The 60948-nt window shown below is 46.0% G+C and overlaps 2 protein-coding genes across 3 annotated transcripts; one reads left to right on the top strand and one right to left on the bottom strand.

Annotated features, from left to right (window-relative positions):
- Positions 1 to 607: 607 nt before the first annotated feature.
- On the bottom strand, positions 608 to 30066 carry CDS1 (CDP-diacylglycerol synthase 1). Of its 2 annotated transcripts, XR_013181991.1 has the most exons (14): positions 29665 to 30066; positions 21523 to 21650; positions 18431 to 18527; positions 15151 to 15248; positions 14708 to 14847; positions 13125 to 13183; positions 10751 to 10833; positions 9221 to 9308; positions 8173 to 8241; positions 7066 to 7218; positions 6407 to 6526; positions 5745 to 5851; positions 4517 to 4620; positions 3361 to 3376 (listed from the first exon to the last, which is right to left on the bottom strand). XR_013181991.1 is itself a non-coding variant. In XM_054633475.2 (13 exons), the coding sequence occupies exons 1-13, from the start codon at positions 29749 to 29751 to the stop codon at positions 3247 to 3249; spliced, it is 1356 nt and encodes a 451-aa protein (XP_054489450.1). In that variant the 5' UTR covers positions 29752 to 30066; the 3' UTR covers positions 608 to 3246. The 2 variants fall into 2 exon arrangements, 1 of the variants encoding a protein (XP_054489450.1); XM_054633475.2 differs by lacking the exon at positions 5745 to 5851 and having other exon boundaries at positions 608 to 3376.
- A 15210-nt stretch (positions 30067 to 45276) lies between these two features.
- On the top strand, positions 45277 to 48870 carry NKX6-1 (NK6 homeobox 1). The gene is made up of 3 exons (XM_054633637.2): positions 45277 to 46349; positions 46984 to 47156; positions 48069 to 48870. The coding sequence occupies exons 1-3, from the start codon at positions 45740 to 45742 to the stop codon at positions 48318 to 48320; spliced, it is 1035 nt and encodes a 344-aa protein (XP_054489612.1). The 5' UTR covers positions 45277 to 45739; the 3' UTR covers positions 48321 to 48870.
- Positions 48871 to 60948: the final 12078 nt, after the last annotated feature.

The raw sequence follows: 60948 nt of genomic DNA, 5'->3' as shown, positions 1-60948 counted from the left end.
AGCTGGACAAAAGGACTTTGTGTGAGTCCCAAATGTTATCTGTCTAGCAGGAGAAAACTCGCTGCTAATTTTCCCCTTCCTTCCCTCAGAAAACCATTAGGAAGCAGACAAGGACCACAGGAAAGCTCTGTGCTTCTCCACAAGTTTCCTAAAACCCAAGGAAATGCACAGCCCACACCCAATTGGCTGAGGGTCAGTGTTTAACAGATATTACACTGTGTGTAATTTAGAAATAAGATGCATTTTTTACCTGGCTTGTTTGAGGCTGCAGGAGGTGAAGGGCCTCAAATCCAAGACTTAAAAGGGAAGTAACAGGAAAGCAGGGAGAGGTAGCTGCCAGCTGCCACCCCTTCAGCACCACAAATGGTGAATAGTGATAGGTCTATATCAGTATTGTTGGAGTGAGCACCTTTAGGAAAACATGACAAGCTTGCATATCTCTGGACATGAGGCACATTGTACAATTTTCAGCAACAGACATGGATAGTCTGAAGCCTGGAGGGGCAAAAGGTTGGAAATTAATAGCAGACTTTCTATTAAGAACACAAATGTAAGGAATCAAAGGATTATAAATTCTTGTTTAAAAAACTCCACCCACTAGACATGCTAGAGGAAATAGGAGGACTTCTGTCCCAATTTTATTTTTTTTTTTACACACCTGCTTCAATGAAAGATTGAAACAGTCAAACTAAAACAGACATTAAATGCTTCATTTACCATTTACAATATTTACAGAATATACATTTTTCTTTTTTGCTCAGCAGGTAATTATAGCCACTTGGGACAAAAGTGCAAGTGAAAGGAATCACTGATGTAAAAAGTTAAGTTCCCTGTTGATCATGTTGCAATGCTTGAACTAACAGAAGTAGCCATTGTAGTAAATTCTCTTTATAGTAACCAAGCATGGATGTCACTTCAGAGACAGATCCTGCTCAGTCACACCATGCCTAAACCAGAAGGAAGCTATTACTCTACCTAGAAAATTGATGAGTGAGTTCACAGGTGATCCCATCTTCATTTTAACATTGAAAAGCAGAATTGCACTGTTGAATTTTCTATTGTGCACATTGACAGCAATTAATTTCATATGCTCTGTTGTATTAAATACTAAAATATATTTTAACTTCCTTATTGTACATGCTATAAAATTACACTAAAAATTTCAAGTTTCTGAAGTAACAATTACCCTTTTACATATATGTTCTCTATATATTTTTAAAATATTTAGATTTTTTTAAATACCCAGGATAAAGATATACTAGTTCCTGTATGGCTGCATTTTATCATAACATATACCAGAGTCCCATACATAACCAAAGCCTCATCTAAAAGCTATTTTTGAAGATATTCTACTTGATTTCCTTCACATTTTTTATTCCCTTTTTTTAAAATCATCTTTCCAAAGGTAGATGTGCTACCTTTTAACTTCAGGTTATGCTCTATCTGGAGTGAGGGCTGAACTTCAGTCCCCTCCAACTAATAAGCTAAGTCACAGAGCCACTGATGGACAAGCAGCAGGTGATGTTTTTCATCTCCTGGAGTGTTCCTTCAATACAGTACTGCAATCTCCAAGTCAGACATAATTTAAGTCTGTCAATACTTGACATCAACAGGAATTACTTCAGACCTGGATTTTGTTGAATCTACAAGGGGCTGCCTTTCTATACACAAGCTGTACAAGCTCAAGTGCAAAACAGAGTGCATGGTGGTCTCAGCTACATGGTGTTCAATAAAAAGCAGTTTGAGTTTCACTGATACATCTTATCACCCACCTAAGTGATTTTCTCCACAATCATATCCTCAAGTAGCACCAACCATTTAAATTTTAATCTTTAGTATATATACATACATCTTTTAATAATTTATATACACACACATAGATATGGCATCAGTATGTGGAGAAACTTATTTACAGTTACTTGGAAAAATGAAATTGTATCAATTTACAGTATATGAAGACAAAATTGGCATTTGTGCTTTCTGTTTGTACAGCAGAAATTTTTGTCATTTCAAAAAAGTTCATACTTTTATTTGCATCAAGACATGTTACATGATGAAAAAAGTTGTAAAACAACTAGGATTTAGAATAATGGAGCATTAATTCTCCTCATATATCCCACTAAGTCTACAGAATAGTTGCTTTCTATAAAAGTTCTCCATTCAAACCCCTCTGTGGTTACCCAAGCTTGCTTGAGGATCTTCTTAATAAATAATGATACACAGCAGAAGAACCACACATCCTGTCTTGCACTGTGCACATTCATGAGATAGAAGTTTCTGCCTTCACTGAGTAACACACTGATGCACACCACTTAAACTTAACTTTTTAGTCAGGACCTCAAAGTGCTTTTAAAAAGAAGGAAATACCCCGGTTCTACAAAGCAGTTAGGAGGCACAAGGAATAAGGCTTGAATTACTGTCTTCAGACACTGACCTGGCCGTGGAAACTAGGGACTTCACCTTCAGATTCTCCCTGATCCGTTTATTGGGCTGGAGAATTCTGTTTTCTCAGGTAATCTCTACTCCTGGAGGTACACACTTGTTCATGATGTGTAATGTTAACAACAACAACAAAAAAAAGCAGCTCCACAGCCCAAACTACCCAACTGTATTTCAATGCCCAGCTGTATTTCCATAAATGTACTTTTCTCTTGAAAGCATGAAATGGTTTCACAAGAAAGCTGTTAAATTAAAAACAGAGCTAAGTTTAATCTTCATAACAACTAAGTAAATACAGGTAGTCTGATACAGCAGGCTCAAACTACTTCTTTGACCAGGCTAACAAGTGTTTTCTGGCCAATAGTAATTTCAGCATCAGCCTACACAGAAGTTACTGCCTCCCTGATGTGTTTACACTTCATTAACCATTGGAGACCAAAAAGGTATTACTAAGATATACAGCTTTAAATAATTCATTAAAAACTTACAGTGAATTTCATATTTTTTTTTCTTAAATACAAAGACTGGTAGGCTGGGTGCTGAAGAATGACTGCTGCCATCCATCTCAGGAACTAAAATGCACAGCATGTGTACCATCACTTTGTAAGCATTTGAATTATTTTAGGAGGAAGAAATCTTTAGTGTCCTAATAGGAAGTCATAGCATTCACATTCATTTCAGGAAACATTCACTTTTTCCAGACTACAAACTACTCTTCCTTTAGCCATTATTTATGTGCACTTTTGCGATGTTTTTCCACAGGCTTCTGGTAGATGGAGTTTTCTTCTAGTCCTCTGTTTTGACAAACTACCCTCTTAGAGATGGCTGCAAGATCCCTTTTTCAACAAGGTGAGATTTCAGGGTTTTATACACACTTAATTGTTGTTCAGGCTGAAGTATCAACAGCTGTTTCAGTAATTTGCTGGGATTTGGACCCCTGTCAATGAAAAAAAAAATTTGTGACCACAGCTCTAATGAGCCTTTTAGATTTCTTCTTGCTGCCCAACCAATGCCTTCCCTTTCTTGAGGGCACCAAGTTACAGATTTCTCCCAGTCTGTCTCCTCAGGATGCATGGGCCAGCATGACAGGCAAAGCATACTCTTAAGCTAAATATAAACAGAAACTAAAAAGCATTTCTCTTTGCTGTCAAATAGGGATATTAAGAAGGCTTATGACAAATAAGATTCCTTGATTTGTCTTTTATCACTGTAATAATTTTTTTTATTAGCAGATCTTTATTTAGTATCTGTTGTCTGCCAGATAAGCTATGTACTACTGAACTAAATGGGAAATTGGCCAAGTCAGTAAAGAAAACTGCAAATTAAACTAACTTTTCTAAATATCAGCCTCATTTTTAGCTAGCCACTTACAATCTACTTCTAAGATGAACCAAATATAAGGCAAAGAATCTGTTGCTGATAGGTATCTAGTAATTATTTAGCCATATCCATTTACAAAACTAAGGGCATGTCTTGATTTGGCCCCTTGAACCACCTCTGCCTCAGAAACTAAAATGTCTGTTATAAGAGAATTGTGATTCCCATGATTTCATCTTGAAAGCTGGTGTGGTTCAGAAAAGATGAGCAATATTTTAGGAAGATGTCTCCTTTCTTCAACTATAGCATTTTCATCTTAAACAGAAAATCCAAAGCCAAGCAACTGAGAAGTACTGAAACTCATGGGAAGAACTGCAGTCTCTCAACCTACAAGCTCTTTAGGAACCACACAGGGCAAGCAGATGCTGAACAACCCTCCTGCCTGAAACCCCATCCTACACCTTTCTGTAAGCAGTAAATTCTAGTAAAACTTCTGATAGGCTGCTACACAAAACTTTCTTTTTATTTCAGGTATACATTACCTTCAATAGAAGTCACAGAAACATTCAGGCATAGTTTGAACCCGACACAATGTCCCTAGGCAGGAACATTGTTTTCTTAATAGTCCTGTATTTGAAGTGACTGGATAAATCCTATTTAGCAACCTGCAATCTCTGCTGTGCTAACATAACTCCTATGCATTCATTATGGCACAGCTCCTGTGCGTGTTTCAGTAATTAATATTGTAAAAAGTCCATACCTTATGAAACTGGTGATATAGACATGAACAAAAGTGGCCATCAAGTACTGACAATCAAAGCGATCCATTATCCCACCGTGCCCAGGGATTGTATCTGCAAAATCCTTTTGGGTGTGAAGGACAAGAAGGGGAAAGAAGAAGAAGGAAAAAAAAAAGATGGTCAGTGGTTCCTGTGAAACACACAAATGATGTTATCTCTTGGCAGCAGCACGCTAGGGCTGCAAGTAAGCCAAGGTTTCACTGCCCGGAGCCAAAAGTTAGCAAGAGGCTCCTTTGCTAAAGGAGTTTTTAACTGCAAAGGCAAGCCAAGGGGTGAGAAGAAAAAGAAGAGAAGCAGCAATTTCTCCACAGTTTTGCACAACAGGACAGTAGTAGGTCAGGTGCAGGTATGCCAGTACTGAGAACACTTGTGTGCCTATATACACTTCATTTTGTAGCAAACCTCTTAAGCTGCTGGCTGTTGTTTCTTCCCTCTGCAGAATCTAATTCTCCTCTTTAAGACCTTTTTTGCTTTATCATCTACCATAGTTAAAAACCATAATATGTGCAAACAATATAAATTTATCTAACAGAATCAAAAAACACACTGTGAAAAAATTATCACTACTTAAAAAAAATGTATTTCTGATGCAAACAAAGCTTGATACACTACCTTTGTGTTACCTAGCTCATCTATAGAACAGGTTTATCAATCAAAATACCTTCAGACATGCTTTCTGTCAGCCACACTCACTCATGTCCTCTCCGAGTGAAAACCCTGACCTTAGTCACATGGGATGACCTCCAGCAAGTTAAACTAGTTCTACCCAATGCAAGGCAGGCATGGAGGGCACTGCCTTCAGCAGCAATTCCACAACATCCCTGACTTCTGTCAGTCCTTAAGTCATCACTTTGGGGCCCAGAAGTTTTAAAAGGAATCTACTTTTTTACCTATCTACTTTAAGAATAAGTGCTGCTTTTCAGCAGCATTTTTTTCATCCCAAATTCCTTCTTCACACAGTCTTTTGCTATGTGGCTGTACAGGTATGAGAGTGCTGTGGCCAGCAAAGTGCTGGGCAAGCTGCTGGGACCAGCATGAGAGAGAGGGGTAAGTATAAGCATATGTACAGGAGTTCAGCACAAACAGAGAGGTTTACACAATTCTGTGCAAAGCACATGCCAGCTTGGTGGACATACAGAACAACAACATGAACAACAAGCAACAGGGTAAGAATTACAGCAGTCCTACCAAGACATAAAGAAGGTCGGGAGAAATTTGGGGCTGCCCTCTTGCCATACTCCTGCTGCCATTTAATACCAGCCAAGGACAGCATTGCCACAAGCGACAGCGCACACCTTGCAATAAACAGAGGGTAGCAGGTCACATAATTTGCCAGTACACGCTCCTGTTACAAGGCAGATGTTTGGCAAAGGCAGCCAAACATCTCATGCTTTGGTGAGCCTGACACACCAGCATCTGCCTGTGACACCAATGCCACCTGTAAAAACCAGCCAGCCAAAATCTGAAGGGTAAACCACTGTCAGCACTTTTGAGGTGTCTACAGATTGCCCTTCATGTCAAGTACACTATCTCACATCTTGCTTGTCTAAACCACTTCTACAGCACGATTTGGAAGAAAAATTATTGTCCAAATTATGTAACCAAATTATTCTTAGATTTCTAGCATGAAGTCACATGCTGACTATGCAAAGTTTGAAGAATATCACACACACACACATCTGATAAAACTAAGTCCTGCTCCTGATACTAAAAACCAGCCAAAACATTGTTGCAACTCAGTAGAAATACAATTGCAATGAAGGATTTAAAAAATCCCTAACCCACCAATTTATCTAATCCAAAGAGAAAAACAAAAGACAATTTAGAGGCTTACAGGATTCATTACATACCTTGATTTTGAAAGCTCTTTTAAATCCACTGGCAAAGAATCCTCCAAATGGCCCAATTAATGATGCAAATGTTGACAGTGCAAAGCTGTGCAACTGAAATGGGTACATATTCACTGTTTCCTACAAGAAAAAGAATTAACACTGTGTTTCAATACGTTTGATTGTAGGCATCTTTACCTTGCATATTTAAAGGGTTAGAGAGTACATTACATATAACTACTGCTGGTAGTACTTTTTCACAGAGCACGGAAGTAATGGCACAAACATGCAGGATTCTGTGTGAAGAAGAGAGTAAAACTCCAATCCTAACAGCAGCTACACCCTACAGGCTTACTTCAGCTTGCCACTAATTCCAGCCATGACAAGCCTTTGTCCACTTCCCACAAAAAATTCAAAGGTTGCTCTTTAAAACTAAGTTTGCAAAAAGCCTAAGCGGCATCCACATGCAGCACGAAGAGAACACAGGCCTCAAGAACACAGGCAGGTTCCCTCGGGTGACCACATCCCCTGTGTGAGCAATGGAGGGGCTCACGGTATCGACCCAGTTCTTAAGGTTAAGCTTTACCAGCATTCAGATACCCTTCTAAAATTATTTGGAAACCCATTTAAGCTGGGAAGCACGATTTCAATTTTAACCAAAGCCTGTTCTTTTCCCTTACCCATCCCAACACAGCCTGAAGCAATGGTGGCACAGAGTACTTCTTCATATGGAAGAGCTCTGAAGGTTCACACTCTGTCACAAATCTGTTGGTTTCACTGTTGTATTCCACAGGGCAGACAAAATACTGATGTTGAGCCAAAAAATAGGAAAACTGAAAAGAAAAACAAGAAGTCCTGAATTAGGCATTTGTTATTACACTCAAAACCCCCACAGTAAATGGCTTTATCACCACAAGCTCAGGGTAATAAAAATCTTTCTAATAAGAGACAGAGAATGGAGAAAAATCAGCCTGCCTTAGCTAGAGAGTGCCTCAACAAGGCAGACGTTCCATGAGCTTAGTGATGACTTCCCAAATTAGTTTCCTTTTTCTATCTCAGATTTCTATCTATCTGTATTATAAAATACCTTCTGTATTATAAAATCCAAAAATGTCATCCACTCATAATTTTTTGCAGTTCACTTGTCCATTAAAACTTGAATATCTCCTCCACTAAGTTTGGCTATTATGAGTTCTGCTGACCTTGGTGAAAAATTACTTATCACAACAGTTATTTATGATGGTATTATCATCTGTGCATATCATTAGAGTAAATTGCTTTCCAGGGGAAATATCATTATAAAGCATGTAACACAGAAGGTCTACTTCACAAAGCATAAATAATGCTACTGATAAACTTCAATTTCTAAATAGGGATGCAGCTAATAGACACAATTATTCCAGATACTGTAACAGAAATGGCAGAAAATGGTCAATATGATCTCTTCAGTAGAGGTTAAAACCTTGCCTACCCTTTCCAGCTAGTTATGAATTGCAGAATTCTCTAGGCAAAAAAACACCCTAACCCTGAGGCTTTCAGGAGTTTGAGATAAAATTAGTTATAAATTTGGATATTTCAAGTAAAAATATGAAGACTGATTCTATATAAAGAAATTCCCATGTGCCTGGAAATGTTCAAGACCAGGTTAGATGGGCTCTGAGCAATCTAGGGCAGTGGAAGTCTTCCTGTCCACGGCAGGGGGATTGTAAAGAGATGATCTTAAAGGTCCCTTCCAAACAGGAAACACCACCATTCTTTGGTTCTGTGAGTGTCATGCGCTTACTTACAATAAATCCAAATACAACAGTGGAAAAGAAGCCTCCAATGAACCCCTCCCAGGTCTTCTTGGGAGACAGCTAGGCACAAAAGATATAGTGTTAGTCCATCAGTTAAATCATTGCACCCCTTTTTACTGTATTTATTGATCTTGTTTGTGAAAATTAAAAATTACTTATATTATACTCCTACTTTGTTTTTCAAAGGTTTGTGTGAAATACTGAATGCCAGCAGCTGCAGCCACTGAATCTGATAAACAGAAGAGTATGGCCCTCACCCATTCCAGGCAAAGTGTGGAAAAGCCAACCAACCAAATTTGTCTGGTGCCAGTGGCCAATTTGAGGGAAGGGAGAGCTCCCATCCCATCTGTGGCTGCTGTCTGAAGGCTGCTGCTGACCCAGGTTAAGCAGCTGAACTCCCTTCATGCAGAAGACTGGGAGACCTGCACAAGCACACCTCAGCTGTGTTGGAGACCCACTGCAGGGGATGCTCCTCAGGAGACACCAGCTCTCTGCACACAGACTGGATAACCAATACAGCAAATAACTAGAGAGACCAGTGTGTGACAAGCTGTTACCAAATTCTATCACATTTTCAATTTAAGAGCATTTTAGTATAAGAACCAACTAAATTCCCAAAAGTTAACATGGCAACCTCATGGAAATAATTAATGGCTTTCTGTAGGGTCTTGCATATTCTACCAGATTAGGAAGATTAATGCTTGAGCCCTTCTCAGTCAACAAGAGGAGCAGGTATATATGACCTAGTGCCTTATTTCAAAAAAGTTACTGTGCAGTAAGTATGCAGCCAAACATGCATCTGAAATCCAAAAATAATGCAATAGGCTCAACTGCATTATCCTGTAATGCCAATATCACATTCACATTAATCATATTCAAAATTTCAGGAACAGGATAGTCAGTTTGGGCTTTTTTAGCAAAGCTGTGAATCATGTAGTACAGTGTAAAGTATTTTTTTCCATTAACATGTTTTTGAACAAGTAACAAAATTGCTATAAATTGTAAAAGCTCGTTAGCAAGGAAATGCCTAAGCACCTACCTTAATTAATGGAGTTCTGCCAAAGAAGAACCCAAAAATATAAGCGGTAATGTCATTGCAGATAACACTTGAAATTGGAACCAGAAACCTAGAGAAAGACATTAAAAGTTTCACAGAGAAAAACTGCCTGAACCTAAACACTGGACAAAAACTGAAAGAGCCAAATTTCTTTCTGGGAAATTTTTCTGCAGTATTTAGAAGGAATTATGTTTCATAATGTGTTTGCCTTTTTCCCCATGAGCACCACACTTAGCTATACTGGTTTTAGTCTTCAGCCAAACTACATCATAACAGATTCATGTTAGTTCAAGTTAAAGTGTTATTTTGATGCATGAGCTTAAAACATGAACAGGCTGGGTTTTTCCTATGAGGCTTAAAGACTGGTACCACAGGTAAGAAGCAATCAACATGTTAATGTTTTTGTAACATCAAAACAAGCCAATTGTACAAAAAGTTTAAATGACAGCTAAATTAAGAAAATATCTAGTTTTCCTTTATTTTTTCCCTTCTTATCAGTTTGGAGCAGCTTTTAAAATGTTCTTTGCATGCAGACTGCATCTGAAGTTGTTATTCAAGCCTATTAAGCTCTCTTTTCTTTCCCCCTCCTTTTCAAAGCAGGGATGTATTAATAAGCTAAAAGTCAGATTTTTTGATCTCCTGCTGAATTGTCTAGCAAGAGTGGCAATAAGAAATAGTAGGCTAGCAAAGCAACTAGGTTCAGCTTTTGACATGTGAACATAATCACTATGAAAAGTATTTGTAAATAGAAACTTTGTCAAAGGCTTTGAGCTTTCTTTCTAACTGTAAGTATGGCTTGTCTGCAATAATCTCCCCAGATGTACATATATCAGGAAGAGAACATACAGCATTATGTCCTTGGAAGAACACAAACCATCTTCCACATGCTTCTTCTTTCTTTCTCAACTTGAAATTTACCCTGTCCCTGAAGAAGAGAGGAGGAGGAAAACACACCCGCTCTCTGAGGAGTGGCTTTACATAATCAAGTTTAACTGCATTGCCAAAATTTAATGTATTACTGAAAATGAGGCACAAATGTTGCCCAATCATAACCAAGATTAAAACTCTTAAAGTATTTTAAGTACTCTGAATTTATTTGAACAGGACAGGCTGCAAGGAACATAGCCAGATTGGGGATTTCAAATTAAATGGTCCAACTTCAATAGCTCTGAGCAACTCGAAGCTCCAAAGTAATTGCAAAAGAATTGCTGGATATTCATTTGTTCAGCAAAATGCTGTGGAAACGATCTGACCTAGCATGCAATCAATCCTATTCCCTGCAAGTAAATGAAGTGATTGTTCAAAACTATCAGATTTGTGTCAGTCAATCTAGATAAAGAGGTTTCTGCTTCCTCTCCTGTATGCTTTACCCCCACTCCCAATTAGACATTAATGCTCCTATCATTCGTCCAGCTTAACTGTTCCCACAATTATTCCCTAACCAGATCTATGCAAAAGAACCAACCTTCCGATGCAATAGAGGTACAAATCAGTTTGTTACTGTCCCCTTACCAGATCATGCCTTCAAAGAGATTTTGGATGACAAGATGAGATTGAGTTACAGTGATCAGCAAAGTGACATGAGTCCATGCGAACTGTTAACAATGCAACAACACAACAGTTAGTGAAAACACCGACCCATAGGCCTCCATAAATCCTGGCACATCAGCTACAGGAGCTACTGAGGAGCTCCTCAGGAAGACCAGTTCTAGTGATAATGCAAGAGATGAGTGCATACAGTATATCACAAGTGAGCTGGCTTTCTTAAGCAAGTTCTAAAACTTCAGCAGGCCTCTTCATCACTTACCTCCACCCAGAATTTTTTAACATGCAGTTTTAACACCTGATTTAATAAGACATACACCTCCAGCATGAAAGCAGCAGAGAAGTTTAAGCAATGTGATATTCTGTATATACATATAACAGACATGTTAGAACTGTAACAATAAAATGGCAATGAACTACTCATGAAAGAGTACTGTTACACAGATGTGGATGTCTCTCATAACTTATGAAACATGAAAATTCTCAGGATTAGCAAAAATGAAGTGTTTGTTTTTAAGGGCATGGTCATTTAAACAATCATTCAGTTCAGTACTACTGTATGCACTTGGTGTTTAATCTGTAGAGCCAGTGTACAATAAAGTGGTTTCCAAACAGATCCTGCAATGGATTTTATTTTCCAAACGCTTTTAAATCAAGAACTGGTAGTTTTCTCATGATACACCAAACTTAGGCACTCTAAATGTCTGGGCCGTTTACACTCAAAATGTCCTACTTCTTTAATTCTCTTATCACGTGTTTACCTATGGCAGCCAGACTCTACTTCCAGATAAGACAACTCAAGAAGCCTTAAACGGTGGAGTGGGGAGGCTAGAAGAAATGACAAAAGGTTTCTGAAAGGATTACCTGCTGGTTAATTAACACAGCTCTGCAGCAGAGTTTTTAGCATTTGTACGGTGACATTGGAACACCACCTAAACCCAAATGCCTACTAGAATCATGGAGCAGTTTGGTTGGAAAGGTCCTTAAAGATCACATAGCTCCAATTCCCTCACTACAGGCAGGGACACCTTCCACTAGACCAGGTTGCTCAAGGCCCCATCCAACCTGGCTTTGGACACTTCCAGGGATGGGATAGACTCTCCTTTTCTTCCTAAACACAGTGTTGCCACACAGTAGATATATGGCTTCACTTTGTTTTGTTGCAGTTCCTGGGTAGTCACATTTTAATGTTTTCTGGGCAGACACCAAGTCACGTGACTGACACTACACATTTTCACCTTCTTTCCAGAAGACGAAAAAGGAAAAACTAATGGCCAGTGAATATATTTAGGTTGTGCCAATCTAAAGATGAGGAGGTTTGGGGTTTTTTTGCAGATTAGAAGAGAAAAACTAGAAAAGCTGCATCTCACTGTCAGGTAAACTCTCTTACAAACAGGGTATATTATTTTGAGTAAAAGATCTTTTTACATGTTATTATAAGACTCAGTTAAGCCCTGGTCTAGAATTGGAAATCCTCAGTGGTAAAGTGCTACCTAAAGCAGTGCAGAAACAGAAGGGTTAACTGCATTGCCAGAGCTTTAGGAAATATTTAAATTGTGCAATGCCCTGATTGCTCAAGTTCTTTCAAGACAGGAGCTGTACTGCACTGTTGTTTCACTGTGATTTCTAATCATTCCTACAGAGAAGTGGGAGGTAGGGTGTTGTCAGTGGGGTGTTTTGGGTGTTTGCTTTGGTTTTAACCTGTAATGTTACAGAATTAGTTTTCAACATATAAGATACACATAAGAAAAAGGTTCATGCTGTTGCTTAGCTACTATGCTGATTATTAGGTGGACAAATATGAGAGATGAGAATGCTGGTTTCTTTTAATTCATCAATGATCTATTGAGACACTGCAGAGCAAAAGACCAGAACAGCTGTGAAATGTCATGGAATAAATACTTCACACGGGCATTGAGATCAAGACCCTTCATGGTACTTTAGAGGGGCCTCTAGAAAGCAACACTTGAATCACAATAATCACTTTCCACACAATGCTGAACTGTTTGGCTTCAGACCTGGCAGGGAGATGCATCCCCCTTCTCCAGGAAGCTCTTTCATATCAGCCTATCACTAAGGGAAACATATTGTGTTGGACTTGCACAAGGCCTCACCAAGGACAGCTTGTACAGACTGAGAGGCCACATCCTGGGATATAATAATAATCATCACCATTTGGAAGGTGAACAGATACAGTCCAGCATGGCTTGATTCCATGTAACTCTCAATTTAAGCACATTTTCCACGCCACTCTTCCGAACTATTTTATGAGCATACGGACATGACTGTTTCTACTGGCATTTGGAATGTGAATGAGCACAGCAAAGTGCGTAATACACACCATGTAAAACTGCAGACGATAATGTTTCTTCACTAAACTCAAAACAAACATGCAGAATCCTGTAAAACAAAGCAAGTGCAGTTTATACCATCTTACATTTAATGACATTGAACTGTGATATACCAGTAATTCTCTTCCTTTGAAGTAGTTTTTAATCCCTCTGCTGCTAGAAGTGTTGGCTTATATTCAGTTAAAATTACATATAGAGTTATTCTCATACAAGACTGTGATTTAGTTGACATAGATTTAGCTAACATCAGTAAAGAACATCCATAGTAAACCATCAGTAAAGAACAACCCTCTAGGCACACACAAGGTCCTATGGTGGACATCAATTTTTAGCAAAGGAGATCATCACTTTTAAAAACCACTCGAACGCCAGGTCAACAAACTAGTTTTGAATACTCAACGGAAGTAAATGAAAGGAAAAGACCAGCTTGCCCCTTTCCCCCAAACAGGCACATGACTGCAGGCTATGCAAGTGTGAAGCACAGGTGTTGGAGAATTCAGCTGACCAAAAAGAATTTTCTGGGTGGCTAATTGAGCGCTTCTTCTCTCCTATGGTAACTTCCTGCACCAACAGGGGCCCAGAGGCGCTCAAAAGACCCTGAACCCCGGGGATTGCCCCTAAGTGACCTCACAATCCCAACACCAGGGGGCTCTGCTATGTGCTGCCTCCTCCTTTTGCTCACGCTTGGCTTGTCTCATGTCTCCCCTCACCAGCTCACAAGGCTTTATTTAAGTTAGTTTCCCCAAGCCAAAGCCAGCTGAAAAAGGTCAAGTCCTGCAAAGCCGGTTTCAAGTTTGTGATCTAAGCACTGAGCAGAATTTTTATTTGGTTTAAGGAAAAAAATCCAACAATAGAAAAACTGACAGACCATCACAAAGATCAGATTTCTCAGTACACTTTAGAAATATTTGTAGCATAGCAGGCCCTTGTCCCTTAAACCAATCTGAGTCTTCAGATGATTTAATTTTATGCTAAACTGCATTGCTGAAAAAATGTATTTACGTGTTCACAAAGCAATACCCCAAAAAAGTACCAACTTATGTCTCTTCTTCCTAGAAAAAAGGCTTTTTAAAAGTTTTTATTTGGACAGAGAGGAAATTTTTCCATGAGGAAAGTATCTGAATATGTTGCAGGCAAAATTAAGACTCAGGCATTTTGACTCATCAGTTTAAAAATATATTAGTAAATCCTATTACTGAAGACCTAGGAGAACACTTGCACAGTAAAGAATCAACCCAGCACAGCAATTAGACATACAAGTCATCTCTAAAGCCTGCCAAAATAGCATCAGGTCTTCTGCAATCAAAATTAATGCTTGCCAACCTATTTTGAGCACTATTATCTCAACTGTCTCAAGATCATCCCCTTGTTTAGGCTTTCTTCTTTTCAGTGAATGCAAAATTTGTACTCATCTTCTCACAGGAAAAATATAACTGCAAACACCTCATTTCCTCAAGCATTATGAGGAAAAAGAAACAGGAAGGGCATAATGATGGGGAATAATTAATATTTTAAAATTAAATGAGCAAATGCAGCACAAAGTTCTTTCATTTTTGTGATTTCCTGCACTTACCTGTTAAATAGAGGGCAAAAGATATAAATCTGTGGTAACGAATGAGGAATTGCAGCTGTTCTCTTCTTTGCACAAATGTAGCAAAGTAATCAGCTACAGTCTCTCCATAAAAGAAGTAGTTCACACAGAGCAAAAAGTACCTGCAATATGCAACATCTAACGGTTATTTTAATAAGACAATATATATTAAATGCAATTATTAAAAACAAAACAAACAAACAAGGATTTATTTACAACAAGTTAAAAAAGATAAGTAACAAAATGCCAACTGAATTGTCCAAGTTCACAGGGGGAACACAACTACAAAATTCTGTATTAGAGACAGATGTCAATTTTTATGTCTGCACATGACCCACAAAGCTGTCATTCCACCACAACAGGTGAGGAAGAAGATGATTTAAGTATCACATCCTGGCTTATTGATGTTCTGGCTTGCTACTTACCAGCTGAGGGATCTAAACCATGGTAAATCATACGAGTGGTAGACTCTGTAACCAATAGTAATGATTTCATGATAACACTTCACTTGAATGCTTAAGACCTAAAATAAGAGAAATAAAAAACTTTGTAAAAACTTTGCTGCAGTTGTTTCTTACAGGCAGTAAGGAGCACTGCAGCCTGCATTAAGGGAAGACATTATTCTGAAGTCAAATTCCAGTCAGAAAACAGCTTCAAATCAGATCCAAGGAAAAACTAAGCTCCACTTAAAACTTTAAAAAATCTCAAACCACTGTACATGAAGGAAAAAAACCCCACATTGGGCTAGCTTCAAGAACATACTTGTGAAACATGAGAAGGCTCCTGACCTTTCTGCATTAAAACAGTTTGATAGCAGCAGGTCAGAAATGTGTCCTGTAAAGCAAACTCTCCTATTTCTTTTGGCTAAGTTTTATCCTTACATTTAATTCTAGAGATATTTTCTGGGCCCAATGGAAAAAAGTAGCTGTGAAACACAGGACACCTAGGTCTTTCACTTGCAAGGATCTCATTAAGGGTTATTAGCCTTTATGATTAGAGGCAAAGCTCATCTAACCCAGGTCTGAATGTCACGCCCTCCCAGGTCTTCATTTGTTTTGCTGACCTCACTGCTTCCCTGCATTGCCGGCCTCAGTCGGGCAGTGTGTCCTGTCATGCCTTTGGGCTTCAAAGGACTCTGCCACGTCCGTCCAACCTGCAGACTCTGAGTGGATCAGCAGAGGTATGGAATTACCAAACTCAGTGCCCGGGTGATGCCGTGCAGGGGCGGGAGCACCAGTCTGCCCGCGCAGGCGGCAGCGCCAGCGCTCAGGCCTTCGAGCAGCCCTCGCGGCCGGCGCATTCCATCTTGCTCAACGCCTGAACGCGGATTCAGAGCCTTACACCACCTCAGCAAGGTAATTTTGGGGCTCCCCTACCTTATTCTCTTTCTTCTGCTCAGCCAAACTTACAAAAGTTAAATGCTATAGGCAAGAACAACATCACAGGATTGCACTTTACAGTGGAAGAGGGCACCAGGGTCCAAGCCACAGAAGCCTGTTACCAAGTAGCCAGCAAATGCAGAGCATACATTCCAGCTCTTTAGAGCAGTCTCAGGTCTTGTCCTCCAAACCTCACTGGATTACTCCTCCTACAAGTCTCTGGGCATTTTCAGTCCCAGTATTGAGATTTGGTTTTAACATGACAACTGTTATTTAAATACAAGCTATTTTATTCCAGTCAAATTAAATAATTCATGAACAAGGCTGGGTTTTCCCTCCATTCTCCTTTTTATGTAGTCTCAAATATCAACTTCATTACCAGCTCGTTAAAATAGAAGACAGACTTTTTGCTTTATGGCACAAAAGAGGAACTCTATTACAATTCTCTACTAACTATGATTACTTTTTGGTTCATGTCTTGACTGCTTGCTCATGATTGCAATCTCACAGTATACCATGAATACACAAAATCACCCAGCAAATTAATTAGTTCCTTTTTGTTCATAATTATAATTCTCAAATCTAGCTGACTACTAAAGGATTGATTGTGGGGGGGGAAAAAATCTTTTTACAGCAACCTGCACTTTAAAAGGGCCTTTTTTTTGTTTCTTCATACACTAAAAAGAAAATCCTCCATGAATGAGACAATGAATAGTAGTTTGTTATGTCATTCATCTGAAAACAGGAAATATTAACCAAACTAATTCAGGTGTAGAAACTGCAATGCAGACCATAATGCTGGTGAAACAGCATTCCAGTCTCTCAAGACACTAGATTTTATGACCTTTGGAAGAAGGGGCAGGTGACTCAGAATGACTACAAGGGTGATGTGAGGTTATGCAGGAAGAAAAGTAGAAGGGCCAAAGCCCAATGAGAATTTAATCTGCCTACTGCCATAAAAGACAATAAAAACTACCTCTATAAAGACATCAAAAGCAAAAGTAGGGCTAAGGAGAAGCTCCATCCTTTGTTGGATGCAGGAGGAAACACAGTGACAAAGAACAAGCAGAGGTTCTTGGCCTCTTTAGCGGTAAGACCAGTTGTTGAGCTGGTTACCCTGTCCCCTGAGCTGGGAGACAGGGGTTGGTCTCTTCTCCTAGGTAACAAGTGAAAGAAAATGCCTCAGTTTAGATGGGAGCAGAGGTTTAGATTGGATATCAACAAAAATTTCTTCATCCAAAGGGTGGTCAAGCATTGCAAGATGCTGTCCAGGGCAGTGGTTGAGTCACCATCCCTGCAGATATTTAAAGGATGTGTAGATGGGGGACTTGGGAACACAAGGTAGTGGTGGACTTGGCAATGCTGGGTTAACAGTTCAACTCAATTATTTTAAAGGTATTTTCCAACCTTTAGGAATTGTATTTAGGAATACAATTCTAAAATTGCCTCATAGGAGGCAAGAAAAAAGTTTAAAAATTTTGATACCTGAACAAACTTAGAGTCAAAAATCGAAGCAGTTACCTAGAAGAATCAATTTCAGCATATTAAAAGCTAAATTCCTGTCTGTACCTTTCTAAGACTGGGAAAGATAGTTAAACCATCATTCCATAAAAATATCAGCAATTAAAATGGTGCAAAGAAGCAGTAAAGGCTGACCTGCTATATAGCATGTATGAAGATTATTATAACTTTTTTTATTGTTATCCTCATCAGTATTTCACTTCATGACCTAAAAATGCACTTTGTACCTCAGAAAGGAATCTAGCTCCAACTTACAGATAAATGCAAGGCCACAATGAAGCCTCAGAGAAATATGGAATTAAATGAGCATGTCAGAGGAAAGCCTTTCATGCCAGTTGCAGACAGGAGGCCAGGGCTGCCTGCTCTCCTTAGCCTCAAAATGCACCTGTCTCTTAATTTTTTGGTTTAAGATTTTTTCTGTTGTTAGTGGATCTGGAGTTTTCCCTGAATTGGTTTTGGTCTGATTTTTATTTGTTTGCTTTTTCAAACAACTTCAACATGCAACAGCAGGTGATACAAACTAGTCAATGAAATGGATGATAGTAGTTAAGCAAGGCAACAGTAATTCAACTTCTTGGAGCTACTTTAATTCCTAAAAAAAGAAAAAAAAATTACAGTATCTAATAAGTCCTTTATCTGTAAGGTCCAGTTTTTAATCCCTCAAGTGTTTTTCAGAAGTATTTACATTAACAGAAATGAAAGACAATTGCTCTGAATTGTCCATGCAGTTTCCTTTCAGCTCAGGGATGATGAATGAAGAGATCAAATAACTCTTGCACAGAAGAATGCATTTAAATAAACTTACCAGAAGCATCAGCATAAATGATCCCAGATATATAATCAGAAAAAAACCAGAAATCATAGCTAGGGAGAGAATTCCACGAATCCACCAATTTTTCCACCTATTAAAAAAAAAAGGCAGCAAGCAGTTATAAATGAAAATGAATTCCACTTCCTCTGCTAACTAAAGATTAAACTGTATTAGAAATAGTGGGAAAAGCAGAAGTTTTTGTGTTTAATCAATGCATAGCAATAAACACAGGATCAAGCAACTATCCTACTGAAGAGGATGCACAGTGACAGAAATTAAAGTTGGACACCTTTCTTCTACCTGCGTGCTGCCTCAACCCTGCCAAATGTCATTTGCAGTGAATTGGTACAACCCCATATTGAAGCTGCTGTGAAAATACATCAGGACTCTCAAAAAGCATCACATCAGCTGCAAGACTGATGAGAGCCCAGCCATGCAAAGGCTGGCATATGAAAGGAAGGCTGCCAGACAAAAAGCAAATGATTCTTTGAGGAGTAACAGACATAGAACAGAACCTCTGAACAAAACCTCCTTTCTACAACAAAGTAGCTCTTTTGCCAGGTAGAGGGTTATCTATTGGAAGCAGTTCTATGCTCCTGTGAGCACTGGAACCAGGACAGGAGAATATGTGGCAGTTGGGGTTGATGGGTCAAACTAGCTGTACTCTTTGACCTTGTAGATCTTGGCAGCTGCTAGGGGCTACCTAAGGAAAACAGAATAAAAATTTATGTTACTACAGAGTCATAGAATCATTTGAGCCGGAAAAACATTTAAGATCATCGAGTCCAACTGTTAGCCTAGCACTGCCAAGTCCACCACTAAATCATGTCCCTGACTGCCACATCTACACATCTTTTAAATACCTCCAGGGATGGTGATTGCACCAGATCCCCAGGCAGCTTGTTCCAATGCTTGACCTTTTTCCTAAATTAAACCTCTCCAAACTCCAAAGCTCTTTCCTAAATTAAATTTTTGAAACATCCAACCTAAATGTCCTTTGGCACAATTTGAGGCCATTTCCTCTAAAAGTCCACTGAAGCAACTAACCACAAGCTACTGCTAAACACAAAGCCCCCTACTATAGCCTGAAGACATTCTTCCTAATGTTTTGCTTTGCATCAGTCTTGTGTTTCACTGCTTCACCAGGAGATACACCTGGTTCAGTGTTAGTTTTGAATCAGACTCCAGTTCCAATGTAAACGTCAATAATTTGATTTTCTAGAATGTGAATCATTGACAGGTTAATGGTAGCTACAGCTACTAATTAGATTTGCCTTAAGTATCAGAATAGAGGCAGAAGAGGCTTTATCACAACATGTTTGATGCTGCTCTATGATGTGGGATACACAGCAGCAGCTTGGCCCTGGTGGCATGTCCATAGTGAGCAAGATTCCTCCAGAAGAATTCAGCTTCCTTTATGAGTAATGTTAAAATACCACGTTACCTTGGGGGTGTTGGCAAGCACAGCACTGGAAAGACAACTTCAGTAAGACAAGAAGCCCCAGAATTTAGGAAGCCACCTGGCAAGTTTATTGTACCCCAACTCTCTGCTAGAAAGTTATAGACACCATTACTTTCAAAGGTCAAATACAAGGAGCATCCACATTTCTGAAAGTAACATGCAGTCCAACCATGCTGCACATGATGAACAATGACTCTGCTGGGATTGCTGGCTACTGAAATGGCAGGTAATTTCAACTTCAGCATTCATAAAGCACCAAGAAGCTAATTTTACAGTCAGAGCACCCTTTGTACACTTTGGTGCAAACACTCAAAGAATTTCAAGCCCATGAAACAGGAAAGATTTCAGCTGCACCTCTTAGTTGCAGGCTTTGAGGTATCACCATGCCCTTTGGAACAAGTCTGATTTGGAGACCTAAGACTTCAACATTTAACACAATGACAGAACTCTGAAACAGACAGTCCTTGCAGTGTGATGGTAATAGAGATTATCACATTCTGCTCACAGTTGCTGCAGTTTAGAAACAGGCTTTTTAAAACCTGAAGCATTACATCTGCTTATAGCTCATGGACATAACAGAAATGGACAACAGATTAGAAAATAAGCAAGTAAAAAAATTCATTTCACAGTGCTATTGGAGATATCTGCTGGGGACCAGTTTTATTACAAGGATTTGGAAGGTTTTAATTATAGTCTGGATTAGAGATCCTTCTTCTGACTCTTGCAAGACCTAAGTTGCTTCTAAAATATACACTGTATATTGCTTAATTTGTTATATTGAGCATAACATATATGTGACACCCATATTCATTTTAGTAGGTAGTTTTTTACATCTATCATGTAAATGCTCTTCTGTTGCGTTGGTGAAAAAACGCAACTTGCTTGCCCCAAAAGCATTTGACTGATCAGGTGCTGTAAAGGGACTGCATAAAAATTATACAAGGAACTTTATCCAACAGCCTACAGGAATATGCACATCCACACAACTATCTGTCTATCTGTACACATACACATCCCCTCACATTTGTTGGCCATCAAGATCCTGGGAACATGGAGGTAGAAACTTAAGTTTGAAAAGAAACAGCAAGAAAAAAAAAATATTGCTTTAAAAAGTATGGATATATCAGTTATGATGTATTTAACTGTACAGCAAATTATTTAGAAGTGGAAATATCACAAGAATCTAGCAAATCTTGAGAATTTACTCAAGAAACCTTATCTTGAGAATTTACACATCTTTTCATTCATAAACCAATCCACCTCTCAATCTTGGAGGTAGGATATCAGTTTATTACAACCTCCAGAAATAATCATTCTGTAATTCAAATTCTTTAGGCCATGTTATTGCAATGCTTAGACTCAGTAGATATTTATATAAATTGTGTTCATTTAGAAAAGCATGCAATGGGTAAGCACAGGTGTATGCAAAAAATAGTCTACTGAAGGGACTATCAAAGCATAAATAAGTCAATAATATCCAGCAACAATTTATCCTTGAAATTTTCACACCTACCATATAAAACTTAAAACTGCAGAACAATTTGTAAGACTTAAAACTGCAAGATAATCTGTATGACTTTTAGCCACCAGCTGTTAAATTTGAGATATCTTTCTTTCACTGTACCTGGCAGATAAGCCTGACAAAGCCCTCTTGAGGATTTCTGGAGTGCTGTCTGTTGGAGGAGGAACATCAGGAATATCTGAATCACTTCTAAGGTCCAACTCATGAAGTCTTTCTTCCAAATCCACTTCCTATCACAAAAAGAAAAATAAAACTATCAGAAAACTCAATATAAAATGAAAGATTATCAGATCTTTTGTCAGAAAACAGTATTCTGAGTCAAACATTAGTTTAGGGACTGATAATATCTGCATTACCTTCTAAAAGAAAACAATGGTATACCAGTGAAACTAGATGTTGTAGGAGACAAATGTATGCCAGTAAATGTTTATAGGAAGGCCTGTACTTGGATGTTGTGACATTACCTGCTGTACTCAAGAAACTTCCCATCCTAGGCATCACTTTTTCATGGATCTATGTTTCCAGAAATACTCCAGCTGACAGAATACTGGAGTTTGCCAGAAATCCTCAAGCCTTTAACACATTCCCTCATCTACATCTCAAACTACCCTTCTACGGAATAAGGGGAAGGTTAAATGTCACATTAAGAAGAAACAATAGGAAACTTAATGCATGAAAAAACTATACAATGAGAAGAGGTTGCTGGAAGTTTTATACATGGTACATTGAAAGCTCAGGCTTGAAAAGAACAATCCAAAACCAAACTGTGAAGTGACTGAGTGTCCCATGGACAGAGTATTACTCAAAATAATTTTGTGTATGACTGGAACACCATAATTCTTTCTTCAGTGCTTGCTGAGGACTGCTAGAGAAGACATCATTTAGACACACTGTGTGTCTAATCCAAATGCAAAACAGGTGCTACATATTTTGGTGTCAAATTGTTACCAACTCTCAGAGCACAATGTCAGGACTAATTTTCCCTCAGTTAAAGCCAACACAATGGGTGACTTCAGTCATTGTAAAGCTGCAAACACCACAGCTCCAGGGAGCTGGAAATCTGCACTCAGCCCTGGCACAGCAGAAAGCAATCTCTAGCTCAGTGTCTGGCTCTTTGGAGACCTGAACTTCCTCCTGACCTCCCTGACTCTCCTTACCTTCTTACAATCTCAAACAGCTTCCAGCCTGCCCTGGTGCCCCAAGTTCATCAGCTCTTAACAGTTCTGGGGACTGTTAAGTAACTGTGCTTTAAAACTTTCTTCTCCACTGCTATATGCTATTTCTCCATCTCCCTCTCTTTCCAACTTCCTCATCTCAGTTCTTTCTCCTTATTTCCATTCTCCTCTATTTCCATTAATTAGAAACTTCTGCTTTTCTTTCCTACTCTTCCATAACAATATTACTTTCTTCCCTTGTTCTGAGTATTTTTGTCACTTTTTCTAAGCCATCAGAGGTACATCCTCTCTTTCATCCCCACTACAAGACACCACAGAATTCAGGTGCTTACACCCCCAGTCATCCCACCCAAGCCTAGCATGGTAACTCTGTTTATAATCCATGGCCTTTTCCCTGCAGCTGCACTTCAGTGTAACCTCTGTCCAAGTGCCTGGCCTCTGCAAACAACACGAGGCAGAAAATAAAGTTTTACAAAGCTGGTTGCCCAAAGGCAAGGGCCCAGGCCACACCTCGGGTTTAGGCAGAGGGAGCCGTGGAGGGGCCAGGGGTCAGGAGCTGACCAGGGTGCTGCAGGCAGGCTCCAACCTCAGGCCCTCCCCAGGGACACTGACCAGAGGAAAATCACCATCCTTCCCATTCAGACAGTGCTTTCAGAACCCGAGACAGTGTGCTTGCACTACACACATGCACAAGGCAAGTGGGTAGGTATGTCCTCTCTTTTTTTAAGTTAGGCCTGGGTTTTTCTCATTCACTTGATGTACCACATATATGCCCTAGATGAAATCATCAACTTTACACCATTTACTTCTTTCAAAAAGGTGATCAATGCTTCCCCAGACCATGAAACCCCACAGCTGAATAATTAGGCAGACTCTGCCTATAATTAGTACAAGTAACAAGAGCAAATAAGCTCTGGTCCAGACAGTCTGTAGAACACCTGAAAAGGCACATAAATAAATAAAACATTACCACACACAACCCTGCTATTCAGAGATGTTTCTCACAGTGTTGTACCATAGCCTAAGAAATCACCTATAGATGCAATTGAGGGGATCACAGCTCTCTCCAAAAGCCATGTTTCAACTCCTGTGACCTGCTCTGGAGTGCAGCAAGCTGTCTGTACAGTCCTACAAGACACCACTCACCGCGCAGATGACGGGCATTAATCCTGGCCCTAAGACCATGACTTAGCGTCTTTAATATTAATCCCTGCTTGCAGATGGCAGAGATGTTCTCTCTTCTAAGTACTCAGAACTAAGAATATCCCCAAACTTTTTTATTCCACTTTGGTGTTGCAGAAAACAACTGTGTTTAAAAAAAAAAAACAAAACATTCTTAGTTTTGTCCCTCTGATCTTTAAACACACAATTATCACTCATAAGCACCTCATTATCAGCAATACTTTAAATTTGCTACTTCTAACATCTGAATTCACAAGTGCACAGCTTTCTTCAGAGTATTTAACCAGCTGGAAGAAGGGGCCTGTGTTTATCTGATGTGATTTTCAGCAGCTCATGAGAGTTTGGCTGGTGCAACCCACAAGCTGCTTAGAACTTGGTGCATTTTTTTTTTCCTTATATTACTAAAATAACCAAGGGGAATCAACACCTCAACTATCTTCGACTTCCCTGTGCAACATACCTCAAAAATTACTATGAATGCTTTATTTTCCAGTTAACTGCTATCACAGCCACAACAATTTCCTGAATGAGGCATTTAATTTGTAAACTCAGGAGCCAAAGAGGACATAGCTCACTAAAAGCTAGTTAATTGTCTTCTGCATCCTTAAGTGCTTAGAACCCCATCACTGGGGGATGAGACTTCCTTGCTAATAATTTTCTAAACTATTTTATGTGATTGATTACAAACCTTCCAGTTTATAGCCATGAATAACATCATTATGGAAGGAATCACTAAGTTAATCATTATAAAAGCACTCCAAAAAAAAAAAAAAAAAAAAAATCAAGAGCCTTACTACTGCAGCTTGACCTTGTAGAAGCAGTTCTGGAGTTCAGCACAAACCCAACCAGCCCTTCCTTCTCCTGCTCTTCAGATCTGAGATGTGGCCAAGCTTAGTACACAGTAGCATCAAGGACCTGTGAAGGTCCGTGGGAAATGCCGTGGGTTTCACACTGTGAGCAGGTACTTCAGAGGTTTACAAAGGTTAATTGAGACCAGCACAGGTTGTACTGTCCTAAGTGCCTAGGAAACCCTTCAACCCCACTCGAAATTAAGTGTTTTATCCAAGGTGTTTGGATTTTTTCCTAGAGTTTTCAAACTGCTGGTGACAGGACTGTTTATTCATATACAGAGAGTGTGCCACTCCTGCCTGCTTGATTCACACACAAAGTGTCTGTAAGGGGTAGACGGTTTAAGTTTAGTATTCTCAAAAGACAAGACTTTCATCCTTGTGCTAAATCTTCTCAACAAGAACACAAATACTTGGCCATACAAAGGGGGAAACTCAGCCAGTCAAGAGCTTGAGCCTCCATACCAGGAATTCAGAACATGTGACATCTTGCCATAAATTAGGCTTCCATGTGGATTTCTGCTTGCCCACTATTTTGCAACAGCTCATGAAATACAGCTGTGTGTCATGGAGAGAAATCCATCTTTCATCATCTAAAAGGCCACACATTTGAAGTGCTGCATTGTGCCACATGCCCTCCACTACAATTAATACGTGCCAAGCAAACCACGCACCAGAATTATTCTGGTTACAAAGGCACTTGCAATGTTCCTCTTGTATGGCATTTTCCCAGGACACCATAAGGAACTCCTAAGTAGATAGCAAATATGTTCTTCTTAGAGAATGTGACATCCCCAGGAAGAGCAACTAAAAAAATGAAGCCACTGTCCAACAATTTATGAGAAAAAGTTAATGAGCAAAAGTATTTAGTTATTGTCATTTTATAAGTTTAAGTATTACTTGAAGTATGTTTTCTTCTCCATCTTTGATCTTTCTGCAGTCTCTCTCACAAGTTCCATAGTAAAGTCAAGAGTTCAGTTAGAACACATTGTAGAGTGTTTAATTAGTTGCACTTTGATACCTGCCTCTGAAGCCAAGATAAAGTATCAGAAGATCCTGAATAATGAAACCTTTTTTTCCAAACTATTAAAGCCTGGCATATGCAGAAACACAGGCGAGAGACCTGCACATACTGAATCAGTAATTGGAAACTACAGACCCTTCGTTCTCTGCATTAGTACTAATTCACCACCATTTCCAAGAAAACAGATGCTTTGAAATAGTCTGCCTTGATTATTATTACCATGCATGTAGCAGAAAGCATAGAGGTTAGACTTCTCTGTGAAAATTAAACTGATACATTTTTGGGGTACTCCAAGAGATGAAATCCCAATGAAGTAACTAAATGATCCACAGCAGACAGACAGATCCACAATAGTCTATACTGCAGTTAGGAATTTCATTTATCTCCCAGCAGGTTTCTGAGGTTTTGGACATTAAAGATCCAAGTGCCAAACTGAGCTTCACAGGTCTGAACAACTTATCTGGCAATTGATTCCTTGGAAGGGCTATCCCATGGAACAGAAACAGCTTTTTCAATACCACAAGAGAAACAGCATTCAGTGATTCCAAGCTTCTTGTAGTTATAAATGATTAACAGCCAGCAATGCAATACAATCACAATACCCCCTCCCTGTCCTACTCTGACAACTCTGTACAGTACAAAGAAGAATAACTGTAGGATTTCTTCCAGGATATGCTAATTTTTTTGGAAGCATTTGAAAGCACTGTCCCTTGCTTTTTAGCAAAGAAAACAAACAATTGAAATTTTAAAAGAATCACGAACACATGAAGATCAGCATCTGAATGCCAAGTCATTCCTCTTTCTCCCAATGCTCACAGAGTATTTATGAAGGCACTTTGACCAGACACTCTTAGGAAAAGAGCAGCCAGGGCAAGGAGTGGGAAGTAAGAAAGTGACAACCAAAAAATCACTCCTGTATGCCACAGGACAATACAAAGAAAACAACAAACTTGTGAAATTGCAGGGCCCTACACAGCAAAGCCATGCTCACAGCAATTTTACAAAATGTCACCAGCTCAATAAGCTAGTGAGCAATTGGAGACACTAAGACTTGCAGAGCTTGGGAACTTCAGGAAGCTTTCACAAAGGATATATCATATTCCTTCATACAAAACCAAGGAATTTAACTTTCCTTTGAAACTACATCAATATAGAAATAGCTACCAGTTGTTTCAAATTAGTGACAAAAAGGCATGCAAATGAGGAAGAAAATCCCCAACAGCTTCACTTAAATTCAGTAGGAAATGAGCATCTGTGGACATAGTAAGTGTAACATGAAAAGTACCAAACAGCACATTGAAAATAGGGCTCAAAGTAGAACACAGAAAAACCTTCCAACGTATTTAGTTTCTGGAGTTTTTCAATAAACATAGAGGGCTTCTCTACTTAGACAAAAGAAGGTGCATGTTGCCTTTATATATATGGAAGGCTTGGTTTGGGCCAACAAGAGCAGAAGCAGAACAAAGCACGTACAATCCAAAGAAACAAGTTTTCTTCTTCATTACAAGTGATGAAGGGGGTGATGTTTCTGAGCTGCATTCTAGAAAGCAGTGCAAACCCACTGCATTGTGGCTATCTTGAGTAGTTATCAGCCAAAGAACCAGTTTGGAGTCCAAATACAGGATCACCACATGAAAAAGGTCATCTCAAAATAGCCAGAGGACAATAAAGGTATCCACTTGCTGTAAAGTCCAGGCAAGAGATAGAGCAGAGTGATAACCATCTAGGAAGATGTATAATGTGACACCTGTGAATCTTGATGACCAGATGCAACTCATCAAATCACCTACAGCAGACATTATGTGTGTGCTCATATTCAAAACAGAGTCCCAAACTGTGACCCACTGATTGAAAACTCAGTACAAAATACTGGTTTATCTCTGCAGTTACCAATGGCACTAAAGCCAACTTAATATGTAAAATCAATCCCTACTGTCACTTGTGAGCCACGACAAGGGTCACCAGTGCTGGGCACATTGCAGATGGGTTCAACAACTCCAGTGGGAACACAGAGGGTCCCACAAATAACCCATGAGAAAGTCTCCTGTGCAGTGGAAAAGGCTTTCCATATTTGTTGTTCAAGTGAACACAAATGTATGCACATTGAAATCTATCTCCTGTAACCAGCATCCTGGCTGCATACACAGCACCAGCCTCCTGTCTGCTCAACATCATCTGAAATGGGATGAAACACTAAGTTGTTGAGTAGCTGGAATAAAACCACAGTAGGCCTGTAAGTAAGAACAGCATTTCCTCTCCAAAAATCACACAGGTAAACCAAGATTAGAGGTACCCTTTGGAGGTCTGGGTAGCAGAGGCTTTGAATGGCAAGAATTCTTTGAAGGCAGCTCACTGCACACCCCAGAAATAAACTTACTCTGCAAAATAAAGCAAACCAGAGTATCTCCACAGAAAAAAACAGCTTTTGGAGCACACTGTGATGAGAAATCATGTTTAAATTCAATTCTCATCTACAGAGAAATAATGTGCACAGCTATAGTCTAAACACTCTCTTATGTGATCACAGCTCTCAATGTAGCACAGCACTACAAATTTGCAAATTCATTGGCTTTGAATTAAAGCAACCAAAGCATGGAATAAAAAGTCTTGAGTTTCACTTTCCAGTTCCTTGCCACAATGCCTTAAGGCAGACTACACACTCTGCAACATCAACATCCATGCAAGTTTAAGCAGTTACTGATTCAAGTAAAAACACACGCATTGCTACCTCAATTTAGCCATCAGAAAGCTTTTTTCTAAACTTGAATTCCAGTTACCCAAATGAGACCTTCTCTTTCATTTTATTCAGACAATTAGCAACTGTAATGTGGTGATGTGCCTAGCTTTTGTAGAGATAAGCCTTAACTCCACAGCAAACAAAAGAACAGCACTGTGGCTGTTTTGCCACTGTAATGAACCTGATGCATAGACTTAGTATTTCAAAAACCTCTTGCCTTAGCAGAAATGTCATACTGTAAGTCCTTTCCAGGCCAGAGGTGAATGCCTATCACTTAACAGGCCATAAAGCAGAAAGAGTTGCTGAGGAAATGCTGACACAGCCTTTAAATGGAGCAGATCACTGTTCTGAGTTAGCTCCAGTGCTACTGGACTGGCCCAACCACACTGAAGCGTGCTCTTGGCCTGGGCCGGTGTCCCAGTTTTCTCCGGGATAGAGTTAATTTTCTTCCTAGTAGCTGCTACAGTGCTGTGTTTTGGATTTAGCAGGAGAATGATGTTGATAACACACTGATGTGTTGGCTTCGCTGAGCACTGCCTAGCCCAAGTCAAGGACTTTTCTGTTTTCCATGCTCTGCCAGTGAGGAAGTGCACAAGAAGCCAGGAGGGGCCAAAACAGTTGACCTGACCTGGCCAAAGGCTCTCCTGGGGGGTATTGGCTGAGGAAGGCTGATTGCTGCCCGTTGTTGGGCAGGTGGTGAAGCAATTGTACTCTGCACCACTTGCACTTCCTTGGGTTTTATATACTTTTTTCTCATCTCCCTTTTCATTAATGCTACTATTTCATTTCAATTATTAAACTGTTCTTATCTCAACCAACTGGTTTTACCTTTTTCCCCCGACTCTCCTCCGCATCCCACCGGGCAGAGGGGAATGAGGGGTGTGAGGGAGCGGCCGGGTGGTGCTCAGCAGCGGCTGGGGTCACACCACGCCATCAGCTCCCTAGTCAAGAGGTGAGATACGACACGCAGCCACGGCGCTGAGCTTTCGCTGCGGGCCCGGAGAGAGCCTGGCCGCTCCCATTTCGGTCTCGCCACGGGGGAATGGCAATGGGGTAAAACACGCGTGGGCACACAAGCCCTAACTTGGCACCTGGCCCTCTCTCTCCTCCCGCCACCCGAGAGCGCGGTCGCGTTACAGCCTGGGAGGGACCGGGAGGGTCCCTGATGCCTGAAAGCAGCGGAGCCCCACGGGCGGCGCGGTCCGGGCCCCTGGCGGGAGGCAGCGCTGTCCCCCTGCCCCAAAAGCCGCCGCCGCCGCCGCCCCCGCGCGTTCTCACCTTGTCGCTACCCGCCTCCTCTTCCTCCTCCTCCTCCTCTTCCTCCTCCGGCTCTGTGGCTGCCCTCCGCCGCCGCCGCGCCGACATCGCGCCGCGGGAGCGCAGCGCCCACCCGGGGGGAGCGGGCGCAGGCGGGGCCGCGATCGGGACGGGGAGGGCGCGGAGGCCGCGCCGCGGAGCCCGCCCGCCGGCTCTCCTTCCTCCTCCTGCTCTTCGGAGCCCGGCGCTGTCCCCACCACCGGGGAGGCGGCGCTCCAGCTGCGGACGCCGCCGCAGCTCGGGGGCGCAGCCGAACCCGGCGCCCCGGGAGCGGAGAAGCGCCCGCGTCCCCGCGGCCGCGGCTGGGGCGGAGCGGGCGGGCGGCGTCGCTCACTCAGGTGCGCCCGGCGCTCCGCCCCCGCCGCCGGCACCGCCCCCGGGGCGGGCAATGAGCGGCCCAGCCCGCGGGGCTCCCGGCCCGGTGCGCGCCGTGCGCCCGTGGCCAGACGGCTGGGGCGGTGGGCACCCGCAAAGCGCCTAACCCAGGCGTGCAGCTCCAGGTTGTTCTCTCCTGGATGCCAGAATGGCCGCGGGACGCTGCGTGCCTGCAGCCCGCCGCTGGAATCCCCTGGGAGCCTGGGACAGCCATCTCCAGGCAGCCCCGCTGTCAACTTCGTATCAGAGTCCGCGCTGCAGCCCGCGCGGGTTTCTGCAGAGTGCTTTGGTTCCTTCTGGGATACTCATGCCCACCTGCTCTGTGTCCATTTATGGAGACAGGTGTGATGCTTGGCTCGTACCCGCCCCACCATGCCATGTGCCCTGCCAAGTGTGGTGCCACCAGCGTACACAGAAACGAAACACACCTGCCTAGGAGCTCACAGTGGAGAAAAGCGCTCTGCCAGGCCAGCTACACGCGCTGAATTCCCGCAGCACCCTGTATCCGTGCTTGTGCCACTCCACCGTTCTTGTATGGCCACTCTCGGCCTGGCCATGGCAACAGCTGGCTGCCTGGGAGCATTCCCATAAAGACATGCAGTCTAGATGTCACTTCCATGCCCACACCCCGGCTTACTGTGCCTCCAAACACAGGGCCAGCACCTCTTGTGAAGCAGTGTCAAGCCACTCCTGCAGTCATTTACATTATCCATATGGTGACTGGCTTCACCAACCTTAATTGGTTTTGTTTCATTTTTTTTAGCTTTATTACATAAACAAGATTATTATTATGTCCCTCCGAAAGTATGCTTGGTATGTTTTTAATGTAAACACCATGGTTCAGAACTGATGCTGTGGGTGGACATGGATTATGACATTAGTAAAACAATTCCAGTCTTTCTGCCAGGAAGTGGGGACACCCCAGTATTTCAAACAAACAGCCATTTATGTGAAAGATTTTACCTGTGCACTGCTGACAGTCTCAGGGGGTAGTATGTCTGCAACATCCCCCAAAAAACTGCAAAAATGTGCTAAGAGAAGGGCTGGTCCAACACAAAGCAAAGCAGAGACCCAAAGCTAGGCCAGACAGGCCACAGAAGCAGTTTCTGGCATTGTGTCCCTTGGTGAGATAATGTGAAAGGTGAAAGCAGCATCCCACTGCAGGTCAGTGATATGGCCATATGGCCAGGCCCCTCCAACACTTTACTCTTGCTAAGTATAATTTTCATGTATTTCTCCATAAGTGAAATATTACGGGGTAAATTGAGTTGGAAAATTTCAGCTCTCTTTGCTCAGAATATGAGAGGGTGGGAAACAGATCCCCAGCAGATCAGAAACCTAAACCATGCAATGTGAGCAGAGGGGACCCCGATGAGTGATGAGGCGTCCTTTCCATTCTCTCCTTTTTCAATATGTTTCCCCTATTGAGTTTTCCCTTGTGAGTGCTCCTCCAGCAAAGCTCTCAGAAGAAACCCGTTTCCATTACTTCAAGATGTGCATTTAGCCTGTTGGCCCTGCAAATGGGAGGAGCTGTCAGGGGGGAAAGCATAAACGTTTATTTTCTCTGTGCAGAGAGAATAAGAAGTGGTTGTCTGGTCCCCATCCCTTCACTGCCCATGGCTGCTGCAACACGTGGAGCAGACATCCGGGCTGTTTCCCCCAGCATGCAGCTCCCACACATTCCTCAGTAGCCTGCATTGGGGTGGACACCAACTGCCCTGTTTGCACCGTGGAGCAGCTGGGTCTAGCTCAAGAAGTACATGCCTTGTTACAGCCCTTCCTGGCAAACCTGAAGTGAAAAATATAGGGCTAGAATGACCAGATTTCTTTTGCCATGGGAAAAACCTTCCTGTGGTCAATGAGACAGAGTCTATCCTTCAATACCTGCATAAAGATCATTAGGCAGATCTTTACATCCCATCTAGGAGAAGAGTAAGAACCTCCATTTCTTCTACATCTGTGCTCCATCCTTAACCTAAACAGTGAAGGGAAAGATAATTTTTTTAGAAAAGCTGAGAGGAAAAAATATTTGTTTAGCAAATGATGTGTTGGAAAAAAGTAGCAATAATGTCAAAGAAGGAAAAGGTGAAGTACTCGATGCATATTAATGAGCAGAGGCAAGGCAAATTCAAGAAGATAAGTCAGTGTACAGCAAGCAATGAACAACTGGTGACAGTGGGGTGAGGCCTGAAGTCTTCTGGGCAGGGCCACTGGGAGAGAGAAAATTAAAAACAAGGACTAGGCCCCAGCGGGATCAGGCAGGAATCCAGCCCTGGCTTTGCTCCTCTCTCCCAGCCGGGTGTTCCTGTTCCTGTCATCCACCTTTTCACCCACAGAGTGCTCAGAAGTGCAAGAAGGGACAGCAAAAACAGTTGTATCACAGCAAAGCATTTCAAGCCTCTCCAGCTCAGAGGAAAGAGGCAAGGGGTTCCCAGAAGAGTTGTGGGGCAGGGGCTTATGGATGAAGCAGATCATGGGAGTGTGGTTGTCCTGCTTCTCAGCTGCAAGGCAGCACCTTGCAGCCATGGGAGCCTAGTACCTGGTTAAACTGGTCGGATGGGAATTTTCCAAATCAACACCCTGTTACTCAGGTTCCTTTGGGGCAAGTAACTACACTGGCTGGAATGTAACATCACTTCTCCAAATGTTGTGACTAGGCATGGTTTCACAATGTGTGGCAGAAACTTCCATGTGCTCCCAGGACAGAGGGATTAGCATGTCAGCCGACAACTCTCCTGATATTCAAATATTATCACCTCTCCTGGATGGATTTCAGTGTCTTGATGTGTGAGAACCTCAGAGTTTTCTGCTGCTCTGTGTTGCCTTGTATTCCCACATGAATTTAGTGGCTCAAAGCTGCCAGTAAACAACCCAAACGTCATCTACCGACTCAACATTATCTGCAGCACAGGGAAGCTTCTAACAAGCAAATCCTTGCACTTCCCCCCCTGCCCCAAGCTAGGACACATCACCTGCCCGGCTAGGCTGCCCCCTGCCCTGCACTCTGGTTATCCACAGCAGGCAGATCTGCCTCGTCTGCTGCTGGCTGAGCCCGGAGCTGCCTCTGCTCTGAGCCTCGACCTACGTACAAAAGGAGGAGTTTTCTGCAGGCAGACGCAAACCCGGAGCCCTGACATTAGGAGAGTTATATAAGCCCTTACACAAGCTGCATCCAGGCTCCTGGAAAGGCAGCCGGCATGGAGCTGCTGCTGTCTCCACTGAGCAGCAGCAAGCCCCTTGTGTGGCGGAGAGGCAGAGTGGAGCTGCTTCATGGCTGCAGCAGCAGCAGCAGGAAATGGAAGGAACTGGTTCCCTGTCTGCTCAGAAACTGGGGAACAGAAAGTATCTGTCTCAAAACGTGTTAGAAAGAAAGGCACGTCTGCAGTTGTAACACTGAGGATCCCTATTGCCAGCAGTCTCAGAAGCAGAAGGGGTTTGCAGGGTCTGGGGTTACTTTTTAATGGATTCCTACTAATGCACAGAAGTGAGACAAGTGGAAAATGTAGATACCTACTGGTCAGCACAGATAGCAATGCCAGGCCTTGTCAGCAACAGTTCAGTATCCTCTTAAATAATATCAATTATGAACGATATTGTAATGTGCTGCTTTCAATCAATTTATAATTTTTTTGCATCCCTAAATAATTTTAAAGAGGACAACCCCAAGTCAGAAAGAAGGAGAGGAAACAGCAATACAACAGCCTCAATCAGGCTGTATGATTGTTCTCCAATGCACAAACCTAGCTATTAATACCCTGTGCTCCCCTGATGAAACCAAGAGCTGCAAAACACTGCCTGGTGCTGCCTTGAGACAGTGCATGGGAGCCCAGGTGTTCAGGATACACTTAAAGCTGAAATTCCAGGTCAGAAGCTCGTTATTACACAACCTGTGCACTCTGGGATGAATCCTCCTCCAGCTCTAGGCTCTAGACTCAGATGCTAGAAAAAGGGAAAGCTGCACTGAAATATGGGCTTGTATGAGCCAATAAAGAGGCTGCTTTCCCCCCCTTTAAATGAATAGAGCATGAGCTGTAATACTGTCTTACTGGGTTTAACAGGGGTCAAAAGCCAGTGATACTCTGCCAAGGCATCCTGAAGAGAGCATACATATCTATATTTTAGTAATTTAAATCTACTGACAGCACTGAATTGTTCTTTTGTGTTTAGTTAATATGTCGTGTAATCTGTTTTCATTTGCTAGTCTGGCATAAAAACCTCATAGTCTGTGGCATTTGTGGTCGACTATTTGCTTATTAGTTGTACATTTGAACTTTATAAAATAGGCCACTTGTATGCCAGAAAAAACAAAGCAACAAAACAAACTGACCTCATTATTTCCAAGTTATGCAGCGGAGTCTGAGGAACATAATCTAGTGACCACTGTGAAAGCTCTGGCAGCAGGAACCTTTGCCCTAGGCAGCTGTCACCTTCTGTTTGGTCCAAGTGACTGAGTATTACACAGCTACTGAGTTATTCTTTTTTTTTTATTCCTATCAAAATCCCAGGGATGGTCATACTTTTTCCAAAAAAAACCCCAAAACCAAAAAGAAACAAAAACAGGATTCATTTGTGCATTTGTGGTGGGTGCTTGGCAAGCTGCTGCTGTTTTTGCATTAGATGTGAAATTCATTCTTGAGCTTGTTGAGGCTGTCTGAACATGCCATGAAATTGCAACACACCCTCCTTGTGCAATCACACGTGCACTATGTGTTATATTACCCATGCAGATTCTTTCTTGTCATACAAACCTCCTTTTGGAATGCCATAACTTGCAACTCTTCTTTTTGCAAAGAGATGTGGGCATGGAAAAAGGTGGAGACAAGTCTGATGAGGAAACAGACTTGGCAGGGGTAAGGACTATATGTTTACAATTCCAGCTGGGAAAGGCTAAAGGGGTAACCACTGGATTGTTTAAAGGGACAAATGGCACCACTCTGTCAAACACAGGTGGCTGCCAGAGAAAATACAGGAGCTGGCTCCATTCTAGTCAAGTCACACAAAATGTAGCACTGGCAGAATCAGCTGTCCCCCAACAAATTCAGTCTAAAGTATTTGGAGAAACTAGCTTACCCTTGGGCAGGACTGAAGAGCAAACCATCATTCAAAAAGTTGCATAAGATGCTTTTTAAAAGGCCTCAGTGGATACACAGCAGCTCTTCCAGGTGACCCCACACACAGTAGCTCCCCAGCACCTTCAGGTACCAGCCTGGGGGAGACTCAGGGGTGCTGGGACACCTCATCCCTCACAGGACAAGGTCAGGAGCCCTAACACACAGCCTGCAGCAGGAAAGGCAGGAGGAAGAGGAGAGTGAGTGCCTCCTACACAGCTCCCATCACTCTGTCTGGCAACACCTCCTTGTCAGGAGAAACTTGGCCAAGCAAAATTATCATGCCCAGTGCCACTTCCCAGTGGTTTCCCTGGAGGTGGAGACCATTTATGTTAACACATACATGGTCGGTACCAGCCTTAACACCACAACTGCCTGCAATTTACTGCCAGCTGCAAGAGATAATCCCTTCTGTATGAGGTCAAGGCAGCCATGTTTGTGCCCCAACTTCACTGCCCTCTTCAATCCCAGGTCACTCTGGCTTTTCCTGTGTAACTGAGCAGACCATGATGCTCTCTGATGGACAGACTCTCAGAGAAAGTGCTTTCCTACCACACTATGAGCAATCCCCATTTTATCATCTGGCAACACTCACGTGCTCCCCCACAGGCCAGATATGAGGCTGAGCCCTGGTCCCATCTGTGGGAATTTTGCCATCTTAGGCCGAGGCAAAAGCTCTTTGACAGTTTCAGCAATATCTCCCAATCTCAGGTTAGAGTAATTTCCACAGGAGGTATTTACTGTTTACTGGGTTTGTGGTGCACAGAGCACAGCTTGCACTTGTCCCTGCTCTCTGTCACTGGATTTGCTCCCCTCCTCTTTGTGTTGCTTTCAATAGGTTTTATATAATTTCATTTAATTGAGCTCCTGTATTACCCACTCTATTACATTTCAGTTCATGAGAAAAGTTCATCTAAGGTATGATCAGGCATATCACCATTGATTTTTAGCAGTTTATGAAATATCACTCTGTTTTGCCAGCAATACCATCTAACTATCTTATCTCAAAGGACAGGAGGAGCATTATGGCCCACTCAGAGTGTATTTTATAAGTGGTGAGCAGCCGACAGGATGCAATTAAGCCAAGTATTACAGTCACGATCTGCAAAGGTTGCCCTGTAAAGTCTTGGTTTGCTGCCACTTTGCTGTGGTAGTCTTCAGACTGAAGTACATCTTGTACTTTACAAAGGTGTTCCTACATATTCACTTAGGAGCATTCTCTGAAAGTTACCTTCCAGTGGTAGAGCTGTAAAAATACCCTAGAAATTACCAGCTGGTTATACATATTTTCCATCTTTTTCCAAACCCTGTGCACTGGAACTGTGTTACACGAGATCCTGAGGTTTTTACTAGGGGGATACCTGTTGAGAGAAGCATCTTCCCTGTAGTTGAAGAGTCAAGAAAAAGTGAGTCAATAAATCTTGACCAGTGACTTTTGGATATATATCTCTCCCATTTCTGATATCACTTTTCTTCTCCCTAAGTCACCAGCAGAAGCAGCTCCCAGGAAGTTCTTCTTATTCCTCTTTTTCTTACCCGAAAATGCCAGATTTATTGGGAAGGCACTTGATCCTGGAAAGCTTCTTCTAGAGACTGGGTCTGTGTGCTAAATGGGCAAAGGCATCTGGGCTCCATCTGTGTTGCCTGTCCCCCCAAGCCCCCCAGCTGGCTGTCTGCCTTGATCACAAAGAAGGAGGGGTCTGTAACACCAGGAGGAATGGGTACTAGTTGCTCAAAAGAGGAATCAGTTCCACCTTTTAGCATTTTTAGCTCTTTTGCGGGCTGTGACCAAACTGGCTGGTCCTCAGTCAGCTACTGCCAGAAGAGCAGGACCCAAAATGGGAATGGAAAGCAACAATAGCAAGGGGCTTTCTACTGCTTCTATTGTTGTGCCAGACAAATGTCTGCTTACCTAAAGTCTGCAGTGTAAAGCCAAAACAAGAGAAAGAAGTCCAGAACCATATCTTCAGGCTCACTCACTCTCTGATCCAGGTTTTTTTTTTTTTTTTTTTTCATGTAATTGCAAACTAAAGAAATTCCCTGTTTGCCAGCACAAGAAGACTCAGTTTTAGCCAGCTGCTGTACCAGCACGGTGCTTTCTGAACAGCATCCTTCATGCCCTCATGTCACATAGCCAAACATAGTACTGGAAGAAATTACCTGGGTATCTCATTACAGCCAAGAATTCCCTGCTGTCCTGTCCCCAGTGCCACTAGAGGTTCATACAAGCTGCACAAAATGACTTGACATCACTGGTTGTGAGAGATGAAAAGGAAAGTGTGAATGTAATCAGAGCAGGAGCTGATAGAGAGGACTGAGAAACATGTAGAAAAATGACAGTTTCCTCTGTCGGGCAAGAAACAGTAGTGTGCTTTATCCCAGGAGTTCTTCACATTGCCACTGCAAACTGAGGCAAGAACTGGGATTCAAACTCTCACAGTGGGAAATTGCCCCTTCTGGATGCAGGCTTTTTAGTGGTCTACATTTCTGATCCTTCACTAGAGAGGGAAAAGCAAGAGGGGAAAAAAACCCTAAAACACTGAACAGTTCCCCTAGGAATTCAGCTTCTTACAGAAAAATCTTTTCCAGCTTCCTCAGCAGCTCCTTCAGACCTCTGGAGAGCAGGTCCAGCCATCCTGTGCTTCCCTGCACAGGGTCATCCCCAGCTGTGAGCCTGCTGCCCCTGTCGTGTGTAGCACTTCATCTTCTCTGCCAGAGAATGGGGTGGAGCCTGACAGAAGCCACCACATCCCCTCGGTCTATAGGGCAGCACTCGCAATTACCTCTAACAAACCCCATGCTGCTGTTGGGGCCAGTGAGCTGGAGTTTGCAGGGCTGGATGGCACCGAACCTCGGAGGGAGGGGAGGGAGGGAAGTAACTCTTTCCTGCTGCTCAGTGTACTGCCAGGCTGTTCTGCTCCAGGCTGTTCTGCTCCAAAGGCAGGAATTCTGCACACCAGAAGCAGCAGTGGAAGCTCCAGCCCTGACCCATCCAGGGAGATGCTCTCGCACCTTCCATTACTGCACAACAGCCACCCCTGGCATGGGGCAGGCAGACGCACACTCTCCTTCCTGACTGCACAAATAGATTTGTACCTTCCTGCGGTTTCCAGCGGCCGGCGAGCGCTAGGTGGAGCTGCCGGAGCGAGCACGGCAGCGCCGGGAACCGGCCCCAGAATCGCCGGGAACCGGCCCCAGAATCGCCGGGCGCTCCCCGAGCCGCGCCGCGTCCCAGCCCCGCTCCCCGAGCTCCCCGAGCTCCCCGAGCTCCCCGTGCTCCTGACACCGCCGATATTCCTCGGCTCATTTCCCTAACACTGAAACTGAAACGGAGAAAGCAAGATCTTTTCTTAAACAAAGTCGTGGTACGAAGTATACCGCTATCAGTGGTTTTCTCCACCCTTTGGGCTGAATCTGCTAATCAATGCAACCCTGTCAGCCTTTGATGTGATGGAAAACGCTGAAATATGATTTTCTAAGAATCATAAAATTATGCACATAATGATAGCCGTTGCACTGCTTTCCCCCTCCCACCCCCATTTAGATCATCAGTTTAATGATTTTCAGTTCCCTGACACTGGACCACCCTGTGCCAACAGCTCCTAAGCAAAGCTCTCACTGCTGATCTCCATGGTGGGGCTGCTTAAAGATCAATAGCAGCGATGGCCTAGTGTACATATATTTGTCTCACAGAGTGAAAGAAACTGCATAAAAGGTCCAGCTTTGCCAATTAGATTTCCATACATTTTTGCTGCTAATATGGAACTGAAGTAATGCCAGACATTAATCTTAGCCGTAGAGTATATGTGGTTATCCACATCAAGAAATCCCTCACTTGGATGCCAGGGCAGTGCCTGGATCCATATCCAATAGTTGTGGGGGCACTCACTGTCCTGCAAGTGCTTGGGAGGTTCAGCTGGTCAGCCAGGGCTGGGGGGTGATGGGTGAACTTCTGTTGGATTTAAACTGATGTCTTTATCCACATCTCATATGCACACACACACTGCAGAGTGGGAAGTTTCTGTGCAGCAATGTTCAATGGAAGGGAAAAGGAAGGTACCACTCTTTGGAAGAGTGGCACCTTCACAGCCCTTAGGCAAAGATGAATGAAGGAGATGGAGCACCAGTGTTTCTTGCCCCTGCTGTTGCACACCTGGCCTATGGCAGGAACACTTTGGCATCACTGTTTGCAGCAGGTTTCCAAAATAGTTTCTTTGCCTGGGGCTGATCAGCTACATGCATCCAGTCCCCACAGAATTCCCAGCTGGAAGTGAAGGAGGCCTCTCACCAGCCATCACACTACAGACTGAGGTGTGCAGAGGCAGCAGCAATCCCATTGCTGCTGCTCCCAGATGGAGAGAAGGGCCATCCCTACCACAAGGCCTTCAGTCCTCAGCAAGTCAGAGGGAAATGCCTTGTGTGAGTGCCAGGTCACATCACGGGCACATCTGTGCTGGCTGCAGTGTTTGGGAGCACCACACGGGAATACACAAATATGGGAATGTTGAGAAATCTGTTCTGCGCTAATTAGGATAGACGGAGGGCTGGTAATCAGTAATGCCACAGGGCTGTTGCTAGCAGGGCTTTGGAGCCAGGATGCCAGCAGAGAGGTGGGTGCACCTGCAGGAGACCCCTGTGGCCATATTAAATCGGTGTGTGATGTTTCTACAACGCAGTGTAACTGTGGAGCTGGTGACAGGCCCTGGAGGTGGAAGCTGGACAAGCTTCAGGTAAGGCTTGTATTGCCCAGAGGGAAGCGTGCGGGGTGGGCAGAGCCTGAGCAGAGCATGGGCCTGGGGTGGGAATGGGTCTCGGAACAGGACTGCACCAGGAATGGTTTCGGGTGAACCTGTGGACTCTGGATGGACTCTCTGCAATTGTAATCCTCTCGTCCTAGCTTCCCCCAGCAGGGGTCAGGCTGAACCAACGATCACAAATCAAAAGTAAAAGTAACTATTCTGTTTCAGCAGCAAATATTCTCAATGTTCCAGAAACGAGAAAAATATTTTGCCTTCCTGAGGATACGGAAAATGCTTGAGCATTTCACTTAAGAAAAGCAAAAGAAATATTGAAGTGGTAGCAGAGGTGAGTGCAGAACACCCTCCTCTTTGCAGCTGTTTTTAAAAGGCAATGACCGTGTCCTGCTCCCACTCAGCCTCAGCCTCCGTTCCCAGTTACTCTGGATACGCTTCAGTGTAAATGCAAAGAGAAATTCGGACAGAATGCGCGGACCGCAGCGTTAGCGCGGCCAAGTGACGACAGCGTGTCCTCAGAAGGGACTGGGAGCCCCCGGGGAAGGCAGAGCTCGCAGCATCCGCCAGCGGCTGGAGAGGGAAAGCCGCTCCCCGCACAAACCATCCCTGCGCGGTCACAAGTAAGTAACCCAGAGCGGTGCCAGTGCTAGGGCGAGGCCAGCACACCCCCAGAGAGAGCTGGCAGCGTTTCATGGGCCTTGGCACTCTCAAGAGCAGCCCAGGGAGCCCGCAGTGGGATCTCCCGCTAAGTGACGCCTCTGACCTAAGCTGTCACCAGAGGTCTGCGGGCAGACACTCTGGAACAAGAATGCTAAAAAGCAGGTGAGATGTACCCAAAGGACAGTCTCCTGAAAATTTTTCTGGCCAGCTTTGTCTCAGTTTATCACCTAGCAGAAGGACACAGGATGGCATTTCATGCGTGGAATTTTAATGATAAATTTATTATATTTTAGTGTATTATTGGCGTCCGATTTTGTAGTCTTACAAGAAATTTCCGTTTCCACATCTCCATTAAATGTCTGATTCATTTTCTTGGCTCGTGGTAATGCCTCAGGCTACATCACTAAAGAATCAGTGCTCTGCATTAGATAAATATAAGACCAAGTCTGATTAACCTATTAACTATTTTTAATTAACTTTTACTGTTCTTCAAATATTCCGTGTTTTTGAGGAAGCAGAAAGAGGATGAGAGCAGGCTGGTGCTGTAGAGATGTATAGAGCTAGCATATGGACCGAGATTATTCATCATCATTGGCAGCAGCTCTGCTGTAGAGAATCTTGCAACAACATCACAATTTTCCTGCTAGAGTGAATGTCATAATGGACACATTTGTGGGGTGAGTTATGGCCAAGATAGAAAAAAATTTCAATCTTTATAGCGTTTTTATGCTCTGTCTTCCTTTTTGGTGATCAGATCTTGATTAAGAGTTCGAATTAGCGCCCAGAAGAACATTATGCTTTCCTGGCTCAGCTCCTTCCCACGATGTAGGGCAGACAACAAATGATTCAATGGCTTTACAGTGCTGCTACAACAAAAAGGTGTCTATATACCTATCCACCACTTTAGGAAACTAACGGGCTGCTTGCTTGCAATGAGGAACATATGGTAGTGTCAAAATATTTTATTTGCTAAATAAAGTGACTGCTTCATTTAGTTCAGACAGGCTCCTCTCACAGCCACGATGACTTATTAGGGAAAAAGCTGGGCAAGGTGGGGTTCACTGTCTCTGCTGTTGGGGGCTGGAGGAGCTCTGTGGGGCAGAGCAGCCCTTCCCTCGAGGGCAGCACCCGGCGCGATGCTGCAGTGCGGGTTCCGTCTCTGCAGCTTGAAGAACATCTGACCCTGCAATGCTTAAGCACGTTGGACCTTTTAATTCTAGGTGTCCTTACGGTTTGGTTGGGATATTTTTTCCCTTTCAGATACGCTGGGACCATTCTGGTGGAAGTGAATTTTGGAGGCATAGCTGCTCCAGCACTCGTACTTACTATGCCTTGAATGAGCAAAACAGCTTTTATTTTTTCTTTCTTTCTATTTTTTTTTCTTCTCCTTTTTTTGACAACGCTTCTCCTGTGTACCTGCGAATTCATTCACGCGTCTTTACTTCCTCCCGGGGAGGCCGGGCTCCCCATCGCAGCTCAGCCCCTCCCTGCCCCCAGCCCCCGCCCCTCGCAGCCCGGGACCCCACTGTCCCTGCCACGCTGCCGTCCCCGGGGCTCTGCGGGCTGCTGGCCCGGGCCCCGATGGGGTTCTGAGGGAGCTGCTCTCCTCTCGCGGCTTGGCCCCCTCCGGCTTGCCGCTCGGCCCTGCTCTCCGCGGGCCGGCCGCTCGCTCCTCCTCTCCCCGCAGCCCGCGCTCGCCCTGGCGGCTGTTCTCTCTTTCATTGCCGGACTCGTGGCTGCCCTGTTTGAAGCGGCGAAGCGCTTACGATGAGACCCCGCGGAAGTGGAGAAATGCAGCCGGGTATTGGTGAGCAGCCCCGGCTGCAGCGGGTCCGGTCAGGGACCCCATCTGCTCAAGGAGTGCTTCGGCTGCGGTGTTTCCAGACTGCCGCTTGCTCGCCCTCTTAGTGAAGTTTGTTGCTGGGGTGGCTTTCACCCCCACGGCTGCCTGGGGTGCTCACGGTGTCCCCCACCCGCTGCTCAGCTGCTGAGCGGCGCAGCCCAGCCCCGGCTGCCTCCCGAGTTACTTTGCCTCACTACATTGGCTTAGGGACTGACTGCCCTAGCTTAGGGAAAACAGAAGCTGAGTATGGAAAAGGAACCAAATATTAATATTTTCGAATATTTCCGTTGTTAAAGACAGAGAGAAGGTAATTCTGGTGTCTGCTTTTGAATCCGTTTCTCATGCAGGGGCAGCCCTCTGGGCGCCATCCCACCTGCGATGCTATCTTTAGGGAAGAAGTTGCACGAGGAGACCCCCAAATAAACACTCGTATTTTTCAATATGCCATCACTTTCTTACAGTAGGAAAGGAGGAAAAGCTCTTGTGTTGGAGGGATTGTTTTGTTTTGCTTCCGCTAGAAGCAAGCCGAGAGGTGCCGGGCGGCGAACTCCCGGCCGGGCCGGGAAAGGGCCGGTACCGCCGGTACCGTCGGACCGAGCGCGGGGCTGGCAGTGCCCGCAGCCCGCACAGCCCCGGGCGGTGCCGCAGCTCGGGCCGGCCCGGCAGGACCGCGCTGCGGGCTCAGGGCCCGCTCCCCCCGCGCCAGCGCAGACCCGCGGCCGAAGCTGCCGCCGCTGCCGGTGCCCGGCCCTGGCAGAGCTCCCTTGGGGCGCTGCGAGGAGGGAGGCGGTGAGTCCGGGCCGGGGGAGAGCCCCTGCCCCCGCACCGTCTCCTCTGCAGCAGGGAGGAAAAGAGGCTCCCTTGGGTGCTGGACACGCAGCGGGGCCGCTCCGCGCCTGCCTCAGCACTTACAAAAGCGGTTTAGCATTTCTCTCAATTTCTCTCCCCCCTAATTCAAATGCAAATCGGTCTCTTTGAGAGGCGGCTCCCCGCTCCCCACGGCCGCTGCCGGAGCTGAGCCTGGGCGCCGCCGGGGCTGCGGGGCCGGCCGTGCGGGGCGGCCGCGGCCGAGCGCTCGCTGGCTCCTCTGCAACCAGCAGGAAAGCACTTTTTTTGGTGTTTCTTTTAGAATATTTGCGAAGTGACAAGAGGACAAAGAAAAAAAAAAATTTAGACTCGGAGGTTTAACTCGAGCTTCCCGGAGGTGCCCTTCGTGTGGCTGCGCCAAAGTTAAGGCGAGGCAAGATCCTACGCGCCCTTTCTCCAAGTGTATTCAGCAAATTTATAATGCAAACTAAAACAATTCAGAGCAACAAGGGATTATTTAGAAATAGAAGGAAACATCGTTGCAGGTAGAGGACCAACGTTCCTCCGCTTTAGCTAAGATTTGTAATTAAAATAAAATTAATTTTCACATCATCCCGTTTTTCCACGCTCGAGGAAAATAGAGTTCCCCGCAGGTACAACACACGGGCACAGACAGTACAGGGAAAAAATTGTTCAGGGTGATTTTGCATCACTCTTCCGTGGAATGCTCTTTAGGGGACAAATAGGATTTTTTTCCCCTTGCAGCCTTAGGCTACGGGAATTGCCGTGAGCAGCCGGGGGTGCCGGGGGGCACAAAAGCCCAGGGGGCTTCGGGGGTACAGCTCCGGGCAGTGCCGGGCCGGAGGGGCCGGGCACGGCGGCACCAACAGAGACAGAGAGCGGTTCCAGCAGGGACAGAGAGCATCCACACGGCCCAGAGGCGTGCGGGAAGGGCCGAGTCAGTTCACACCTCCCGCATCCCAAGGAAACACCGGGACAGGCCCGGCCCGACCGGGACTCGAGCGGCTCTGCTCTCTGGAGTCGCTCCCAAGAGAGAGAGAGATAAAGAGAGAGAGAGAGAAAGGGAGAAAGAGAGGGAAAAAGAGAGAAAGAAAGAGAGAAAGAAAAAGAAAGAAAGAGAGAAAGAAAGAGAGAAAGAGAGAAAGAAAGAGAGAAAAAGAGAGAAAGAAAGAGAGAGAAAGAGAAAAAGAGAGAAAGAAAGAAAGAGAGAAAAAGAGAGAAAGAAAGAGAGAGAAAGAGAAAAAGAGAGAAAGAAAGAGAGAAAGAAAGAAAGAGAGAAAGAAAGAGAGAAAGAAAGAGAGAAAGAAAGAGAGAAAGAAAGAGAGAAAGAAAGAAAGAAAGAAAGAAAGAAAGAAAGAAAGAAAGAAAGAAAGAAAGAAAGAAAGAAAGAAAGAAAGAAAGAAAGAAAGAAAGAAAGAAAGAAATATGGATAGATAAAACGATGGGGGAAAACAGAGGAATTAAATGAGAGAGGGGAAAGAAAAAGAGAAGGAGAGAGAAAATGAAAAAGGAAAGGAAACGAGAAAGTAAAAGGAAAAGAAATCAAATGTAGAAAAATAAACTACAATTAAAAAATAAAAATAAAACGTAAAAGAGAAAGGAAAAAACAAAGGAAAAAGGACAGCAAGAAAGAAAAGGAAAAAAGAAGAGAAAAAATGATAGGCAAAAAAGGAAAGCAAAAGGGAGAAAGAGGGAGAAGAAAGAGGAGAGGAAAAAGGGTAAACAAAAGGGAAAAGTAAAAAGAAAGGAAAAGAGAAAGGAAAGAGAGGAAAAGGGAAAAGATAAAGAAGAGGAAAGAGGGAAAAGAAAACTGGAAAGGAAAAAGAGGGGGAAAGGAGCAGAGGGGAAGATAGAAGAAAAGCCAGGAGAGCAGAGCAGAGGGGAGCCGGGCGAGCCCGAAGTTGGCGGCAGGGCGGGCGCGGCGCGGGTGGGCAGGGCCGGCAGCCGCCCCGCCCCCGCCCCGCCGCCGCCGCCGCCGCCGCGCCCGCTGCCGGCCGTGCCCCCGCTAAAGGAGGCAGGAGCGGGGCGGCGCGGCAGTGCGCCCCGAGCCGCGCCCGCAGCCCCGACAGCAGCCGCCAGGAACCGCGCCGGGAGCGATGCGGGGCGCCGGGGAGGAGGCAGGGACGGCGAACGCGGCCCCCGCGCCGCTGTGAGCCCCCGGCGGGCAGCGGGAGCGGCGGTGCATCGGTGCGGGCGCACGGCCGCTGCGCAGACACACGCGAACAGCCGTGTCCGACAGCACCGCCGCTTTCCGCCCCGGCAGCGTCCGCCGCGGCGCAGCCCCGATGCCCGGCGGGACGGCGGGGCCGCCGCTCGGGCGCGTAGCTCCCCGCTAGAGGCGGCGGCCCCCGCGGGCTGGATGCGCGTCGCCGGTGCGGGCGGCACCCCCGGGCCGGCCGCCGGGGCCCCGCGGCTCTAGGGGCCGTCCGGGCCCCCCGCCCCGGGCCGGCGGCGGCGGCGGCACGGGGATGCTGGCGCTGGGGCAGATGGACGGCGCGCCCCGGCAGGGCGCCTTCCTGCTGGGCAGCCCGCCGCTGGCCGCCCTGCACAGCATGGCCGAGATGAAGGCACCGCTGTACCCCGCGTACCCCCTGCCCGCCGGGCCCGCCTCCTCCTCCTCCGCCTCCGCCTCGCCCGCCTCCGCCTCGCCCTCGCCGCCGCTCGGCTCCCCCGGCCTCAAGGCGCCCGCCGCCTCCGCCGCCGCCGCGGGCGGGCTCTCGGCGCTGGGCACGGCCCCGCCGCAGCTCTCGGCCGCCACCCCGCACGGCATCAACGACATCCTCAGCCGGCCCTCCATGCCCCTGCCGGGCGCCGCGCTCGCCTCCGCCTCGCCCTCCGCTTCCTCGGCGGCGCCCGCCGGGCTGCTGGCCGGGCTGCCCCGCTTCGGCAGCCTCAGCCCTCCGCCGCCGCCGCCGCCCGCCCTCTACTTCAGCCCTGGGGCCGCCGCCGCCGCGGCTGCCGTGGCCGCCGGGCGCTACCCCAAGCCGCTGGCCGAGCTGCCCGGCCGGACGCCGATCTTCTGGCCGGGGGTGATGCAGAGCCCGCCGTGGAGGGACGCCCGCCTCGCCTGCGCCCCCCGTGAGTAGCCGGCGTCGCGGGGCAGCAGGGGGGAGAGGGCGCGGGGAGCCCCGGTGGCAGTCCGCTCCCCGTGCTAGGGAGTCCCCGCGCCCTGGCATCGCTGTGAGACCCTTCTGCCCCTCCGCCCAGGGCCCGGCCGTAGCCGAGGGGGCTGGCTTTGCCTCGATTTCTTTTGTTTTCGTTTCTTAAGTTCATTTTGCTTTCTCCGTCCCCTCGGTCAGCGCAAAACTCTGTAATATGTCGCCCATTATCGCCGGCGAAAAGCGAAACCCTCCGAGGCGAAATTAGCCGCGCTGCCGCTGCTGGGGACTCTCGGGGCCGGGGTTGGCTTTAGGGGCGCGCACAAACTTTCCCCGAGCAGGACTTTCTGCTACCACCCGCTTGCACCAGCCGTGGCTTTAAAAAAAAAAAAAAAATCATTTGCCCGCTCAGATTTTATAATCAAAAATAATCAAGGAGAGCCGAAGGGCCAGAGCCGTCGCTTGGCTTAGGCAGTAGTTTTCTTACACACGCACCCCCCGCGCAGAGACCCCTCCGTCCCCTGGGGCCGCTTGAGAGTGAAGCGCTTTCCCAAATCCGTAGATTAACTTGTCTGTCCCTGCCTTCCCTTTCTCTCCCCCCCTCCCTTCGCCAGATCAAGGCTCAATTTTGCTGGATAAGGACGGAAAGAGAAAACATACAAGACCCACTTTTTCTGGCCAGCAGATTTTCGCTCTGGAAAAGACTTTTGAACAGACGAAATACCTGGCGGGCCCGGAGCGAGCCCGGCTGGCGTATTCCCTGGGGATGACGGAGAGCCAAGTAAAGGTGAGAGCAATGGCTCACGCACCGAGTGGTGCGGGGCTGGAGGAGCGGGGAACAAAAGGGCCCCACCGCGGAAACGGGGTCCCGTCTGAACCAGCCGGAGATGCTGCGGGCTGGCGAGGGCTTCCCCGGCAACCACCGGCATTTCTCCCTTTATTGCCTCACTGCGGGGCCGAGAAAGTAGTTTTAAACCATTTTAAAAACCGATCAAATTGAACCGAGCAAACCCAAGTAAGACTGAGAAGCTCTGAACACCATGGGGGTGGCCAGCATTCTGGGAAAGCCGGGAAAGGGGGATGTTAGGGTGTCACACTGCCGCGCCCGCACTCTTACGTTTTGGTTAAAAACTCTGTGTTTTGGTCAAAGCGGAGGTGTGAGGGGTTGGGAGAGCGGGCTGAGCTCCCCGAGAGCATGCAGAGGCGTTTGCTTGGTGGACTGGGCCAGAGGGGCCCCTCGGCGGTGCTCACGCTTTCAGTCTGATCTGCAGAGCCTCCTTTGTCACCGCAAATACGTCCCGATGGCTGCGAATAAATTATTGCAGCTTCTACAATGAAAATGCCCCCCTCCTCTGGCAGCGCCCTGCCGGAGAGTAAATACATCTGGCGGGGCAGGGGGGCTGGGGAAGGCGTCAGCCCCAAATGTGTGTATCCCCGCCCCAGGCAGGATGGCAGGGAGCCTCGGGGGAGCTGGGCACGGCTGTCGGCCCGCGCCGGGCCGGGTGTCGGCGGCTGCCGGGAGCGCGGTGCCGCGGGGATCGGCCGCTTTCGTTGTGGGGAAATTGCCCAAAGGGCGGCGAAGCGGGGATCGCTGCCGCACGCCGGGGATGGGCAGTGACGGGGCAGCGGGGCGGGAGCGGCCCGGTCCCGCCGCCGCAGGTGGCCGTGCCCGCGATGGTGACGGTGGCGGCGGGGGCAGGTCTGGTTCCAGAACCGACGGACCAAGTGGAGGAAGAAGCACGCGGCGGAGATGGCGACGGCAAAGAAGAAGCAGGACTCGGAGACGGAGCGGCTGAAGGGCGCCTCGGAGAACGAGGAGGAGGACGATGACTACAACAAGCCCCTGGACCCCAATTCGGACGATGAGAAGATAACGCAGCTCCTGAAGAAACACAAGCCGGGGGGCGGCGGGCTGTTGCTGCATCCCCCGGAGGGGGAGGCCTCCGTCTAGCCTGCGTCGCCCTCCGCCGCTTTCGGAGATGTACAGATCTATTTTTCTAGACCCTACGCGCCCGGGAGGAGGAGCAGACGCCGGAGGGAGAGCAGAGAGGACTGCGGGCAGCGGGCCCCGGCGGGCGCGCCCGGACCCCGCGCCGCGCGTTGTTGTTGTTGTAGGGTGGCGGGCGGAGGGGAGCGGCGGGGCTGGCCCGACCCCGGCCCCGCTCCCGGCCGTGCGGCGGCCGCGTCTTTGCCGGCTCTTTGTAAATAAACCGTGAGTCACCGCGACCATAGGCGTTCCTTACTGTGAATATTTAAAATGTAATATACATTCTTTTTTTTTTTTCTTTTTTTTTTCTTTTTTTTTTTTTTTTTTGTACAGCGGGGGCCGAGGGCGCAGCCGTCCCGCCCGCCCCGCGCTCTCCGGCAGCACCGGGGGCACCGCCGAGGAAAAAGCCGCCGTGGCCGCCACCGGTGCCTCCCTCGGGCCGAAACTGCAGCGGCCCCGCGTGCTATTTATTAGTATTTTTGAAACACTTTCTGTTGCGGTCGTCGTGCAAGGGAGGGCGGAGGGTGGGGGGGGGGGGGAGAGGGCGGAGGGACAGAGTTTGCTTTCATTTACACCGTTTCCAATCAACCGCGCGTTGAAAAAGTAGCTGGTGGGAATTGTCACAACCACTGTCAGTCAAAGTATAAAATTCATTTAGTTGCTGTATTTGAATTTAAAGTGTGTTTTCTTTTGTATCATACGGAATACTAGAGAATGTAAATTGTTTTTTCTTTTTTTTTTTAAGCTAATAACGATGATATATCGTGATATAGCATCTTAACATTTATTAATTTATATTAAAAATAATTCTGTTTGTAAAGAGAAGAAAAGCCCTTTGGAAGACCAGTTAAATGTAATGCACTTTCTGTTAAAAAAAAAAAACAACAAACAAAACAACAAAACGATAAATCAATTAAACCAGTTTAAAGACGTCTGCTGCCTTCACTAAAGGGTACAGATAATCTAATTTTATCAGAGATTAAATAATGAAACCACGGAAAAGGGGAGGAAAAAAAGAGAAGAGATAATTTTTTGTTGATTCTCAGTAGTAAGGTTTTTGTTGTTGTTTGGTTTGTTTGAAGACTTTTGTTGTTTGAGCGCTTTTTTTCTTTTTTTTTAAGATTGGAAGTTGACTATTTTACTGTGGGAAATCAAGAAGGATACAAATAAAATGAGCCGTGGTTGTTTGGGGACGTGAGCGGGCAGGTATTTTCCACCCGGCCACTCAGCCTAAATTAGGCTGTTTCAACTTTCTCAGAGGCGGGCAATGCAGGGCTTTATTAACGGCAGAGTGTTACCATTATTATGGGAAATAAACCGCTTTCCAAGAAGAAAACAGTGGATAAAATAAGAGCCCGGCTAAGTGTCTAGAACAAATAGACCCAATACCAGAACTGGTTTAAATTGAAACTCATTATCTGACGCGATCATTTCCATATCTAAACAGTCCAGAAACAATCGCTTTCTTTTTTTTTTTTTTTTTTTTTTTTTTTTTTTTTTTTTTTCTTCCTAAGGACCAGCAGAGCAAACAGAATCTCTGATATGAGAGAGAAAAAGGGCCAACTATTCTGGAGGAAACAAATAAATAAATGATTCTATTTGAGAATAATTTTCTAAACAGGAAAAAAAAAAAAAAAAGAAAAAAGGTAGAGCAGGGTTTTATTCCTCTTTCGGCTTACACAATGCCGGGGCCGGGAGGAGGGAACGAGCCCGGCGCTCTGCCTCGGCTGCCCCGGCTCTCCCTGGCCGGGGTACCGGGGGCTGCCCATCGTCCACCGACACTCCCAGCCCCGTCTTTCCCGACTAGTTGTAAAGGCAGGAAGGGAAAGGCCGGTCGTTTGCCGGGGAGCTGCCTCGGCCCTGCCGGCTCACGCCGTTGCGATATCCCCGCGCGTTTTGCGGGGCGGCGGGAGAGAAATGAAAATAGCGCGGGGTCCGGATCCCCGGGTTTGGCGGGGAGCCGCCGGAGCCCGGCCGGGGGCTCACACACCCTCAGCCCCGCTCGCCGGCAGCCCGGCCCCGGCCCCTGCCCGCGCCCTGCCGTGCGCCCCCGGGCTGCCGCCCGTGCTCCGCCGGTCCCCGGCCCCTTTTCCAGTTCACCGCAGCACCGACTGAGGCTTTCCAGTTAATTTACTTCTGCACGGAGACCCAGCTGGCCACCAGTTGCAGTTGGCACCGTCAAAGTGGAATCGCAGGGAAAAGAGCCCAACGCTGTCCGCTTGGTTAGGCTGGTTTTGTCTGGGGCGCTGGAAGAAAGAGCAGGGGATTCACGCGAGCTCGCGGCCCCCCTTTTCGGGACATGTTTTGGAAGCCAAAGCCGGCTGGGCTCCTTCTCCTCCAGGAAAGGACTTTTTAGGAAGAGATTCAATAGCTAACCTCTGGATCGCTGCCACGGACAGCACGGTGAACAATTAAAAGACAAATGTCAGCTGGCTTCAGGGGGCGCGAGGTTCCCCCCGTGCGCGGGGGCCTGGCCGAGATCCGCCGCACTTTCGGCTCAGTCCTTCATGCAGGCAGGAATTTGTGACGGAACTGTATAAACTCCGCGAAAACGACATTTAAAAAGTGCTGCAGGACCATGTCAATAGGGAATGGGAGCCTCTCCTCGGCAGCCGCCCCGAGCTCGGGCCCGGGCCGAAACCCCCGCGGGCAGCGAGCAGCTGCGCACACGCGTGGGGAGAGGCGGGCGCCGGCTGCGCGGCCGCGGAGCGGGGCGGGAGGGCCCCTGCCCAAGCCGTGAGAGGCACCGCGGGCCGCTCCCGACAACTCCCTTCGCACACAGCTTTTGGCTTTCCTTTCCTTCTCTCACAGAGCCCTCGGTTTTAAACCCCACTCCCTTCCGTGCGCGGAACTTCCAGGCTAAGCGGAAATAAAACCAGCTGTTTCTGGGATTTCCCGGCTCAGGGGAAGTAGAGGCGGCTGGGTTTACCCTGCCTCGGTCCCTGTCATGTGCCTTCTCTGGGGTGCAGAAGATATCGCGGGAGAAGTTCCCGGCTGTGCAATCCCAGAGTGCCCAAAGCATCCTCCCTACTTTTCCGACGCCTCTGCTTTGTCGCGGCACTTCGCAAAAGGAGCCCGCTGCGGTCCGTCTCCAGCCCAAGCGAGCGTCACCACGGACAGAGGAAAAAATTTCCTTCCCCGTAGAAGCGCCCGAGGGGCCGGCCCCACTCCGCGCCCTGCAATAGCCGTGGGCACCCCGAGACTGCGGGGAGGGATGGAGGGAGGGAGGCAGGGGAGGTACGGGAAGCAAAAGAGGGGCCGGGGGCCACCCCACCGCCCGCACCCCACTCCCGGCCGGCAGCTGCTGCCCGCGGGACGCATGCATATGGATGTGGACATATGGACGCGGGCGGGATCCGCACCGCAGTGCCACAGGGGGGACGCAGGTTACAAGGGGAAGCCCACGGCCGGCGGGCGGGCCGGAGTGGCCGCTGGGAGGGGGAAAAGGAAGAGCTCTGAGCTCTCCGCGGGGTAACGAAGGGGTCGCTCTACTCGGGGCGTGTGCGCTGGGGGAAAGCCCAGTACCGTAGGCCGCTGTCACCCGGTCCCGACAAGGCCCTACACCAGCGCTGTCACAGCCCCGACGCCTGCGGGCTCTCTCGTTCCGACAGCAGCTCCCAGCCAGAGTCCCCGGCGCAGGCAGAGAGGAAGGAAATGCCTACACCCTGCCAGAGGGATGCCCAAACCGACAGCCACGCGGGACAGCGCGACCATTTCAGCGAGTGATGGCTTCTCCCGCCCTTTCCCTCACGTCTGGTCTCCTGTGATGAGCTCCTGAAATCCCGTTACCTCTCATCACTTCTCAGTGCTATTAATTTTTAACGCTTCCCATATAACACGCTCGCTGTCTTCCCTCCGCTCTCCCTCCGTTTGCTGCCGTGATGTTTTTTCGTGCAAGACTTTCGTTGTATCCCTGCCAGCCGCCCCGAGACTTTGCTTTAGGCACTCCTTCCCCCGGGACATGAGTCGTCCCTCAGGCCAGAGAACCCGGGCGTTAAAATGAGGGTGATGGGCTTTCACCCGGCCCGGACACTCCGAGTGCCTTCCAGTATCGCGGCCGCGGGGAGAGGGACCGCTGGGAGAGGCGCTTGCTGCAGGATCCACCGCTCAGAGCCGGCGCCGCTAGCCGCAAATTAAAAAGTGAGATGAACTGCTCCCTCCTAATTGCAGCTCCGCCTTTACCTTCTGCACCGATAGGTACTTCCCAGACACGCGTTTCTGGCGGCGTTTGCCAGCTGTCTCCAACAGCGGTTGCAAGTCTCCGTGAGGGATGCAAACATCTGCCGGGGAGGAGGAGGCGGCGCTGCCGCGGGGAGCAGCGGGCACCCCACACTGCACCCGCACCCAGCACCCCACACTGCACTGAGCACCCCACACTGCACCGAGCACCCCACACTGCACCGAGCACCCCACACTGCACCGAGCACCCCACACTGCACCCGTACCCAGCACCCCACACTGCACCGAGCACCCCACACTACACCGAGCACCGAGCACCCCACACTGCACCGAGCACCCCGCAGGAATACCGGGTTCCCCAAATCCAGGATTTGGGCAGGAATCCTGTCAGGGGAGGGAGTCTTGCGAGAGAGAGTGGGGTTAGGAGTAGTATTGCGTTCAGGGACGGAATTTTGGTCCATGCAGTTATTAGGGTAGATAGCTTTAGGACTTTATTGTGTTTAGGCTGAGGAAAAGGGTTGCAGTTATTATAGCGTATAGGTAGAAGTTGAGGAGGGTGAGTTTAGGATTGTAGATGATAATGATTGCTATTCAGCCTAGGCGGGAGATGGACGGCACCCGCACCGCACCCGCACCGAGCCCGGCAGTGTCTCCGAGCCCCAGCGAGCGTGGTTGATCAGAATAAAGTTACGGATACAAGGGCCCGAGCAGGCAGCACCGCGCCTCTCCGTATCCCCCAGGGGTTCAAGCCGTGCCCGGAGGCCCCGAGGCCTGCGGGAGGCGCTGGGCAGGGCCGGTCGGTGCCCGGTGCCCCCGGTCGGGGCCGGAGGGCTGCGGGGAGCGCCTGGCACCGGCCCCGCGGCAATAACCCGCTTCCGCACACACAAGTGCATCCCTGTAATAACGTCCTCGATCATTTATTAAAAGTCGTGTCAAGCGAGCCCATATAATTCATCTTTATGCAAATACATCAATGTCAAGCCATTAGTGTATTGCTCGGGTTTTTTATTAAAGTGCATTCTTTTTAATTCAGCTCAGTAAAATATGAGCCCTATTGCTCAAGAATTATAGCAACTATTAGAGTAACATATGGGCAACATGCACTCAGAAAATAAAAATCAACAGATAAAGTGGCGGGGTCACAACGGGGAGCAAACACTTAACAAAATGGCAGCGGGGTAATAGATTTTCCGCCCGCGCCCCCGGCTCTGGGGTGTCAGGAGGAGCCCCCCGGCTCGACGGTGGGGCGGCCCTGCCCAGAGCCCGCAGCCATCCCCGCCCGGCTCCGGCTCCGGCTCCTTGCCCGGTCCCTTCCTGGCCGGGGCCGCGGGAGCGCAGCCCTGCCCCACAGGCACGCACCTCCGCACCGCCCCCTTCCGCACCCCCCAAGTCTGTCCCGCATTTAATGAGAGAGTTGCCCACATCCTCATCACCCCAGCATGGTAATTGAGCAGATCTATTAACTTGTTACACTAGATTTGTTTAAAGAGACTATTACACAGTCATTTAATCAATTTGTTACACTGGAGGTCCTGACTTATGAGACACTTGCCGTATGATTCCTTAATGACTGAATTAATTTGTTTTAATAAAACCAACATTGTGTACAAGCACATTTCGAGAAATGTAATTTTGGAGACGGAACAGTCCAATGCTTCATCTGATTAAGTCTTTTCGATGGTTTATCAAAGTCGGGAGTTGCCGTCATAAACTGCATGTATGGGGTATTTTTCTTTTTTATAGCGTCATTAATTTAATATGGATCATTAGTTCTTTATACACATGCATGTTCTGACAAATGTACCCAATGAATAATGCACCTAATGTGTTTGGGCTCAAATGCATCACGCCATAAACAGAAACTGCCGCAAAATAAATAACAATAAACAATAATAACAACAACTAATATCGCAGCCACCCCTTTCCCTCCGGTCCGGGCCAGTTTCGGGCCGGAGGAGCCGGGGCGCTCCCACGCCCTTACATCACACCGGGCTCACGGCAACGGGAGCGCCGATAGATTTACGGTGAGTTAAGGTTATCCCGAGAGCAGATGTAGGACAAGAAAATCGGTTTTGCTCCTGATGGGAACTGACGTGTGTGGAATAAGTGTAAATAAACACGAGGGTTCCCAAGAAAAGGAACTTGATGATATCGATTATGTAAAATAATCGCCGCATTACAAATGTTAATGTACTATGGTAATGCACCGCAAACAGCCGGCGTGCGAGGGCTGGCGCTGCGCTGGGAAGGAAAGAGCAGCCTCGGGAAACGCTCCGGGAATCGGGACGGCCGCAGCAATGCCGACAGCGTTTCCTACAGTAGCGTCGCTGTGGCGGTGACGGGAGAGATGAGCCCGCTGCGGCCCCTCGCTGGGCACCACCCCCAGCCAGGACCCCCATCCCCAGCCGGGACCCCCGCCCGGCCGTGGCACTGCCAAGAGCTCAAACGATTTCTGCACAGAACGTCCCAGGGCTTTAATATCCGCCAGAGGAGGCGCCTGAACAGATTGTTCTCATCTAAATCCTTACATGCTGCCTTTGAAATTCCTCGCCCTGACAGTGTGGTTTGGTTCTGGTTTTATAAAGTAATTTCCAGAATGACCTTGTGGTCCAGGAAGTCTGCTGGGCATCTACTTCTTCTTAGACACTGAGCATCTCCTTCTTTTTAAACATGAACATGTGTTTCTCAGACTCCAGTGGAACCTGAACCTCAGCCCAAAATGTGACGCTGCTGCTGCACCTGGCACCTCCTGCCCCAGATGAGTGTCCCCCGGCCTCACAGGTTCCTCTGCAAACAGAAATCTCAGCTGCAGAGCCCACCGAGCTGCAGCATTTTCCACACTGTAATCATCTGCACGTCGCAGAACTTAAAAGCGAAACCTGAAGAGGCTTACTGCTCAAGAAAATAAAACGAGATGGTGAAAACACATCTTCAGAGCCGTTTTTCACCATCCTCACATGGTTTCTCATAGATAAACTACCCTTTTCCCTCAAAGGTAGGTGTTCTATGCCCTTTATAAATGCAGGCAGCACACCCACCAGCAATGTGTGCAGGAGGTGTATTTAAGTAAATGGATTCGACCTTTTGGCCATTTTAACAGATGCTGCTTCTGACCACCCCAAAAAGCTTGTTTCAAGTTAACAACATTAAGCATTGGAGGTTACAAGGCCAATTCAAGGTCATTTTAATTCTGGCTAAAGGTTAATTAGATCACTGCATTAAAGCAAAAATAGACTATATTCAACTTTAATGAGGACAGACAGGTTTTTTACACACCTCTTAACTGCTCCCTTTATGATAAGGATAAAGGGTATGTATCAGAGACAAAATCTTGCTGTCAGTTCCACAAATCGAGTTACAGGAGTTACGCTGGCAAGGCATAAATACAGCTCTTGGTTTGTTTGAACTCTTTTTTTATTTGCAAGATGGGGCATCTGGGTTTCCTGCTACTCTTTCCTCTGTCCCCTCACAGAGAGCCCAGGGTTGCTCTGCTCTGCTCTGAGGAACACCAGCCTCACTGTCCAAATGTGCCTGCTGGATGTGTGATCATTGAAGTCAGCAGGACTCATCGATGGTGAGGCACTTTCCCTGGACTGATATTGCCAGCTCACAGAGAAAACAAGCCTCATTTGGAAAACTCCACAATACTTTGCTTAGGAGTGCTGAACGGAAAGGCAGTTCCTGGTCTGGCAAGTGTTTGTGAGCTTTCATAACACTTTGCCCCCTGCACTTGAAAAATCCAGTTTTTTTTTTCAAAAAAATCCAGATAGAAGAGACCATGGAAATGAGAGACCTTGGTTTGAACCCCATTATCCCTCGTGAGGGAAAGCAAAGACCTCTACCTGTGTCTCCTTTCTCCCATGCAATGCCCTGGCTGCTGGGCTGCAGGATACTCTGGTGTGGACTTCTCTCTGGATGGAGCTGTTCAGCTTTCAGTCAGCAACTACATCAGAGCTGAGCAGAGAGGCTAGATATCCTTTTTTTTTAGCAAAATACCCTCACTGATGGGCCTCTAGCTGATCAAGATTCTTATCCCTCATGTCTTCCCAAACTGGATGTATAATTCCAAGCTCCTTCATGGACACTTTCTATGAGAGAACTTAACCAAAATTATGGTTCCTAGGAGAAAAATGTGGCTTGGCAGATATTTTTTCCAGCAAAATCCTGCACTGGAGTGAAAATTCCTAATCAGTTCAACACATAAAATCAATCCAGAACATCAAGCTAGAAGTAAGGTTTGTATTGATTATTAAACTACAGGTATTGGATGAATCACTGACGCACAGGGATAATGGTGTGGCTTGTGCTCCCAATATGATCATTTCACCAAAACAATTGCCCATGACCACTAGGACATACTCTAAAGCCGCAGTCTGACTCGCCATGGAAGTGTGCCTGGAGTCACCAGGAAAGGCAAGCCATCTGAGGGCTGGGAGATACAGAGACACAGGCAAGCTGGAGCACCAGGCAAGTCACCAGAGGGAGAGAAGTGAAGAAGAGAGAGCTGGGGACCTTATGTGCCAGACAAAACAATGAAAACCCTGAATTATCAGTTTGCAGCACCTGGTCACTAATGTTATTTTCATCTTAAGAGAGTGTGAATGGCACAATACCTAGTGAGGTACCCTCAAAAGAAACAGCCTGGAAATAGCCCCTTCTTCACATACATATGGGTACCAAAAACATCTACCAAAATCAGGATTGGGTTGTTAGTTATTTATGATCACTGAAAGGGCTACATTTATTGGATAATTTATTTGTAATGAATAATTCAACCAGTTTTATATGGAAGAGTTTCATTCCCTTGGGCTGCTCACTTGAGAGGCAGCAAGGCTGTCTCACTACACATTTTTCAGAGAATCTTCAATTCCTAAATCTGGTTGTTCTGTTACTTAAGTTACAACACAATCATCAAATTCCAAGCTATTTTATGTATATATTTTTCTGTCTTGATACAGTAGTTTCCAACTCTCACAGCTTTCAACTACAGCATAAAACATCAGTAGGAGAGACTTGCTCTTGTAGCATTTTGGGGTTTGCCCTGCATTTTTAAATATATTGCTTTATTAAAACAGTATGATTGGTACATGCTGCTGGTGTCCCACTATCCCTGCATGCTACATCACTGTTTCCTCATGCTGTCCCCCACAACTACCCTGAGACTCTCATCTTACCCTGAGACCCTTTGCAGACCAGAGCTAGATGCTGACTGGGCCAGCCAAATTCTTCCCCAGTACTTCCATCAGGATTAATCCAAATGAGCACTTGCCCCACTTCTGTTTTCCCTGTGGTGCAGGTGATTCAGACACAAGCCATGGATTGCACATTCACTGGACTTTGACTTTCCAGTCATCTTAGCTTATCAATAAACTTATAAAAGAAGCTCACTTCAGTTTTCTGGGAGTTTGTTTTTTTTTCTTATCAAAGTGACATGGTACTCTCAGTCAATATCCCACTGGAAGAGGAGCTGTATGACCCATCTTCTCGAGAAGGAAATATTTATAGAAGACTGTTACTTGGTTTCTTTCTGGAGTTTAGGCATTTTTTTCACAAAGTTTTCCAAGCTGTACCTCCCACAATTAAAAAAAGAAAAAAATATATACTTGAAATGGACAACTGTGCAATTAATAAACAAACAAGCCAAGCAGTCATGAATCTGATTCTCTGCTAGGAAAAACTATCCTTGCTTAGTCAGGTCACCTGCTGCGGACCTTGGCAATTGTCTTTTTGCTGGGGGCTGACAAGCTCCTGACCAGATACTAAAACAATACCTTTCTATTTTGGTAGAAATATCTTCCATTGAAAAAAAAAGTTCCCAGGTCTAATATATATATATACATACACACACACACACACACACACATATATATATATATACATATATATATATATATATATACACATATATATACATATATACATATATATATATATGTATAAATATATAAAATAGGTGTGTATGTAAAATAAACCTTTACCTATCCAGGCATATCCTGTACACATCTTTATTTGAATAGCTGTTAATCGCTGATGTTCCCCAAGGAGACCAGCAGAAAGAATGTCAGGGGCCCTGCTCATAACCCAGCTGAATACCTGACTATTTTAAGGTACTCTGGAGCTGCATGAATCAGAAAGAAAACAGCTCCCCCTACCCATTTTATTAGAAGGCAATAAAATCTGGTGGTGTCTCATTAAATTTAATGAGCCTTCATAAAATAACCATTACACTGTGGAGGTAATGAAAAGAATAACTATGATGGTTAGTAAATAAACCAGCAAGGGTGATAGTACTAGATGTCCCAGATCCCTATCAGTATCAAACAGGTAAATGACTCAGAGAGGATTATGGTGCCTTACACACCTTCTCATGCATTGATACCTTCTTCTGCATCAGGTTCGAGGAATTTCTTTCCCCCTTCCCATATGACAACAATGCCATTTGTTTTTATAGCCCCATGCCGCATGTGTAAAACCCTGAACAAATCAGTGCACAGGGATCCTTAAAAACTGCATGCAAATTTCCATCAGAGGTCATGGGCTTGGTGCTTGTCCATTTCTGAAGTTTCTTTTGAACTAGCCATCACTGCAGGAAATGTCACTGCAGAAGTCTCTTGGGAAAAACATCCTCATTTGGTATATATCAACACCGTCCCATTCTGTGCATTCTGTAGTCATGGTGACAGCTGCAGGCACTAAGATTTAAAAAAAGTGGCTCAGAGTCAAAATCTTTCTTACTGGCTCATGCATGCCTCAGAAATAAACGGGTTAATCTAATTATAGGATCAGCTCTACTGGGAGGTTATGACTGCTCTTAAAAAAGCAAGAAGAGAGGCTGGTAGAGACTGGCACAAAACTCCAGAGGGTTGCTGCAGGAAGTGCACTTTTTGCATTTCCCATTTCACTTGAAATGGCACAAGGAAAGATTTCATCACAGTAGGATTATTCACAGGAACAAGCAATCTGATATGTGGGCTTATTTCTATACCCATGCTTCCTTCTGAGATTCCTCTTGCTCCTGCTGAGGGTGACTGTACTACAGCATCACCCTCCTCTGTGAGAGGAGACTTTTGTACCAGTGTAGCAGCATGGGAAGTGGTCTTACCAACAAGCCCTTTGCTTACTCAAAAACCATTTCTTGGCAATTCACAGTCATTATTGTTATTTTATGGTAGAGGCGGTGCAATTTTTGTTGAACTATAAATATTGCAGATCTATTTCCCTTGTCCCCAGCAGTTTCCAAAGACATCTAAACCCACAGTGTGATTGCTCCCTAATCTAGTTGAGGTGATGAAACGGCGCCAAAACTCTCATTGCAATTTCATTAGGATATTCATGAGTCGCACTTTTGCAGTGTTGCAGAAACAACACAAATTGGTTTGTGAATTGTGAACTCCCCCTTCTTTGCCGTCATCATCATCTATTTCTTCAGAATCATAAATTGTGGATTAGCAAGGCAAGTGTGCTTGGGTGATTTTGGGACTCGGCTGCTGAAGTTTGTTAATGCACATCTCCGGGTCTCCCTGTGGTTTTCCCCTTGCCTGGCGTTCGTGTGGAAGTGCTCTGTTAGCAGAGGAGCGGGAAGGGCGGCAGCCGTGGGGCTTCTGGCTCTGCCAGCCGGCTGCACTGCCACTGCTCTGCTTCCTCACCAACAGCAGGGATAACCATGCCATTGGCAAAAATGATTACCTGCAACAGGCACAGGCAGTTGCAATTTTCAGATGACAAGTACTGGAGAAGAGCCACTTTGTAGCCTCGGCAGGCATAGCTGTCCGCTGCTGGCGCTGCCATCCTGCTGGCAGTAGGATGCCCTGCAGGGGCAGTCACCTGAAATACAAGTTACCTGAAGCAATAGGCAACAATGCTCCACTTCCCTCTAGGATTGCTGGGACGTACTCCTGACAGGTCTTCTCTGACCCACCAGGAGGGTCTTTGATATTTGTGGGTGACACCTGCATGTCCCAGCTGATGGGACAGTTTGTGTTCAGAAACCGCAGCAGAATTTGAGGGAGGGTTCTCCCTGCAGCTCGGCAGTAAGTTTGGATGCTGGGTCTCCCTGTGGCTTTAGAGCAGGGAATATATTTGCAGATGACAGCCCAGCCCTGTCTTATGCAAGCACCATCATTAAAGCACAGTGAGGGGCAGTACCCACTCCCTGAGCATATGTAGCTGAATTTCACAATAATCCAGCAGCTTTTAAATATGTTCCACTTTAACTATACATCCAAAGAGACCTATTAGTTAACTTAGCACGAGCTGCAGTTACATCTCTTACAGGGAATTCACCCCTGTATCCATGGGATATTACTCTGGTACCACATTTGGAAAATCTGAGGAGCTCCCCAGCTCTGTGGTGGGCATTGATGAGATGGGGAGATGGGAATGCTGCTTCTGGGGAAGGTTTCTCACAGCTCAC

The sequence above is a fragment of the Agelaius phoeniceus genome, chromosome 4 (genome assembly GCF_051311805.1).
Source record: "Agelaius phoeniceus isolate bAgePho1 chromosome 4, bAgePho1.hap1, whole genome shotgun sequence".
Classification (NCBI taxonomy): Eukaryota; Metazoa; Chordata; class Aves; order Passeriformes; family Icteridae; genus Agelaius; species Agelaius phoeniceus.
This window is presented reverse-complemented; position numbering and strand designations above follow the sequence as displayed.

Excerpts from the sequence above, each read along its gene's own strand:
- CDS1 (XM_054633475.2), bottom strand. The coding sequence starts at position 29,751 with ATGTCGGCGCGGCGGCGGCGGAGGGCAGCCACAGAGCCGGAGGAGGAA. Across the intron at positions 21,651-29,664 it reads AGGAGGCGGGTAGCGACAAG|GAAGTGGATTTGGAAGAAAG; the intron begins GTGAGAACGCGC and ends TTTTTGTGATAG. Across the intron at positions 15,249-18,430 it reads CATTTATGCTGATGCTTCTG|GTCTTAAGCATTCAAGTGAA; the intron begins GTAAGTTTATTT and ends CTCTTATTTTAG.
- NKX6-1 (XM_054633637.2), top strand. The coding sequence starts at position 45,740 with ATGCTGGCGCTGGGGCAGATGGACGGCGCGCCCCGGCAGGGCGCCTTC. Across the intron at positions 46,350-46,983 it reads CCGCCTCGCCTGCGCCCCCC|ATCAAGGCTCAATTTTGCTG; the intron begins GTGAGTAGCCGG and ends TCCCTTCGCCAG. Across the intron at positions 47,157-48,068 it reads TGACGGAGAGCCAAGTAAAG|GTCTGGTTCCAGAACCGACG; the intron begins GTGAGAGCAATG and ends CGGCGGGGGCAG.